Consider the following 72,089-nt stretch of genomic DNA (forward strand, 5'->3'; position numbering starts at 1 on the left):
CAGCACTGGACCACAGATTAGACAAAACTAGAGCCTGCAGAACTTGCTTATTGGAGTGTGGTGTCAAAAAAGCAGAGCATCTCTTTATTATGGCTAGACCTCTCCCCAGCTTTACAACCATTGAATCTATATGTTTTGACCATGACCGTTTACCATCTAAGGTAACGCAAAGTAATTTAGTCTCCTCAACTTGTTCAACAGCCACACAATTCATTACCAGATTCAGCTGAGGTCTAGCACTTAAGGAATGATTTGTACCAAATTCAATGCTCTTAGTTTTAGAGATGTTCAGGACCAGTTTATTACTGGCCACACATTGCAAAACAGACTGCAAGTCTTTGTTAAAGGTTTCAGTGGCTTCATTTGCTGTGGTTGCTGGTGCTTATATGGTTTGTTTAATGCCAGTGGCGGGTCATTGGTAAAAATAGAAAAGAGTAGAGGGCCTAGAGAGCTGCCCTGCGGTACATCACACTTTATATGTTTGACATTAGAGAAGCTTCCATTAAAAGCCATAGCACAAACATTCTTAAACAACAGGTTATGGTCAATAATATCAAAGGCTGCACTGAAATCTAACAATAGAGCTCCCACAATCTTCTTGTTTTCAATTTCTCTCAACCAATCATCAGTCATTTGTGTTAGTGCAGTACATGTTGAGTGCCCTTCTCTATAATCATGCTGAAAGTCTGTTGTTAATTTGTTTACAGAGAAATAGCATTGTATTTGCAATTTTTTCCAACAGGTTGTTAAGAGCTGGCAGCAAGCTTATTGGTCTGCTGTTAGAACCAGTAAAGGCCGCTTTACCACTCTTGGGTAGTGGATTAATTTGGCTTCCCTCCAGGCCTGAGAACAAAGACTTTCCTCGAGGCTCATATTAAAAATACGACAGATAGGAGTGGCTATAGAGTCAGCTACTGTCCTCAGTAGCTTTCCATCTGTTGTCAATCCCAAGAGGTTTGTCATTATTGATCGATAACAATTTTCCCACCTCTCCCACAATAAATTTACAATATTCAAACTTGCAACTGCTTTTCTTTCATTTTTTTTATTTTTTTATGCATGAATATAATTGCTCGCTGTTTCCTTCCCATCATTCTTTATATCATTGATCTTGGCTTCATAATAAAGTTTCTTCTTCTTTTTGTTGAGTTTGGTCACATCATTTCTCAGCCAATCAGATGTGCAGCCAGACGTACTAGCCACTCCTTTTCCCCCATCTCTTTCAAACATACATTTTTTAAATTCCTCATCAATCCATGGAGCCTTAACAGTTCCAACAGTCAGTTTCTTAACAGGTACAGGTAATAATTGGAAGAAGCAATTTCATATGGTAAAAACAGGTAAACACATTATCAGTCAACAATATAAGACAACGGGAGCACTGTGTATGTTCTCTGATGAATGTTAAGTCAATGTGATGTGAAATATCACTATACACGCTAAGAGAAGTAATTTATCTCTCCTGTGTAGATTCTCTAATGACGTTTAAGTGTAATATGTTACGAGTAATATGAGCAATATGTTTTCCCACAGTCTGAGCTTTTCTCCTCTGTGTGCAGTCTCATGTGTTCTTTCATGCTTCCTAAATGGGCAAAAGATTTGCACCCTGTGAGGAGTGGTTAGGCTTCTCCCCTGTGTGTATTCTCTCATGTTTCTTCAGATCACCTGATCTGCCGAAACACTTTCCACACTGGGAGCAGTGGTAAGGCTTCTCCCCCGTGTGAATTTTCTGGTGAGCTTTTAGGTGTCCTTTCAGTTTAAAACTATTTCCACACTGTGAGCAGTGGTAAGGCTTCTCCCCTGTGTGTGTTCTCTCATGTTGTTTCAGATCCCATAATAAGTTACAACCCTTTCCACATTGGGAACAGTGGTAAAGCTTCTCCCCTGTGTGTAATCTCTCATGTTTTTTCAGATCCCCTGACCAGTTGAAACACTTTCCACACTGGGAGCAGTGGTAAGGCTTCTCCCCCGTGTGTATTCTCTCATGTTGTGTCATGGCCCCTAACTGGTTAAAACACTTGCCACACTGGGAGCACTGGTAAGGCTTCTCCCCTGTGTGTATTATCTCATGAACTTTCAGGTTCCTTAACCGGCTAAAACTCTTTCCACACTGGGAGCAGCGGTAAGGCTTCTCCCCTGTGTGTATTCTCTCGTGAGCTTTCATGTGTCCTTTCTGGTTAAAACTCTTTCCACACTGCGAGCAGTGGTAAGGCCTCTCCCCTGTGTGTGTTCTCTCATGTTGTTTCAGCTCCCATAAGAGGTTACAACCCTTTCCACATTGGGAACAGTGGTAAGGCTTCTGCCCTGTGTGTAATCTCTCATGTCGTTTCAGAGACCCTAACAGGTTAAAACTCTTTCCACACTGGAAGCAGTGGTAAGGCTTCTCCCCTGTGTGTATTCTCTCGTGTTTGTTCAGGGTTCCTTTATGGCTAAAACTTTTTCCACACTGGGAGCAGTGGAAAGGCTTCTCCCTGTGTGTATTCTCTCATGTTGTTTCAGCTCCCACAAGAGGTTAAAACTCTTTCCACAGTGGGAGCACTGGTGTCGTCTTGTTGGTTTGGACGTCCCTGGCTCTGGTTCTTCTGAGTCTGGTCTTTCACCTGCCAAAGAGAAAAAGTGTTTTTTAAAATAGAGACCTGAATGAAACCTCCACATGATAAAACGGTCTTGCTACGAGGGTAAATCCTAATCAGATCCCTCAATAACCTAAGGCCAGTTTTAACAATCTTGGTGTGATTTTAAAACAAATATTGTAGAGTTTCCTGGTAATTACTGATAATGTTTACACTACTTATTTATTAATTCTGTTTTCGTCAGAACACAAAAAAACTAGACAGTTCTAGAACACTCAAGACACAGACGTCACAGGATTCCAATCGAGCAGGTGGTTCTAAATATAGAACTTTCATAGCTGTATGATACAGAATGCGACCTAGAGTCGTGGACAAAAATTTTGAGAATGAAAGAAATATTAATTTCCACAAAGTCTGCTGCTTCTGTGTCTTTAGATAATTTTGTCAGATGTTACTATGTAATGCTGAAGTATAATTACAAGCATTTCATAAGTGTCAAAGGCTCTTATTGACAATTACGAAGTTGATGCAAAGATTCAATATCTGCAGTGTTGACCCTTCTTTTTCAAGACCTCTACAATCCACCCTGGCATAATGTCAATTAACTTCTGGGCCACATCCTGACTAATGGCAGCCCATTCTTGCATAATCAATGCTTGGAGTTTGTCAGAATTTGTGGGTTTTTGTTTGTCCACCTGCCTCTTGAGGATTGACCACACGTTCTCAATGGGATTAAGGTCTGGGGAGTTTCCTGGCCATGGACCCAAAATATTGATGTTTTGTTCCCTGAGCCACCAAGTTATCACTTTTGCCTTATGGCGAGGTGCTCCATCATGCTGGAAAAGGCACTGTTCGTCACCGAACTGTTCCTGAATGGTTGGGAGAAGTTGTTCTCGGAGGATGTGTTGGTACCATTCTTTATTCATGGCTGTGTTCTTAGGCAAATTGTGAGGTAGCCCACTCCCTTGGCTGAGAAGCAACCCCACACATGAATGGTCTCAGGATGCTTTACTGTTGGCATGACACAGGACTGATGGTAGCGCTCACCTTGTCTTCTCCGGACAAGCTTTTTACCGGATGCCCCAAACAATCGTAAAGGGGATTCATCAGAGAAAATGACTTTACCCCAGTCCCCAGCAGTCCAATCCCTGTACCTTTTGCAGAATATCAGTCTCCCTGATATTTTTCCTGGAGAGAGGTGGCTTATTTGCTGCCCTTCTTGACACCAGGCCATCCTCCAAAAGTCTTCGCCTCACTGTGCATGTAGATGCACTCACACCTGCCTGCTGCCATTCCTGAGCAAGCTCTGTACTGATGGTGCCCCGATCCCGCAGCCGAATCAACTTTAGGAGGCGGTCCTGGCGCTTGCTGGACTTTCTTGGGCGTCATGAAGCTTTCTTCATAACAATTGAACCGCTCTCCTTGAAGTCCTTGATGATCCGATAAATGGTTGATTTAGGTGCAGTCTTACTGGCAGCAGTATCCTTGCCTGTGAAGCCCTTTTTGTGCAAAGAAACGATGACGGCACGTGTTTCCTTGCAGGTAATCATGGGTGACAGAGGAAGAACAATGATTCCAAGCCACACCCTCCTTTTGAAGTTTCCAGTTTGGGGGGGGGGGGGGTTCAGTTCATTTGCATGGCAAAGAGGGACTTGGCAATTAATTACAATTCATCTGAACACTCTTCATAACATTCTGGAGTATATGCAAATTGCCATCATACAAACTGAGGCAGCAGACTTTGTGAAAATTAATATTTGTGTCTCAACTTTTGCCCAGGACTGAACACACTTCCTTAAATATAAAATAAGTAAATAAGTAATTTTAAGTGGAAGTCCAAAACTTGTTTTTTTCCCGCGAAGACACAAAGCACATCAGTAACATCTCCCCGTTGTTGAAAGGGTTCGACACATTGCTGTATAAATGGACCATTTTCTTATTTAGACATTCACAGATTTTCAACATTTTGACTATCGCTGATGTCATATTTTGGGTAAAGTAAAAAAAAATAAGGTGAAACATTTGGAAAGATGTTCCTAAAACTGATAGTAGATACAATAAACAAAAATATAAACGCAACATGTAAAGTGTTGGATGTTTCATGAGCTGAAAAAAAAGATTGCAGAATTTATTGAACATTTATTCTTTGCCAAGATAATCCATCCACCAATCAAGAAGCTGATTGAACAGCTTGATTATTACACAGGTGCACCTTGTGCTGGGGATAATAAAAGGCCACTCTAAAATGTGCAGTTTTGTCACACAACACAATGCCGCAGATTGTCTCAAGTTTTGAGGGAGCGTGCAATTGGCATGCTGACTGCAGGAATATCCACTGGAGCTGTTACCAGATAATTGAATGTTAAATTCTCTTCCAGAAGCCTCCTCCAATGTCGTTTTAGAGAATTTGGCAGTACATCCAACTGCCTCACAACCACAGACCATCCTAGGATATATTGGGTAGGATAAATGTATATTAATACATGTAATATAGGATAAATGGTATATTCTAGAATTCATCCGTGATGTCATAATGACATATAAAGACGCCCAGGACCTCCACGTCATCTGAGACCAGCCACCAGAGTTGTATTTCTCTTTGTAATGAAGCCCTTTTGTGGGGAAAAACTCATTCTGATTGGCTGGGCCACGCAATGGGTGGGCTTCCCTGCCCAGTCATGCAAAGTCCATAGATTAGGGCCTAATTTAATTATTTACAATGACTGACTTATATGAGCTGTAAATCGTTGTTTATATTTTGGTTCAGTATACACAGACCCACACACACACTGCATTTGTTAAGTATTCCAGACCCCTTGACCTTTTCCAAATCAAAAACAAAAGTAACAGTCAGAATCTGCTGTGGCCACCAGCTGCATTAAGTACTGCAGTGCATCTCCTCCTCATGGACTGCACCGGATTTGACAGTACTTGCTGTGAGATGTTACGCCACTCTTCCACCAAGGCACCTGCAAGTTCCCAGGCATTTCTGGGGGGGGGGGGGGAATGGCCCTAGCCCTCACCCTCCAATCCAACAGGTCCCAGACGTGCTCAATTGGATTGAGATCCGGGCTCTTTGCTGGCCATGGCTGAACTTTGACATTCCGGTCTTGCAGGAAATCACACACAGAACGAGCAGAATGGCTGGTGGCATTGTCATGCTGGAGGGTCATGTCAGGATGAGCCTGCAGGAAAGGTACCACATGAGGGAGGAGGATGTCTTCCCTGTAACGCACAGAGTTGAGATTGCCTGCAATGACAACAAGCTCAGTCTGATGATGCTGTGACGCACCGCCCCAGACCATGACGGCCCCTCCACCTCGATCCCGCTCCAGAGTACAGGCCTCCGTGTAATGCTCATTCCTTCGACGATAAACGCGAAATCTGACCATCGCCCCTGGAGACAAAACCGCAACTTGCCAGTCCTGTCTGGTCGGGGTAGATCCAAGAGGTTCGACCATTTCACAGGTGCATGTTCATTAATTGTTTATGGTTCATTGAACAAGCATGGGAAACAGTTTTTAAACTCTTTGCAATGAAGAAGATCTGTGACGTTATTTGGATTTTTTACGAATAATCTTTGAAGGGTCCTGAAAAAGATCCGTACATTTTTTTTTTGCTGAGTTTATGTTATTTTGTATATGTTTTATGTTGAAGTTCATGTTATTTTGTATATGTTTTATGTTGAAGTGTTTTTTATTCTCAGACATAAATAAACAACTCCAGGTGAAAGACAAAGGCCATAGCTGTAATAAAATAACAAATTAACTGGCAAAGCAGCAGAGCGAGGCCCGCATCCAGCAACGTCACGAGTCACGTTTTGCAGCTGTTTCAGTACAGCACTACAGGGAGAGAGAGGGAGAGCAGCCGTTTCAGTACAGCACTACAGGGAGAGAGAGGGGGAGCAGCTGTTTCAGTACAGCACTACAGGGAGAGAGAGGGGGAGCAGCTGTTTCAGTACAGCACTACAGGGAGAGAGAGGGAGAGCAGCTGTTTCAGTACAGCACTACAGGGAGAGAGGGAGAGCAGCTGTTTCAGTACAGCACTACAGGGAGAGAGAGGGAGAGCAGCTGTTTCAGTACAGCACTACAGGGAGAGAGAGGGAGAGCAGCTGTTTCAGTACAGCACTACAGGGAGAGAGAGGGAGAGCAGCTGTTTCAGTACAGCACTACAGGGAGAGAGAGAGGGAGAGCAGCTGTTTCAGTACAGCACTACAGGGAGAGAGAGGGAGAGCAGCTGTTTCAGTACAGCACTACAGGGAGAGAGAGGGAGAGCAGCTGTTTCAGTACAGCACTACAGGGAGAGAGAGGGAGAGCAGCTGTTTCAGTACAGCACTACAGGGAGAGCAGCTGTTTCAGTACAACACTACAGGGAGAGAGAGGGAGAGCAGCTGTTTCAGTACAGCACTACAGGGAGAGAGAGGGAGAGCAGCTGTTTCAGTACAGCACTACAGGGAGAGAGGGGGAGAGCAGCTGTTTCAGTACAGCACTACAGGGAGAGGGGGAGAGCAGCTGTTTCAGTACAGCACTACAGGGAGAGAGAGGGGGAGAGCAGCTGTTTCAGTACAGCACTACAGGGAGAGAGGGGGAGAGCAGCTGTTTCAGTACAGCACTACAGGGAGAGAGGGGGAGAGCAGCTGTTTCAGTACAACACTACAGGGAGAGAGAGGGAGAGCAGCTGTTTCAGTACAGCACTACAGGGAGAGAGGGGGAGAGCAGCTGTTTCAGTACAGGACTACTGGGAGAGAGCAGCTGTTTCAGTACAGCACTACAGGGAGAAAGAGGGAGAGCAGCTGTTTCAGTACAGCATTACAGGGAGAGAGAGGGAGAGCAGCTGTTTCAGTACAGGACTAGAGAGAGAGAGAGGGAGAGCAGCTGTTTCAGTACAGCACTACAGGGAGAGCAGCTGTTTCAGTATAGCACTACAGGGAGAGAGAGGGAGAGCAGCTGTTTCAGTACAGCACTACAGGGAGAGATAGGGAGAGAGGGAAAAAATCCACGGGACTAGTTTTAATGTATGGAATCAATTAGGAGTTTCTGGATTTTGGGTAAACTTCCCCTTTAAAGCATCAGACTCCATAGTAATTCATCATTAGATGCTACAGTCCTCCTTTAAGACTCCATAATGTTTCATCATTAGATGCTACAGTCCTCCTTTAAGACTCCATAATGTTTCATCATTAGATGCTACAGTCCTCCTTTAAGACTCCATAATGTTTCATCATTAGATGCTACAGTCCTCCCTTAAGACTCCATAATGTTTCATCATTAGATGCTACAGTTCTCCTTTAAGACTCCATAATGTTTCTTCATTAGATGCTACAGTCCTCCTTTAAGACTCCATAATGTTTCATCATTAGATGCTACAGTCCTCCCTTAAGACTCCATAATGTTTCATCATTAGATGCTACAGGCCTCCTTTAAGACTCCATAATGTTTCATCAGATGGTACAGTCCTCCTTTAAGACTCCATAATGTTTCATCATTAGATGCTACAAGGCTCCTTTAAGACTCCATAATGTTTCATCATTAGATGGCACAGTCCTCCATTAAGACTCCATAATGTTTCATCATTAGATGCTACAGTCCTCCTTTAAGACTCCATAATGTTTCATCATTAGATGCTACAGTCCTCCTTTAAGACTCCATAATGTTTCATCATTAGATGCTACAGGCCTCCTTTAAGACTCCATAATGTTTCATCAGATGGTACAGTCCTCCTTTAAGACTCCATAATGTTTCATCATTAGATGCTAGAAGGCTCCTTTAAGACTCCATAATGTTTCATCATTAGATGGCACAGTCCTCCTTTAAGACTCCATAATGTTTCATCATCAGATGCTACAGTCCTCCTTTTAGACTCCATAGTAATTCATCATTAGATGCTACAGTCCTCCTTTAAGACTCCATAAGAATGTGTCTGGAAGCGCTACTCTATTTATTCTACTCTCATCCTTTCGGTTTTAATAATATTTATAAAAATGTTATAATAGGTAATAACTAACTTCAATAACTAGGGTTAATACCTGCCTGGCGCACCAACAAAATCTTCATATTTACCCCCCTCTAACAATACCGCTACAGAATTAGCGTAGTAGGCCATGTAACTTAAGGTAATAAGAAATATTTAGGACTAACTTGTTCCTTGCCACCCATTCTGAAACTAACTGCAGCTCTATGTTAAGTGTTGCAGTCATTTCAGTCGCTGTAGTAGCTGACGTGTACAGTGTTGAGTCATCCGCATACATAGACACACTGGCTTTACTCAAATGTCGTTGGCATGTTGTTGGTAAAGATTGGAAAAAGAAGGTGCCAAACAGCTGCCCTGGGGAATTCCTGATTCAAACTTGATTTTGTTGTACAGGCTTCCATTAAAGAACACTGTGTTCTGTCAGACAGGTAGCTCTGGTGCGGCAGGTAGCCTAGCGGTTAGAGCGGTAGGCCAGTAACCGAGAGATTGCTGGATCGAATCTCTGAGCTGACAAGGTAAACTCTGTCGTTCTGCCCCTGAACAAGGCAGTCCTAGGCCGTCATTGAAAATAATAATTTGTTCTTAACTGACTTGACTAGTTAAATAAAGGTTACATTTATAGCAGGGGGTGTAAAGCCATACGTTTTTTTCAGCAGCAGACTACGATCGATAATGTCAAAAGCCACACTGAGTCAAACAAAACAGCCCCAACAATATTTTTATCATACATTTCTCTCAGCCAAGCAGTCATTTGTAAGTGCTATGCTTATTGAATGTCCTTCTCTATAAGCTGAAAGTATCAATTTGTTTACTGTAAAATAGCATCGTATCTTGACAAACAATTTTTTTCCAAAAATGTAAGTGTTGGTAACAGGCGGATTGGTCGGCTATTTAAGCCAGTAAAGGGAGCTTTACTATTCTTGGGGAGTGGAATGACTTCAGGTTCCCTCCAGGCCTGAGGGAACACACTTTCTAGTGGGCTTAAATTGAAGATAATGCGTATAGAACTGGCAATATCGGCCGCTATTATTCTCAATTTTCCATCCACGTTGTCAGACACCAGTGACTTGTCATTGTTGATTTTTTTGCCCAAAATTTCAATGAAGGTGTTCCAAAGCTTTTTACAATCATTCTTCATGTAATTTATCTTTGTTTCGTAGTGTACTTTCTTCTTTTTATTCAGTTTAGTCAATGATGTCTCAATTTGCAATAGGTTTGCCAATCAGTTATTCAGCCAGACCTATTTGCCATCTCTTTTGCCTCCCTCTTCACCATTTTTAAATTCCTCATCAATCCACGTGGATTTAACAGTTTTTACAGTCATTTTCTTAATGGGTGTTGCTTATTAGTAACTGGGATAAGCAATTTCAAATGTGTCAAGGGCAGAGTCTGGTTGCTCATCATTACACACCAAGGGCCAACAAATATTATTTACATCAACAACAAAGGAATCACTACAAAAAAATGTATGACCTCCTATACACAATATTAGTCCCAGCCTTTGGAACGGTGGTTTTCCTAGACATGGCTACTATATTGTGATCACTACATCTGATGGATCTGGATACTGCTTTAAAACCCATTTCTGCAGCATTAGTAAAGATATTATCAAACCATGTTGATGATTTCATTCCTCTACTGTTTGTAACTACCCTGGTAGGTTGATTGATAACCTGAACAAGGTTGCCGGCACTGGTTACAGTTCGAAGCTTTCTCTTGAGTAGGCAGCCTGATCACAGCTTTCCTCCAGTATTAGTTAATTAATTAACAGTGTATTGAGTTTAGTTGGCCTGTCCTACAGTCTAGTAAAGATAGGGGGGCTGACTGGGACAACCAATGTAACATCCATCATGTTTTATGGAAACGTTTTTGTAAAACAAGCACCTTATATCAGGTCTTCTTGAAACTTTCCCTCTAAAGTGAACTTTCATCAAGGTTTTATATGGTCAATTGGTTTCTCTTTTCATTGGCAGAATTATTTTTTAGTGTTATGATATTCATAACATCCATATACACCAGTCTCTCTTCCTGTTAACTAACAAAACGCTGCTGGTTGTCATGGTAACAGATACCAGTCCACCTTCCTGTCAACTAACAGAACTCTGCTGGTTGTCCTGGTAGCAGATACCAGTCCAACTTCCTGTCAACTAACAGAACTCTGCTGGTTGTCCTGGTAACAGATACCAGTCCAACTTCCTGTCAACTAACAGAACTCTGCTGGTTGTCCTGGTAACAGATACCAGTCCAACTTCCTGTCAACTAACATAACTCTGCTGGTTGTCCTGGTAACAGATACCAGTGGGCAGATCTATTTTATTTGTTCAAACTAAACTACAGCACTTACTTTGATGAGTCAAATCTGATCCTTTCTTCTCTTCTCCTCCTCTCACAGTTCCACTCAGCCCTGTTGTTTTCCTGCAGTCCACCAGCAGCACAGACAACCTCTTCATACCCAGCAGTAAGGTGCTACCGGGAGAGGCACGCCACGGGGACTCCGGGAGGAAGGAAGGGCTAGCGTTGTCCTGGTAACCATAAAGAGGGGACACAGACACATATCATTATGGATGCTGATGTCACTGTTGTCATATAAAGTGCCTTACAGAAATCCAGCCCCTGATAGAGCAAGCTGATGATGAGCAACGTCACCGCACGAAGAGGCAAAAAAGACTTACCCCCATCGCGACGTCCACCCCCCCAGGCTAACTTTCTAGCCCCTGCTATCTGCTTGCTTGCTAACCCGGTCTGCTAACTGCTAAACTTCCGGGCCCTGGTCTGCTAACTGCTAACTTGCCTGGTCTGCTAACTGCTTGCCCTTGCTAACTGCTTGCTAAGCATCCTGGAATGACATTGACCTCATCTCATCAGTAGATAATGCCTGGCTATTCTTTGAAAGTGCCATCCTCACCATCTTAAATAAGCATTCCCCTCTCAAAAAATGTTGAACTAGGAATAGATAAAGTCCTTGGTTCACACCAGACCTGTCTGCCCTTGACCAGCACAAAAACATCCTGTGGCGTTCTGCATTAGCATCGAATGCCCCCACCGATGCTCAACAAACTGGATGCAGTCTATCACAGTGCCATCCATTTTGTCACCAAAGCCCCATATACTACCCACCATTGCGACCTGTACACTCTCGCTGGCTGGCCCTCGCTTCATACTCGTCGCCAAATCCACTGGCTACAGGTTATCTACAAGTCTCTGCTGGGTAAAGCCCCGTCTTATCACAGCTCACTGGTCACCATAGCAGCACCCACCCATAGCACGCGCTCCAGCAGGTATATCTCACTGGTCACCCCCAAAGCCAATCCCTCCTTTGGTTGTCTTTCCTTCCAGTTCTCTGCTGCCAATGACTGGAACGAATTGAAAAGATTTCTGAAGCTGGAGACTCACATCTCCCTCACTAGCTTTAAGCACCAGCTGTCAGAGCAGTTTACAGATCACTGCACCTGTACTTAGCCTATCTGTAAACAGCCCATCTATCCACCTAACTCATCCCCATACTGGTATTTATTTATTTTGCAACCCAGTATCTCTACCTGCACGTTCATCTTCTGCCGATCTACCATTTCAGTGTTTAATTGCTATATTGTAATTATATTCGCCACCATGGCCTATTTAATGCCTTAACTTACCTCATTTGCACTCACTGTATATAGACTTTTTGTTTTCTTTTGTTCTACTGTATTATTGACTATGTTTTGTTTATTCCATGTGTAACTCTGTTGTTGTATGTGTCACATTGCTATGCTTTATCTTGGCCAGGTCGCAGTTGCAAATGAGAACTTGTTCTCAACTAGCCGACCTGGTTAAATAAAGGTGAAATAAAAATAAATACACTTTAAAAAGCTGTACCAAATGGCTAGCGTTGTCCTGGTAACCATAAAGAGGAGACACAGACACATATCATTATGGATGCTGATGCCACTGTTGACAAAGTGCTTTACAGAAACCCAGCCCACGATAGAGCAAGCTGTATGCCAGACCAGACCAAGCTGTACCATCTGGTGTTCTGATCTGGAGAGACTCTTCTCTGCATCTTCAGCTTCATGGGGTTGTTGAGGCTCCCCAGAGGATCCACGATAGTCATGTCTCTCTCCTGTGTGAATGAGAACATCAAACAGATGGTAAACTTATGACCATCTACTGCAATCCGAGTCTTACCAGAGGCATGAATATGTATAAAAAAGTGCCTATAATGGAAACTTTCATCGTGATTTCCTAAAATATTGTTTGTGTTGCAAATGTAAACAGGATCTTTCCACAAAAAAAGGGTGCCTTCTGCGTCCCTTTGACAATTTAAGTAGAAATTATGCACCAATGTTGAATTCTGAAAAGCCTGTTTTATGAAGTGCACTTTAATGTGGACTACACGGATATTTCAATAAATCTAATAGAAAAGTCACCAAAATATATGTACCAATGACGGATAGCACCTCTAACAATGTATTGAGCACTGAACAACATATTAAATTGTAGAACTTCATTAGAATGCCCCTTTCAAACCCCACATTAGTTCAAGAAATGCATATTTTGTGCCCGTTTTTAGGTCAGTACTCACTGGTCTTACTCGAATCTTCAGCCTCATCCTTTTTCACTCCCAAAACGTCTTCCTCCTCCTCTTTAATTGAGATAGCCTCCTCTTCCTCTTTTACTCCAAAAGGTTCTTCCTCTTCTTTCAAAATTACGGCATCTTCCTCCTTTTTGATTCTGAAAGCTTCTACCTCCTCCTCTTCCACAACCTCTTTCCCATCTTCCTCTTTCACTGTAATATCATCCTCTTCTTTCAATATGATAGACTCCTCTTCCTCCCTTTTCATCCTGAAAGCTTCTTCCTCTCCTTTCACCAGAGCTTCTTTCTCCGTCGAGTTTAGTGAGCTCATGTTCCGGGCGATTAGCCTAGTGCAATATCAATTTACCACATTAGCTAATTTAACAAGCAATCTACGTTTCAATGAACGAGCAGATATGTACACAGAATTGTATTTAAAACACTAAGAGTAATATACACAAGATTTGTCTTAAACGCTTCAATGTTTCGGTTTAATGTCCGCTAGCAAAAACCACCACGTTGGTTGAATAAGAAGCCTTTGTCGCTGTTGAAGAAGCCTCCAGTTCCGTCCACTAGATTGTACGTCACGCAAGAAGCATAACCTGAAATACTCATATCGCCATCTGCTGACCGGAGTGGGTAACGCAGTTTGGAATAAATAAATAAAAAACACATAATAACACCTCACATAATGGTGGCCAAAATCAAGGAAAACTTCTCACCCAGCGGCATATGGGATATTTATGTGAGTGTTGGTGTTGCCACATGAAGCAGTGCCCACTTTACAAAAGGGAACATGGACAGATATGTCTCTACCTGTGTAGAGCACATGCCCCTTTACCCTCCCAGTCTCTAAAGTGCCCTGGTATAATTTGTATTCATTTTTTGTTATAGTTATTCTGAACTCTCTGCCTGAAAATCATCGTTAACTTTGCTTGTAAATGTGTGATTTGTATTTCCCTTCAACTTTTTGAAGATTTAACAGCCAGGAAATGCCCCTGTCTGAGTGCAGTCTACCACTATGTGTAGCTGTTAGCGATGATGCTAATGATCCACTATGTGTAGCTGTTAGCGATGATGCTAATGATCCACTATGTGTAGCTGTTAGCGATGATGCTAATGACAACCATCTTCTGGTTGATGGAAAAGCTTTCCCACAAACCTTGTCAATTAAATGTTAACTACAAAGTAGTCTGTTCCTACCTGGCAGAATATATCATGACTATTAGCATCAATCCAGTTGTGATTTGTTCAGCAGACTCTGCAATCACATGTGTGCTACAGAGACACCACAAACCAAGCAAGGCTCTTGTGTGCGACAGAGACACCACTAACCAAGCAAGGCTCTTGTGTGCGACAGAGACACCACTAACCAAGCAAGGCTCTTGTGTGCGACAGAGACACCACAAACCAAGCAAGGCTCTTGTGTGCGACAGAGACACCACAAACCAAGCAAGGCTCTTGTGTGCGACAGAGACACCACTAACCAAGCAAGGCTCTTGTGTGCGACAGAGACACCACAAACCAAGCAAGGCTCTTGTGTGCGACAGAGACACCACTAACCAGACAAGGCTCTTGTGTGCGACAGAGACACCACTAACCAAGCAAGGCTCTTGTGTGCGACAGAGACACCACTAACCAGACAAGGCTCTTGTGTGCGACAGAGACAACACAAACCAAGCAAGGCTCTTGTGTGCGACAGAGACACCACTAACCAGACAAGGCTCTTGCTGGTGACACTTGAATTAAAGGGTATCTACACATAAAAATGAAAATGTCTTAGATTTTTCTCAGACTTCAAACATGTTCTCCTAATGTGGTTTAAGTGTTGTTGTGGACTAAGAACATCCAATGTTGTTGTTTTCTATTAACAGTGTGATTTAGAGAGAAAAGCAGACAAACAGGGACAAATCAGAAACCTGGAAAAACTAAACGGAGAAAATAGAATTAGGTTAAAAAAAAAATTAGATAGAGATGTTATGGAGCCATAAATATTCTATACATTTTCTCTCATTACTGGATTGTCTAGGGATAGTGTAGAGCAGCAGCTGTATCCTGAAGTGACCTTTAACCTTTTTGAAATCGGACACGATTAATAAGAAGTTAATGTTTAATTTGGTGTATTACACTTGTGAATGTATGAAAGTTAAATAATCCCAAAAATATTTTTGAATTTCGCGCTCTGTCATTTCAGCGGATGTTGTCTAGGGGTTCCTAGCCTTAAGAGGTTTTAAGGAGAAGTTTATTTTTAAACGCTTCAACATTTCAGTTTAATGTTCGCTAGCAAACCACCGCGTTGGTTGAATCAGAAGCGTTTTGTCACCGTTGAAGAAGCCTCCTGTCCCGTCCACGAGACGCAAGAAGCATCACCTGAAAGACTCACATCGCCATCTGCTGACTGGAGTGAGTAACGCAGACTGGAGAAAAATCTCCATTACAATGTTTATTCTGGCAAGCAATGTCATAAGAAATCATTTAAAAACAACCAGTTGTTATTTTTTCTCTTACTTCTTACAGCCAATACTTTCCTCCAGGATTGACCTGCCCATTAGTCAGGTTTAGGTGACAGATTGAAGAGGTGGGCATATTCCGAGCTAAACTGACAAAGGCTAATTGCTAACAACACATAATATCACCTCACATAATGGTGCCCAAAATGAAGGAAAACTTCTCTCACCCAGCGGCATATGGACTATTGAGGTGAATGTTGCTGTTGCCACATGAAGCAGTGCCCACATTGTTTAAGGACAGATAGGAGGTGGACAGACAGGGCTCTACCTTTGTAGAGCACATGCCCCTTTGCCCTTCCAGTCTCTGAAGTGCCCTTTTGGGTGGTGGTATAATCTGTATTCATTTTTGGTCATAGTTATTCTAAACCCACTGCCTGCAAGTCAGTGTTGAATTCACCTAACTGAATATCTTACAGGTAGACCCTCTCTCACTCTCTCATCATGTCACAAGCTGTCAGGCTCCCAGGAGCAGGGCAATAAAAGGCCCCAGCTCACTCACCTGCCCCTCCCCCTCAAACAGCCATCAACCCAGAACATCCTGAAGACAGAACATCTAAAAGATCATCTAGGAAGCCTTTCTTCCTCATGGAGCTTTTCAAAAGTGAGGTGAATATTCAATGTGATGTTTGTACAGTGCATTTGGAAAGTATTCAGACCCCTTGACTTTTTCCACATTTTGTTAAGTTACAGCCTTATTTTATAAATGGATTTAAAAAAATGACATATTCTGAACTGTTTCTCTATCAGCAATCTACTGATAGAGGAAATTATGGTTGACATGACTAATTATGTATACATTCCAATCAGAACTGACTAGTCAAAATGCTATAATGTACTGTACATGTGAATTCTCTCTCTTGCTCCCATTCCCAATTGTATATAATGTAGTCAGGAGTTTAGTAACAATGAAGGTCTGTTCCTTAGTTCATTCAGTTGTACAATCTCCAGGTGGCGGGAACGGCCCATCTCCAGACTGTCTAGAATGTTGATTTATACTGACTGGCCTTGACTTCGTGCTGATAACGCGAAGGCTCCAGAGCTAGAGGGCCCCTCTACTTGTGGAAATAGATAGAACGTTTAGAAAACGCTGACGTCATTTTCAGTTTATAACCTGTGGAAATATGTGTATGCGGTTAGTACTCTCTTGTAATAAACGCTGTTACCTTTGGCTTTTAAGACTGGTCTCGATCTACTTCATGCATAATTAATGAACTTACAACTCATTAATGAATTAGAAATGAGTGCGAATTGGTTTTGGCAATAAAACATACAGGAATTTAGAATTCCTCTATCATCTACACAATACCCCAATATGAAAAAGCAAAAACAGGTTTTTAGAAAATGTAGCTAATTTATTAAAAGATAAAAAGCAGAAATACCTTATTTACATAACAGTAAGTATTCAGACCCCGTGCTATGAGACTGTCGGAGCAAAAACCAAGCCATGAGGTCGAAGGAATTGCCCGTAGAGCTTCGAGACAGGATTACGTTGAGGCACAAATCTTGGGAAGGGTACCAAAACACTTCTGCAGCATTAAAGGACCCCAAGAACACACTGTGGTGAAGAAGGCGCAACAGAGCCTCTTCAACACCAGGAGGCAGAAGAAATGTGGCTTGCTGTCACGAATCCCGCCGAAGATGGTGCCTCTTCCTGTTCGGGCGGCGCTCGGCGTCGCCGGCCTACTAGCTGCCATCGATTCCCTTTCCTTTTTGTTTCTGTTAGTTGGGTCTGATTGGTTACACCTGTTTTGAGTTTAGTTTTGTTTGTGGGCTATTTAAGGGCACGAGGCCCGCCGGCTATTGTATGCGCCTGGTGTTTTGACCTACTTTTCTCCAGAATAAACACAGTGTTCCTTTACCCTCTGCTCTCTGCGCCTGACTCCACACCCACTACTCCTAGAAGTCGTAACACTTGTCACCTAAAACCCTCACACAGTTTTACAGATGCACAATGAAAGCATCCTGTCTGGCTGTATTACCGCCTGGTACGGCAGAGCCTCTTCAACATCAGGAGGCACGAGAAATTTGGCTTGTCACCTAAAACCCTCACAGAGTTTTACAGATGCACAATGAAAGCATCCTGTCGGGCTGTATTACAATACAAGCCATAGAAAGTTGGTTTTAATTTCAGTTTAACCCACCAGAAAAGACAGAACAAATAATACTACAACAATTCTGGTTAAACTCAAATATACTAATTGATAAAAAAAAAAGTTTTTAAAATGAATACATAAAAAAGGTATAATCTTTGTAAATTATATCATAAATAGGACTGGTGGAGTTGTCACACATGCAGACAACAAAAATATATGGAAATGTCTGCACTACCCAACATTACAAACAACTAATTGCAGCATTACCACAAACATGGTGGAAAGGGGAAAAAGTAAGACACTTGTCTGTCAGTCCTGCATTAAAGACCAACATTGGTTAAAGAAAATTATGAATGACGCAAGATTCAAAACTTGGAATTTTTCAATTTGAATTATTATACAAAATTATTGCAACCAATACAATGTTCTATATATGGGGGATACAATTAACCTCTCTGCAGATTTAGCTGCGAAGAGACAGAATCATTAGATCATTTGTTTTAGTACTGTAATTATGTAGCTTGTTTTTGGTCGCAGGTGAAGGAATGGCAACATTTACCTGGAGCTAACTCTGCAGACAGCACTACTGGGGGATTTGAAAAGTCATAGACAATTGATCAATAATATAATAATACTTTTAGCAAACATGTTTATTTTTAATTTACTATCTGTAGCAACTATGAGAATATAAAGGTCAAGAACTTTTGTGAAACAGCACAGTTAAAAATATATGGCAAATAGAAATCAAAAGGGGTGGTCTTCAGAGATAGATGGGAGAGGTTTAGGGTAACTGAAGGATAGGACTGGATGGTCTTCAGAGATAGATGGGAGAGGTTTAGGGTAACTGAAGGATAGGACTGGCTGGTCTTCAGAGATAGATGGGAGAGGTTTAGGGTAACTGAAGGATAGGACTGGATGGTCTTCAGAGATAGATGGGAGAGGTTTAGGGTAACTGAAGGGGTAGGACTGGATGGTCTTCAGAGATAGATGGGAGAGGTTTAGGGTAACTGAAGGATAGGACTGGATGGTCTTCAGAGATAGATGGGAGAGGTTTAGGGTAACTGAAGGATAGGACTGGATGGTCTTCAGAGATAGATGGGAGAGGTTTAGGGTAACTGAAGGATAGGACTGGACGGTCTTCAGAGATAGATGGAAGAGGTTTAGGGTAACTGAAGGATAGGACTGGATGGTCTTCAGAGATAGATGGGAGAGGTTTAGGGTAACTGAAGGATAGGACTGGATGGTCTTCAGAGATAGATGGGAGAGGTTTAGGGTAACTGAAGGGTAGGACTGGATGGTCTTCAGAAATAGATGGGAGAGGTTTAGGGTAACTGAAGGATAGGATTTAAAACAAACTAAATATAACTATTGTATAATACATTGTGTCTGTAAAATGTACATAGTATGTATGAGCTGGACGTAGAAGCCTAATAGTTGTTGTGCATTAGTTTCCTCCAATCAGGGAAGGGGTGGTAGGGTTAGTGGAAAACAAAGGAAAATACATGTCTATACATACAGTGCCTTTGGAAAGTATTCAGGCTTTTAGAAATGATTACAAATGTATATATATATATATATATATTTAAACAGAAATAACTGATTTACATAAGTATTCAGACCCTTTGCTATTCGAATCGAAATTGAGCTCAGGTGCATCTTGTTTCCATTGATCATCCTTGAGATGAGGTGGAAGGAATTGTCCGTAGAGCGCCGACACAGATCTGGGGAAGGGAGACAAAAATAATAATTATTCTGCCGCATTGAAGTTCCCAAAGAACACAGTGTCTACCATGGTTCTTAAAAGGAGAGGTTTGGAACCACCAAGGCTCTTCCTAGAGCGGGCCGCCTGGCCAAACTGAGCAATCAGGAGAGAAGGGCCTTGGTCTGGGAGGTTACCGAGAACCTGATGGTCACTCTGACAGAGATCTAGTGTTCCTCTGTGGAGATGGGAGACACCAACGCTCACCTAAATAACCCATATGCCACTGGGTGAGAGAAGTTTTCATTGTATTTGGGCAGCATTATATTAAGTGTTATGTGTTGTTCGTGATGAGCCTTGGTCAATTTAGCTCGGAGTATGGCACCCTATTCTATCTGTCACCTAATCCTGCCTAATAGGCAGGCCGATCCTGGAGGAAAGTATTGGCTGTAAGAAGTAAGAACATAACATCTGGTTATTTTTAAATGACCTCTTATGACATTGCTTGCCAGACTGAACATTGTAATTCATATTTTTCCAAATTGCGTTACCCACTCCAGTCAGCAGATGGCGATATGACTTTTTCGGGTGATGCTTCTTGCGTGACGTATTATCTAGTGGACGGGCGGGAGGCTTCTTCAACAGTGACAAAAGGTTCCTGGTTTACCCACGCGGTGCTTTGCTAGAAAACCTAAAAATTGAAGCTGTTTCGACCAATCTTGTGTATATTACTCTTAGTGTTTTGAACATAATTCTGTTTACCTATCTACTGGTTCGTTTAAACGTAATTTGCTTGTTAAATTAGCAAATGTGTTCCATTGATACTGCACTAGGCTAATCTCCCGGAGCATAAACTCACTAATCTAGACGGAGAAATAAACTGGTGAAAGGAGGCAAAGAAGCTTGAAGAATGAATAAGGAGGCGATCACATTGAAACAAGAGGATGATATTACAGTGAAACAGGAATATGGGAACGAGGTTGTCAAAGTGGAAAAAGGGGTAGGAGCTTTCAGAATCAAGAAGGAGGAAGAACCTTTTGAAGTAAAAGAGGAGGATTTCTCAATAAAAGAGGAAGACGAGACCGAACATCCGATTACCACCAGTGAGTACTGTTTTATAAACAGGGGCACTATGCAGTTGTTGAAATAATGTATTTTTAAAAAATGCCATTATACTGAAGTTCTGCACTTTAGTATGTTGTTCAGTACTGTAGGAATTGTTTAAGGGGCAATCTGCCATTGGTACATATATTTTTGGAACTTCAAATTTTGATTTATTGAATTCTCCATGTGGTCTATATTAAAGTGCACTTAATCTATTATAACAGGCTTTTAAAATATAATATACCGTGCATAATTTATACTTAAAATGTCGAAGGGACGCAAAAGGCATCCATTTTGTGGAACGGCCCTTTAACATTTGCATCACAGTGGTGGGGGGAAAAGTACGCAATTGTAAAAGTAAAGATACCTCAATAGAAAATTACTCAAGTAAAAGTGAATCACCCAGTAAAATACTACTTGAGTAAAAGTCTCAAATGCAATTAAATATACATCATTTCAAATTCCTTATATTAAGTAGACCAGATGGTGCCATCTTGTTTTTATTTTTAACATTTTATTGACGGATAGCCAGGGACACACTCCAACCCTCTGACAATCTACAATTGAAACGTGTGTTTATTGAGTCCGCCAGGTCGGAGGCAGTAATGATTAGTGTGTTAATTGGACCATTTTCCTGTCCTGCTAAGCATTTGATGTTCTTGTTCACACAGGAGAGAGACGTGACTATCGTGGATCCTCTGGGGAGCCTCAACAACCCCATGAAGCTGAAGATGCAGAGAAGAGTCTCTCCAGATCAGAACACCAGATGGTACAGCTTGGTCTGGTCTGGCATACAGCTTGCTCTATCGTGGGCTGGGTTTCTGTAAAGCACTTTATGTCAACAGTGACATCAGCATCCATAATGATATGTGTCTGTGTCCCCTCTTTATGGTTACCAGGACAACGCTGGCCGTTCCGTCCTCCCGGAGTCACAGTGTCGTACCTCTCCCGGGGGGAAGAAGTTGTCTCTGCTGCTGGTGGACTGCAGGAAAGCAACAGGGCTGAGTGGAACTGAGAGAGGAGGAGAGAAGAACGGATCAGATTTGACACATCAAAGTAAGTGCTGTTGTTTAGTTTGAAATAATACAATGGATCTGCCCACTGGAATCTGTTACCAGGACAACCAGCAGAGTTCTGTTAGTTGATATGAAGATGGACTGGTATCTTTTACCAGTAGGGCTGTCCCCGACTACAAAAAATCTTGTTTGACTTAGTCACCTGTTCTTTTGACCAATCGATTGGTACACATTTTAAACGTGTATTTCTATATATACAGTACTGTTGAAAAGTTTGGGGTCACTTAGAAATGTCCTTGTTTGTGAAAGAAAAGCACATTTGTTGTCCATTAAAATAACATCAAATTAATCAGCAATACAGTGTAGACATTGTTAATGTTGTAAATGACTATTGTAGCTGGAAACTCCAGTTTTTTTTAATGGAATATCTAAATAGGCGTACAGAAACCCATTATCAGCAACCAGAGGCCCCGGTGCACAACTGAGCAAGAGTACAAGTACATTAGTGTCTAGTTTGAGAAAGACGCCTCACAACTGGCAGCTTCATTAAATAGTACCCACAAAACACCAGCCTCAACGTCAACAGTGAAAAGGTGACTCCGGGATGCCGGCCTTCTAGGCAGAGTTGCAAAGAAAAAAGCCACATCTAAGACTGGCCAATAAAAATAAAATATTAAAATGGGCAAAAGAACACAGACAGTGGACAGAGGAACTCTGCCTAGAAGGCCGGCATCCCGGAGTCGCCTCTTCACTGTTGATGTTGAGACTGGACAGAGGAACTCTGCCTAGAAGGCCAGCATCCCGGAGTCGCCTCTTCACTGTTGACGTTGAGACTGGACAGAGGAACTCTGCCTAGAAGGCCAGCATCCCGGAGTCGCCTCTTCACTGTTGATGTTGAGACTGGACAGAGGAACTCTGCCTAGAAGGCCAGCATCCCGGAGTCGCCTCTTCACTGTTGACGTTGAGACTGGTGTTTTGCGGGTACTGTTTAATGAAGCTGCCAGTTGAGGACTTGAGAGCGTCTGTATCTCAAACTAGACGCTCTAATGTACTTGTCCTCTTGCTCAGTTGTGCACCGGGGCCTCCCACTCCTCTTTCTATTCGGGTTAGAGTCAGTTTGTGCCGTTCTGTGAAAGGAGTAGTACACAGCGTTGTACGAGATCTTCAGTTTCTTGGCAATTTCTCACATGGAATAACCTTCATTTCTCAGAACCAGAATAGACTGACAAGTTTCAGAATAAAGTTCTGTTTCTGGCCGTTTTGAGCCTGTAATCAAACCCACAAATGCCGATGCTCCAGATACTCAACTACTCTAAAGAAGGCCAGTTTTATTGCTTCTTTAATCAGAACAGTTGTCAGCTGTGCTAACATAATTGCAGAATAGTTTTCTAATGATCAATTAGCCTTTTAAAATGATAAACTTGGATTAACTAACACAACGTGTCATTGGAACACAGGAGTGATGGTTACTGATAATGGGCCTCTGTGTAGATAATAATGGGCCTGTGTGTAGATAATAATGGGCCTCTGTATATAATAATGGGCCTCTGTATATAATAATGGGCCTCTGTATATAATAATGGGCCTCTGTGTAGATAATAATGGGCCTGTGTGTAGATAATAATGGGCCTCTGTGTAGATAATAATGGGCCTCTGTGTAGATAATAATGGGCCTCTGTGTAGATAATAATGGGCCTCTGTGTAGATAATAATGGGCCTCTGTGTAGATAATAATGGGCCTGTGTGTAGATAATAATGGGCCTGTGTGTAGATAATAATGGGCCTGTGTGTAGATAATAATGGGCCTCTGTGTAGATAATAATGGGCCTGTGTGTAGATAATAATGGGCCTCTGTGTAGATAATAATGGGCCTCTGTATATAATAATGGGCCTCTGTGTAGATAATAATGGGCCTCTGTGTAGATAATAATGGGCCTCTGTATTTAATAATGGGCCTCTGTGTAGATAATAATGGGCCTCTGTGTAGATAATAATGGGCCTCTGTGTAGATAATAATGGGCCTCTGTGTAGATAATAATGGGCCTCTGTGTAGATAATAATGGGCCTGTGTGTAGATAATAATGGGCCTCTGTGTAGATAATAATGGGCCTCTGTGTGGATAATAATGGGCCTCTGTGTAGATAATAATGGGCCTCTGTGTAGATAATAATGGGCCTCTGTAGATAATAATGGGCCTCTGTGTAGATAATAATGGGCCTGTGTGTGGATAATAATGGGCCTCTGTGTAGATAATAATGGGCCTCTGTGTAGATAATAATGGGCCTGTGTGTAGATAATAATGGGCCTGTGTGTAGATAATAATGGGCCTCTGTATATAATAATGGGCCTCTGTGTAGATAATAATGGGCCTCTGTGTAGATAATAATGGGCCTCTGTGTAGATAATAATGGGCCTCTGTGTGGATAATAATGGGCCTCTGTGTAGATAATAATGGGCCTCTGTGTGGATAATAATGGGCCTCTGTATATAATAATGGGCCTCTGTGTAGATAATCCCCAAATAATCAGCAGTTTCCTGCTACAATAGTCATTTACAACATTAACAATGTCTACACTGAATTTATGATCAATTTGATGTTATTTTAATGGACAAAAGGACATTTCTAAGTGACCCTGAACTTTAGAAGGGTAGTGTACATCCCAACACGGTCCATGTTGGAAACAGCATTCTGCATGAGTTCCGACTCTTTCAACTTGCAGCAAAAAAACAATTTTATGAAATCTAATTGGCTAAACGTTGTTTAACACGGTCAAGTTCGGTTTCTGTGCAATCCTCTGACACTCGTTTCATCATTCTACATTATGTATTGGCTATGCAACACCTGGTGGTGTCCAATGACCACCTATCGTTTTGAAACCTAGCCGGGTAGCCAATGAGCTGGGCTTTCCAGCAGTATGTGAACGCCGTTTGTAGGACAAACGGCCATCATGCTAGAGCTGTGCGCACCAGAGTTCATTCTCTGGTGAAAGGAAACAGGACGCACTGTAGTTTACGTTTCACAGCTGTTCGTTCTCTTCTACAAACTTCTCAAATCTGAAATAGTTAAACATGGCTACTAAGAGTGGAAAAGCTAAATCAAAAGTCCAAGTATAAACATGTTGATGATATTATTGCAGAAATTGAGAGTGACACGAAAGGAATGGATGAGGACTCTGTGAGTGATCTGAGTTTTGATTCCAGCGCGGATGAAATGTTTTTGGAAGAAGAAGATCCACTTTTCGATCAGTAAGTAATAAATAATTTTTGCTTCTCATGCTAATGCAGTTGTTCAAATGGTTGCATATTAATTTGAGATTTTTTTATTGATTTATATACAGTGGGGAGAACAAGTATTTGATACATTGCCGATTTTGCAGGTTTTCCTACTTACAAAGCACGTAGGTCTGTCATTTTTTATCATAAGTACACTTCAACTGTGAGAGATGGAACCTAAAACAAAAATCCATAAAATCACGTTGTATGATTTTTTAAAGTAATTAATTTGCATTTTATTGCATGATATTAGTATTCGATCATCTACCAACCAAAAAAGACGAGAGGCCTGTAATTTTCATCATAGGTACACTACAACTATGACAGACAAAATGAGAAGAAAAAATTCCAGAAAATCACATTGTAGGATTTTTAATTAATTAATTTGCAAATTATGGTGGAAAATAAGTATTGGCCTCATCTTTTTAAGCGGGAGAACTTGCACAATATAAATACGTATGTTTACAAATTACAGGCCCCTCATCTGGACTTGCACAATTGGTGGCTGACTAACTACTTTTTTTGCCCCACTGTGATGTCTTCACTATTATTCTACAATGTAGAAAAGAGTACAAATAAAGAGAAACCCTGGAATGAGTAGGTGTTCTAAACCTTTTGACCGGTAGTGTATATTATGTTATATGGTTTTTAGGTAAGACGAACTGATATGATTGTGTATATGGTACATTTACATTACATTTACATTTAAGTCATTTAGCAGACGCTCTTATCCAGAGCGACTTACAAATTGGTGAATTCACCTTCTGACATCCAGTGGAACAGCCACTTTACAATAGTGCATCTAAATCATTAAGGGGGGGGGTGGTGAGAAGGATTACTTATCCTATCCTAGGTATTCCTTGAAGAGGTGGGGTTTCAGGTGTCTCCGGAAGGTGGTGATTGACTCCGCTGTCCTGGCGTCGTGAGGGAGTTTGTTCCACCATTGGGGGCCAGAGCAGCGAACAGTTTTGACTGGGCTGAGCGGGAACTGTACTTCCTCAATGGTAGGGAGGCGAGCAGGCCAGAGGTGGATGAACGCAGTGCCCTTGCTTGGGTGTAGGGCCTGATCAGAGCCTGGAGGTACTGCGGTGCCGTTCCCCTCACAGCTCCGTAGGCAAGCACCATGGTCTTGTAGCGGATGCGAGCTTCAACTGGAAGCCAGTGGAGAGAGCGGAGGAGCGGGGTGACGTGAGAGAACTTGGGAAGGTTGAACACCAGACGGGCTGCGGCGTTCTGGATGAGTTGTAGGGGTTTAATGGCACAGGCAGGGAGCCCAGCCAACAGCGAGTTGCAGTAATCCAGACGGGAGATGACAAGTGCCTGGATTAGGAGCTGCGCCGCTTCCTGTGTGAGGCAGGGTCGTACTCTGCGGATGTTGTAGAGCATGAACCTACAGGAACGGGCCACCGCCATGATGTTGGTTGAGAACGACAGGGTGTTGTCCAGGATCACGCCAAGGTTCTTAGCGCTCTGGGAGGAGGACACAATGGAGTTGTCAACCGTGATGGCGAGATCATGGAACGGGCAGTCCTTCCCCGGGAGGAAGAGCAGCTCCGTCTTGCCGAGGTTCAGCTTGAGGTGGTGATCCGTCATCCACACTGATATGTCTGCCAGACATGCAGAGATGCGATTCGCCACCTGGTCATCAGAAGGGGGAAAGGAGAAGATTAATTGTGTGTCGTCTGCATAGCAATGATAGGAGAGACCATGTGAGGTTATGACAGAGCCAAGTGACTTGGTGTATAGCGAGAATAGGAGAGGGCCTAGAACAGAGCCCTGGGGGACACCAGTGGTGAGAGCGCGTGGCGAGGAGACAGATTCTCGCCACGCCACCTGGTAGGAGCGACCTGTCAGGTAGGACGCAATCCAAGCGTGGGCCGCGCCGGAGATGCCCAACTCGGAGAGGGTGGAGAGGAGGATCTGATGGTTCACAGTATCGAAGGCAGCCGATAGGTCTAGAAGGATGAGAGCAGAGGAGAGAGAGTTAGCTTTAGCAGTGCGGAGCGCCTCCGTGATGCAGAGAAGAGCAGTCTCAGTTGAATGACTAGTCTTGAAACCTGACTGATTTGGATCAAGAAGGTCATTCTGAGAGAGATAGCGGGAGAGCTGGCCAAGGACGGCACGTTCAAGAGTTTTGGAGAGAAAAGAAAGAAGGGATACTGGTCTGTAGTTGTTGACATCGGAGGGATCGAGTGTAGGTTTTTTCAGAAGGGGTGCAACTCTCGCTCTCTTGAAGATGGAAGGGACGTAGCCAGCGGTCAGGGATGAGTTGATGAGCGGGGTGAGGTAAGGGAGAAGGTCCCCGGAAATGGTCTGGAGGAGAGAGGAGGGGATAGGGTCGAGCGGGCAGGTTGTTGGGCGGCCGGCCGTCACAAGAAGCGAGATTTCATCTGGAGAGAGAGGGGAGAAAGAGGTCAGAGCACAGGGTAGGGCAGTGTGAGCAGAACCAGCGGTGTCGTTTGACTTAGCAAACGAGGATCGGATGTCGTCAACCTTCTTTTCAAAATGGTTGACGAAGTCATCTGCAGAGAGGGAGGAGGGGGGGAGGGGGAGGAGGATTCAGGAGGGAGGAGAAGGTGGCAAAGAGCTTCCTAGGGTTAGAGGCAGATGCTTGGAATTTAGAGTGGTAGAAAGTGGCTTTAGCAGCAGAGACAGAGGAGGAAAATGTAGAGAGGAGGGAGTGAAAGGATGCCAGGTCCGCAGGGAGGCGAGTTTTCCTCCATTTCCGCTCGGCTGCCCGGAGCTCTGTTCTGTGAGCTCGCAATGAGTCATCGAGCCACGGAGCGGGAGGGGAGGACCGAGCCGGCCTGGAGGATAGGGGACATAGAGAGTCAAAGGATGCAGAAAGGGAAGAGAGGAGGGTTGAGGAGGCAGAGTCAGGAGAAAGGTTGGAGAAGGTATGAGCAGAGGGAAGAGATGATAGGATGGAAGAGGAAAGAGTAGCGGGGAGAGAGAGCGAAGGTTGGGACGGCGCGATACCATCCGAGTAGGGGCAGTGTGGGAAGTGTTGGATGAGAGCGAGAGGGAAAAGGATACAAGGTAGTGGTCGGAGACTTGGAGGGGAGTTGCAGTGAGGTTAGTGGAAGAACAGCATCTAGTAAAGATGAGGTCGAGCGTATTGCCTGCCTTGTGAGTAGGGGGAAGGTGAGAGGGTGAGGTCAAAAGAGGAGAGGAGTGGAAAGAAGGAGGCAGAGAGGAATGAGTCAAAGGTAGACGTGGGGAGGTTAAAGTCGCCCAGGACTGTGAGAGGTGAGCCGTCCTCAGGAAAGGAGCTTATCAAGGCATCAAGCTCATTGATGAACTCTCCGAGGGAACCTGGAGGGCGATAAATGATAAGAATGTTAAGCTTGAAAGGGCTGGTAACTGTGACAGCATGGAATTCAAAGGAGGCGATAGATAGATGGGTAAGGGGAGAGAGAGAATGACCACTTAGGAGAGATGAGGATCCCGGTGCCACCACCCCGCTGACCAGAAGCTCTCAAAGCGAGAACACGTGGGCGGACGAAGAGAGAGCAGTAGGAGTAGCAGTGTTATCTGTGGTGATCCATGTTTCCGTCAGTGCCAGGAAGTCGAGGGACTGGAGGGAGGCATAGGCTGAGATGAACTCTGCCTTGTTGGCCGCAGATCGGCAGTTCCAGAGGCTACCGGAGACCAGGAACTCCACGTGGGTCGTGCGCGCTGGGACCACCAGATTAGGGTGGCCGCGGCCACGCGGTGTGGAGCGTTTGTATGGTCTGTGCAGAGAGGAGAGAACAGGGATAGATAGACACATAGTTAACAGGGTACAGAAGAGGCTACGCTAATGCAAAGGAGATTGGAATGACAAGTGGACTACACGTCTCGAATGTTCAGAAAGTTAAGCTTACGTAGCAAGAATCTTATTGACTAAAATGATTGAAATGATACAGTACTGCTGGAGTAGGCTAGCTGGTAGTGGCTGCGATGTTGACACTACACTAATCAAGTCGTTCCGTCGAGTGTAATAGTTTCTACAGTGCTGCTATTCGGGGCTAGCTGGCTAGCTAGCAAGGTTGATTGCGTTCCGTTACTTTAAAAGAACGACAATAGCTGGCTGGCTAACCTAGAAAATCGCTCTAGGCTACACAATTGTCTTAGATACAAAGACGGCTATGTAGCTAGCTAGCTACGATCAAACAAAACAAACCGTTGTACTGTAATAGTTACTACAGTGCTGCTATTCGGGGGCTAGCTGGCTAGCTACGTTAGAAGAACGACAATAGCTGGCCAGCTAACCTAGAAAATCGCTCTAGGCTACACAATTGTCTTAGATACAAAGACGGCTATGTAGCTGGCTAGCTACGATCAAACAAATCAAACCGTTGTACTGTAATGAAGTGAAATGAAAATGTGATACTACCTGTGGAGCGACGCGGAATGTTGACCGGGTAGTTAGAGTTCAATTCGGTAGAGGTTGGCTAGCTGTTGGCTAGCTAGCTAGCAGCATTTCCTACGTTAAGGACGACAAATAGCTGGCTAGCTAACCTCGGTAAATTAAGATAATCACTCTAAGTCTACACACTCTAAACTGCACAATTATCTTGGATACGAAGACAACTATGTAGCTAGCTGACACTACGCTAATCGAGTCGTTCAGTTGAGTGTAATAGTTTCTACAGTGCTAGTGGACAGTGGATGTTAGCTAGCTGCTTAGCTAGCTGCTGGGCAGATACGTTAGGACGACGAAATACGATAATTATGCAATTGTCGTTGATACAAAGACGGCTATGTAGCTGGCTAAGAAGAAATTGCTAAGATTAGACAAATCAAACCGTTGTACTATAACGAAATGTAATGAAAAGTTATACTACCTGCGGACCGAAGTGTGGATGCGACCGCTCGCTCCAAGACACTGCTCAAAAAAATAAAGGGAACACGTAAACAACACAATGTAACTCCAAGTATGTGAACGACCCATAGCCTATGTATGTGTATATATGTATGTATATATAATATGTGTGTATATATGTATGTATAAGTGTGTGTGTGTTTATGTATTAATTAATTGTATGGTGTAGAATGTAGGCAAACACAGCCAGCATGCTTCCTCCAGTCAGTCTACATTAGTTAGGGTCCTGTGTGGCTCAGTCGGTAGAGCATGGCGCTTGCAACGCCAAGCGTCGTGGGTTCGATTCCCGCTGGGGCCACCCATATGTAAAAGTAGTGGCCCCAGCCGACTTGTAAGTCGCTTTGGACAAAAGCGTCTGCTAAATGGGATATATTAGAGGGAGCATGGTCTACCAGCTGCTGCTCCACCCCACCCCCACATGAAATAGCCTATTTGAGGCAAGGCCACAACAAAGTGAAATGGAACAGCGCTTTATATTCCCTGTACTCTATATGTATGTGTGTGTTTATTATACCTGTTGATGCAGGGCTCATATGTGAAACTATTCTAACTGAACATTTCCTTTCACAGTGGCTCCGACTGGGAGTCCCCAGTGCCAACTTGTCCATCCCCCTGTGAAGCTGGTTCATCCCCCTGTGAAGCTGGTCCATCCCCCTGTGAAGCTGGTTCATCCCCCTGTGAAGCTGGTCCATCCCCCTGTGAAGCTGGTTCATCCAGCTGTCCCCCTGCTGTCTCCGGCTCCACGCCTCCCGGGCTCCTCCCCTCTAGAGGACCGGCATTGAAGAGGAAGAGGGGAAGTGTGTCATCCGCTAACAGAGGGACAGAAGGGCGTTGGCACACCGTCCTAGAAGACGATGTGGAGCCACCCCAACCAACATTTAGGCCGAAAAGGAAGCCAGGACCTCAACTAAACATGACTGCTAAGTACAGTCCCCTTCAGCTTTTTCAGCTGTTCTTCACCCCATCCGTTGTAGAGTCGCTCGTGTCTAACACCAATAAGTATGGGAAGAAGAAGCAAGCAGGCAAAAAGGCAGCATGGAAGCCCATATCCACGGCAGACTTGTTCTGCTACCTTTCTCTGGTCATCTACATGGGGCTGGTGAGGCTGAAAAGCCTGAGGGACTACTGGAAAACGTCATCTCTCTACCAACTGCCTTTCCCCATGACTGTTATGTCCTGCAAAAGGTTTCTGGATCTCTCCCAGGCGCTTCACATCAGTGACCCAATGGTTGATGAAGAGAATGAGAAGAAGAGAGGCACAGCGAGGTTTGATAGACTGTGCAAAATCAAACCTCTCTACCACAGCATTGTCGAGGCCTGCAAGACATACTTTCAGCCAGCCCAGAACGTGTCAATCAATGAGAGGATGGTGGCCTCAAAGGACAGCATTGGCCTCCAGCAGTACGTGAGAAACAAACCAACCAAGTGTGGTTTCAAGCTGTTTGTGTTGGCTGATTCTGAGTGTGCCTACACGTGCAATTTCTTGGTCTACGAGGGGGAGAACAGTTTCGCTTACGGTAAGGAACTCAGCTATGCCTCTGTAATGGTGTTATTGGATTTTCAACTGCTCGGGAAGGGCTACAAACTGTTTGTGGATAACTTCTACACAAGCCCTGCCCTGTTTGCAGACCTTAGGAAGCGGGGAGTGTGGGCTTGTGGCACCATTCGTACCACCAGGGAGGGCTTCCCGAAGACGAAGGTGAACGACATGCCTAAGCATGCTGATCGGGGACCATGCGATGGATCCGTGAAGATGGCATGCTGTTTGTAAAGTGGATGGATGCCAGAGAGGTGGTGATGTGCTCCACAATCCACAAGTCCTTCAATGAGAATTATGTTGTCAGACGTGTGAAGGATGGTGCTGGGGCGTGGACCACCAAAAATGTCCCCATTCCTGCTGCTGTGAAGGACTACAACAAGAGCATGGGAGGTGTGGACCTATCAAATGCGCTAGTAGGCTATTACAATGTTCTCCACAAGACAATGAAATGGTACAAGACCTTCTTCTATCATTTCATCGACATTGCTGTGGTGAATGCATTCATCCTACACAAGGAAATGGCTAAGAGCTGTGGAAAGCCCTTCCTCTCACAGAAAGCCTTCAGAGAGCAGCTCATCAAGGAGCTTGCTGGCTACAGCACCACTGCACCACGTTCTACCTACTCTACCTCTGTCCCTTCCACTCCTGCCACAAGTGTTCATCTGCCCAAATATATTTGTGCAGACATGGATGTGCCTAAGGGCCAAAGGGGCTCAGCATGGAGGCGTTGCTGTGTTGTTTGCAAGAAGAAGTCCCCCATCACCTGCACAACATGCTCAGTGACCCTCTGCTTTACATCAGAAAGAGACTGCTATGGCATCTGGCATCAGCAGCAGAACATTGTGTAGAGCTCTGGCATCAGCAGCAAAATATTGTGTAGAGCTCTGGCATCAGCAGCAAAATATTGTGTAGAGCTTTGGCAAAGTGGGTGGGGTTATATCCTTCCTGTTTGGCCCAGTCCGGGGGTCTCATCGGATGGGGCCACAGTGTCTCCTGACCCCTCCTGTCTCAGCCTCCAGTATTTATGCTGCAGTAGTTTGTGACGGGGGGCTAGGGTCAGTATGTTATATCTGGAGTACTTTTCCTGTCCTATCCGGTGTCCTGTGTGAATTTAAGTATGCTCTCTCCAATTCTCTCGTTCTCTCTTGGAGGACCTAAGCCCTTGGACCATGTGTCAGGACTACCTGGCATGATGACTCCTTGCTGTCCCCAGTCCACCCGGCATTGCTGCTGTTCCAGTTTCAACTGTTCTGCCTGCGGCTATGGAACCCTAAACTGTTCATTTTTACTCTTGAGGTGTGTAGCAAAAACCAAAAGAGATCAGACCCCTCCCCAGTAGCCGGTCCAGATCCAGAGCCACATCCTCTACGCTCTAAGACCAACTATTGACTGGGGAATGCGGAAGAAACTGCCACAGCAGCAAGTGACCAGCAGAGGGAGCCAAATACACAGGAACTATAAGTACTGGACATTAAACAAGAACCAACCTACAGGAATACTGAGGAGGAGTGGTAGGAACAGATCTACCAAACCAACGCCCCAACGGAAGAATGCCTATGGGCATCAGTGCTGAAGGACTTAACATTGGACTAAGTGATACTTAATCTAGAGCACGTTGCAAAGAAAAGTGGCAAGGACATAATGTAATGGCACACTGTGTTAAGATAGATTGCACTCCCGAACATCTTCCCCCAAACTGAGTGTCTAAAAGAGGTATAAAAGGAGGAGAGATCAGTGCCAAGACATGATCCTCTACCCATATGATTTGGACATCATAGAGAATCATCAGATCGGGTAAATTACTTTTGCTATACTCTGTTTGTATTGACTACTTTGACATCAAGGCGCGACTATTGACTGGTATATCTTAAAGAATTGTGTTGTACACTGGAAGCTCACTCCACTTAAAAACAGTAAGAGAACAAGGTTGTGTAAGAGAGAACTTCACCCCTCAACAGAGCGAGGCGTAGAGAACTCTTGGGAGCAACAAGTTCCATCTTTGGAGTGCAATCGCAGTTCGGCAAGATTGAAACAGCCCAGAAATAAATAAAGCCTTGTGGAATAGAGCTTCAAGGTAAATATATGGGTGTTTGCTTTGTTTTAAGAGTTTTAGAAGTGTTTTAAGCTAATTATATTTGCAATATTATTTGGCATAGTATAGTGCATTAAGGATTGATTGAGAATTATTGATGTATTAGGAAACTGTAGAACCATTGAATTGTAATAATGTGTATTAGACAAAAAACAGAGTGACTTAATAAAAGCTTGAAACTTAGACAACTAGGCCAGATTAACGATCTGGAGAGCAAACGCCTTTGACACTCTCACTGAACAGAAAGTGACCCTGGTTATAGGTTAAAGTTATTGCACTAAAGAATATTTCATTGTGTGGACATTAATATATCTTTATTAAAGTCAATACATATAACAATACTAGTTTCCAAGTGACTACTAGCTGACGAGCATAATAGCTAACAGAAAACAAGTTATTAGGTATTGATATATAAAAGAAGACAAGACAAGACAAGGTAGGGGAGTATAGGAAGAATCTATAAACATAAAGTACTCATCTATCCAAGACCTCATACTAGACCGGAAAATAAGGGAGTGACAACGTGAACGAAGGAACAAACCCAACTCACGCGAAGGGCCATTACGAAGAAATAAAAGGGTTGGTAGGGCCGCACGGCTCGGCCCTTGTTACACCGCAGTAACTAAAATCCTAAAGTACTCTGCCCAGCCAGAAGACGGGGAAGAGGCATTTGCTGCAGGTGTTGGGCAAAAGTCAGCAACTATCATTATGACATCATGGATGAATTCTAGAATATACTATACAGCCTAGAAAACTGGTTAAACTATCATTATGACATCATGGATGAATTCTAGAATATACTATATAGCCTAGAAACCTGGTTAAACCATCATTATGACCTCATGAATTAATTCTAGAATATACTATACAGCCTAGAAAACTGGTTAAATTATCATTATGACATCATGGATTAATTCTAGAATATATTATATAGCCTAGAAAACTGGTTAAACTATCATTATGAGTCTGATTCAGTCAGGCTACCTGATGTCCCTCTGATATCCTAGGGTCCTGTGTGGCTCAGTCGGTAGAGCATGGCGCTTGCAACGCCAAGCGTCGTGGGTTCGATTCCCGCTGGGGCCACCCATATGTAAAAGTAGTGGCCCCAGCCGACTTGTAAGTCGCTTTGGACAAAAGCGTCTGCTAAATGGGATATATTATTATTATTATATTATATCCTGTTTCCATGGACACATCTGAAATCCGGCTACCTGATGTCCCTCTGATATCCTGTTTCCATGGACACATCTGTAATCCGGCTACCTGGTGTCCCTCTGATATCCTGTTTCCATGGACACATCTGAAATCCGGCTACCTGGTGTCCCTCTGATATCCTGTTTCCATGGACACATCTGTAATCCGGCTACCTGATGTCCCTCTGATATCCTGTTTCCATGGACACATCTGTAATCCGGCTACCTGATGGCCCTCTGATATCCTGTTTCCATGGACACATCTGTAATCCGGCTACCTGGTGTCCCTCTGATATCCTGTTTCCATGGACACATCTGTAATCCGGCTACCTGGTGTCCCTCTGATATCCTGTTTCCATGGACACATCTGAAATCCGGCTACCTGATGGCCCTCTGATATCCTGTTTCCATGGACACATCTGTAATCCGGCTACCTGGTGTCCCTCTGATATCCTGTTTCCATGGACACATCTGTAATCCGGCTACCTGGTGTCCCTCTGATATCCTGTTTCCATGGACACATCTGAAATCCGGCTACCTGATGGCCCTCTGATATCCTGTTTCCATGGACACATCTGTAATCCGGCTACCTGGTGTCCCTCTGATATCCTGTTTCCATGGACACATCTGTAATCCGGCTACCTGATGTCCCTCTGATATCCTGTTTCCATGGACACATCTGTAATCCGGCTACCTGATGTCCCTCTGATATCCTGTTTCCATGGACACATCTGAAATCCGGCTACCTGATGGCCCTCTGATATCCTGTTTCCATGGACACATCTGTAATCCGGCTACCTGATGTCCCTCTGATATCCTGTGTCCATGGACACATCTGTAATCCGGCTACCTGATGTCCCTCTGATATCCTGTTTCCATGGACACATCTGTAATCCGGCTACCTGATGGCCCTCTGATATCCTGTTTCCATGGACACATCTGTAATCCGGCTACCTGATTTCCCTCTGATATCCTGTTTCCATGGACACATCTGTAATCCGGCTACCTGATTTCCCTCTGATATCCTGTTTCCATGGACACATCTGAAATCCGGCTACCTGATGTCCCTCTGATATCCTGTTTCCATGGACACATCTGTAATCCGGCTACCTGGTGTCCCTCTGATATCCTGTTTCCATGGACACATCTGTAATCCGGCTACCTGGTGTCCCTCTGATATCCTGTTTCCATGGACACATCTGTAATCCGGCTACCTGATGGCCCTCTGATATCCTGTTTCCATGGACACATCTGTAATCCGGCTACCTGATGTCCCTCTGATATCCTGTTTCCATGGACACATCTGTAATCCGGCTACCTGATGGCCCTCTGATATCCTGTTTCCATGGACACATCTGTAATCCGGCTACCTGATGGCCCTCTGATATCCGGGAATGAACCCGGGTCTGTGTTAACGTCTCCAGCACTGCGATGCCGATTAAGATGAGCAGTGTAAGGTGCTACCATGACCACCTACATCTATATCCTGCCGATAGTCAGTTTAATATCCAATTATTACTGTGCGTGTAACTGTCCTCGTTGATTCCTGCAGCTGATATATCACTAGCCACTTTAAACAATGCTACCTTATATGTTTACATACCCTACATTATTCATCTCATATGTATACGTATATACTGTACTCTATATCATCTACTGCATCCTTATGTAATACATGTATCACCAGCCACTTTAACTATGCCACTTTGTTTACATACTCATACTCACTCATTCATATATCTTTATGTACATATTCTTTATCCCTTACGCTGTGTATAAGACAGTAGTTTTGGAATTGTTAGTTAGATTACTTGTTGGTTATTACTGCATTGTCGGAACTAGAAGCACAAGCATTTCGCTACACCCGCATTAACATCTGCTAACCATGTGTATGTGACAAATAAAATTGGATTTGATTTGAACTATTCCCGGGAATTAAAATACTTAACGTCTGAGGAGCTGCATGGACTCTCACGCTGTCCCTCCCTCTCAGGCCCCACATAGGATTTAGAGCTTTTCGAATAACTGAAGGTTTCGGAATATGAATAGATATTCCCCTGTAGTGGAATCAGTAAACCCGAAGAAGAAGTCAGCAACCTATCGGAGGTGTTCGGTGAGAGAAAGGCGGGTTGAGGTTGCCAGGGTTACAGTAGGACAGAACGTGTTGTATGCCGATAGCGTGGTAAAGAGGAAGATGGGTACAGGGTGAGGGATCCCTGTGAATAGGCAGAGACCAAGGGAGAGTGATGGGAAGAATATGTGCTTCAGTAAAGGTGGGCTTTTTTTTTAGCATTCATAGCCATGGTTGTCAACTGTACTACAGAAATGGATCGGAAGTCACAGGGGGTTGTGGGGGGCTGCGGCAGAGAAGTACTTTGGATTGCGAGGATTTACTGCAGAACAGTTGCAGGGGTAGTGTTCCGTCCTCCCAGACCGTTGGCCTGGAGTACGATTAAATAGTGGAATGGGTTAATAGTTGTCAGGGAAACTTTCCTTTTACACTTGGTGTTACCGAATCAAGAATTGAATGTTGGTTGGCCGTGAATGGCCTCACACACCAGTACAGCAGGTGGCGGTATACGCGCCTTAAACCCGGATGAGCGCCGCCAACCAAATCCTAAAGAAGAAGAACAACCACCTCGGTATCTTGCTAGGCAACAAAGCTGAAACATTGGTGCTCTTCAAACGATTTCGGTGATTATTAGCCACTGTGTTTTAAACAAATTTTTTATCGTCTAGTTAGTTACTACCCCTTTCGTTTAAATATTCCGTTGTTAGTCATCTAGCTAGCTGGTTAAGTTAGGACGAGTATTAGACGAGTTGCTAATGCTAACTAGCTAGCAAGTTAGCATCCCCGACCATGAGCTCACTAAGCTACTCCACCCATGAGGAGGTCTGCTGGACGGAGAAAGAAGCTCTCGTCAAAGAGGAGGAGGAAGAGAAAGATGTTACAATACAAAAACAAATAGAGGGTGAGACTGGTACTGTGAAAGAAGAAGAGAAAGACGTTTCAGTGAAAGAAGAGGAAGACGCGTTCAGAGTGAAAGAGGAGGAGGATGTTACAGTAAAAGAAGAGGAGGAAGAGAGAGAGGAGGATGCAGTTTTTGGAGTGAAAGAGGAGGATGTGACAGTAAAAGAGGAGGATGTAACTGAAGAGATGGAGAATGCCGTTTTTGGAATGAAGAAGGATGAGGGGGAGGTGACTGTGAAGGAAGAGGAGGAAGACTATGCCGTTTTTGGAAAGAAGGAGGTGGAGGTGACTGCTACTGTGAAGGAAGAGGAAGAAGCTTTCAGTGTAAAAGAGGAGGAGGATGTTACTCTGAAGGAGGAGAATGCAGTTTTGGAATGAAGGAGGAGGGGAGGTGACCGTTTCAGCAAAAGAAGAGGAAGAAGTGTTCAGAGTGAAAGAGGGGGAGGATGTTACTCTGAAGGAGGAGAAAGAGGAGAATGCCGTTTCTGGAATGAAGGAGGAGGGGGAGATTACTGTCTCATTGGAGGAGGAGGAAGAAGAAGAAGAGACGACAGGAGATCTGATTAACGACGGTAAGTACTGTCTTAAAAACAGGGGCAAAAACTCTGCAGTTGTTGAACTATATGTGTGGTTGGGAATTGTTAAAGCCACAGATTGTTGTCAACCAACAAAATGTTAATGGCTAAAATGCTTCCCATTTCTTATATTTTTCCCAACATTTTTAATCATCACTGAATATCTCTTCCTGTAGTGCTTTGCTCATTCTCTACCCTCGACATCCCATGAGAGCATGCAACCGAAAGGTTGCAAGTTCATATCCCCGAGCTGACAAGATACAAATCTGTCGTTCTGCCCCTGAACAGGCAGTTAACCCACTGTTCCTAGGCCGTCATTGAAAATAAGATTTGTTCTTAACTGACTTGCCTAGTTAAATAAAGGTAAAAATAAAAAGAGCCAAGTTATTATTGTGTATTTATTATAGTTATTATCAATGGTAGTATAATTAGGTCCCTGGTTGTTTAGTTATAAGGTAAGGCTGACTGATCTGGTTTAAAATGAAATATACATTTGACCTTTATTTAACTATTTTCAATGACGGCCTAAGAACAGTGGGTGAACTGGCCTAGGAACAGTGGGTGAACTGGCCTAGGAACAGTGGGTTAACTGGCCTAGGAACAGTGGGTTAACTGGCCTAGGAACAGTGGGTGAACTGGCCTAGGAACAGTGGGTGAACTGGCCTAGGAACAGTGGGTGAACTGGCCTAGGAACAGTGGGTTAACTGGCCTAGGAACAGTGGGTGAACTGGCCTAGGAACAGTGGGTGAACTGGCCTAGGAACAGTGGGTGAACTGGCCTAGGAACAGTGGGTTAACTGGCCTAGGAACAGTGGGTGAACTGGCCTAGGAACAGTGGGTTAACTGGTCTAGGAACAGTGGGTTAACTGGCCTGGGAACAGTGGGTGAACTGGCCTAGGAACAGTGGGTGAACTGGCCTAGGAACAGTGGGTTAACTGGCCTAGGAACAGTGGGTTAACTGGTCTAGGAACAGTGGGTTAACTGGTCTAGGAACAGTGGGTTAACTGGCCTAGGAACAGTGGGTTGACTGGCCTAGGAACAGTGGGTTAACTGGTCTAGGAACAGTGGGTTAACTGGCCTAGGAACAGTGGGTTAACTGGCCTGGGAACAGTGGGTGAACTGGCCTAGGAACAGTGGGTGAACTGGCCTAGGAACAGTGGGTGAACTGGCCTAGGAACAGTGGGGTTAACTGGTCTAGGAACAGTGGGTTAACTGGTCTAGGAACAGTGGGTTAACTGGCCTAGGAACAGTGGGTGAACTGGCCTAGGAACAGTGGGGTTAACTGGTCTAGGAACAGTGGGTTAACTGGCCTAGGAACAGTGGGTTAACTGGTCTAGGAACAGTGGGTGAACTGGCCTAGGAACAGTGGGGTTAACTGGTCTAGGAACAGTGGGTTAACTGGTCTAGGAACAGTGGGTTAACTGGTCTAGGAACAGTGGGTGAACTGGCCTAGGAACAGTGGGTGAACTGGCCTAGGAACAGTGGGTTAACTGGTCTAGGAACAGAGGAACAGTGGGTTAACTGGTCTAGGAACAGTGGGTTAACTGGTCTAGGAACAGTGGGTTAACTGGCCTAGGAACAGTGGGTTAACAGGTCTAGGAACAGTGGGTGAACTGGCCTAGGAACAGTGGGTTAACTGGTCTAGGAACAGTGGGTTAACTGGTCTAGGAACAGTGGGTTAACTGGCCTAGGAACAGTGGGTTGACTGGCCTAGGAACAGTGGGTTAACTGGTCTAGGAACAGTGGGTGAACTGGCCTAGGAACAGTGGGTTAACAGGTCTAGGAACAGTGGGTGAACTGGCCTAGGAACAGTGGGTGAACTGCCTTGTTCAGGGGCCGAACGACAAATTTTTACCTTGTCTGCTCGGGGATTCGATCTTGCAACCTTTCGCTCTAACTACTAGGCTACCTGCCGCCCCATTTAAGGTTTGAGATTTCTGTGGTTACCATACCACACACAACCAACTCTGATTTCAAATGATGAAAGATTCTTCTTTTGAAAAAAGCGAGCCACATGAATGTAAGCAATAAGGCATGAGAACCCGTCCTTGACTTGGACTGAAATAGCTTCCGTTACTGTTTATATTTAAGGTGCAGGAACAATACAGTACTTTCAAACTCTTATTTTTTTTATAAGAGGTGCAGAAACTCAAGCGATAGAACATTTTTAGGTGCCGGTACTCAGTTCTGGTGAGCTCCTGCCCAAATCAAGCAGTGAAGAGAACCAGTGTGTGTTATTGTCGACAACACAGCATTGGTCTGTTCAGGTTAAACATGACGTGAAGCTGAGTTCCGGGAAACGTCTCTAAAGAGTCTGTTATTATTCACAAAAACAGGGGTTTGACTGCTTTATTTATTTCCTAAAATGGTTACATGTTAAAAAGTTGTTATTTTGTATGTTATGTTAATCTTTATTTAACCAGGCAAGTCAGCTAAGGACAAATTTCTTATTTACAATTACGGCCTACCCCAGCCAAACCCTAACCCAGATTGTGTATCATCTATATACTGGGTGGTGGTGGTGGTGTATCATCTATATACTGGGTGGTGGTGATGGTGTATCATCTATATACTGGGTGGTGGTGGTGTATCATCTATATACTGGGTGGTGGTGATGGTGTATCATCTATATACTGGGTGGTGGTGGTGTGTATCATCTATATACTGGGTGGTGGTGGTGGTGTATCATCTATATACTGGGTGGTGGTGGTGGTGTATCATCTATATACTGGGTGGTGTGTATCATCTATATACTGGGTGGTGGTGGTGGTGTATCATCTATATACTGGGTGGTGGTGGTGGTGTATCATCTATATACTGGGTGGTGGTGGTGTATCATCTATATACTGGGTGGTGTGTATCATCTATATACTGGGTGGTGGTGGTGGTGTATCATCTATATACTGGGTGGTGGTGTATCATCTATATACTGGGTGGTGGTGGTGTATCATCTATATACTGGGTGGTGGTGGTGGTGTATCATCTATATACTGGGTGGTGGTGGTGGTGTATCATCTATATACTGGGTGGTGGTGGTGGTGTATCATCTATATACTGGGTGGTGGTGGTGGTGTATCATCTATATACTGGGTGGTGGTGGTGTATCATCTATATACTGGGTGGTTGTGGTGTATCATCTATATACTGGGTGGTTGTGGTGTATCATCTATATACTGGGTGGTGGTGGTGGTGTGTATCATCTATATACTGGGTGGTGGTGGTGGTGTATCATCTATATACTGGGTGGTGGTGGTGGTGTATCATCTATATACTGGGTGGTGGTAGTGGTGGTGTATCATCTATATACTGGGTGGTGGTGTGGATCATCTATATACTGGGTGGTGGTGGTGGTGGTGTATCATCTATATACTGGGTGGTGGTGGTGGTGTATCATCTATATACTGGGTGGTGGTGGTGGTGTATCATCTATATACTGGGTGGTGGTGGTGGTGTATCATCTATATACTGGGTGGTGGTGGTGGTGTATCATCTATATACTGGGTGGTGGTGGTGTGTATCATCTATATACTGGGTGGTGGTAGTGGTGGTGTATCATCTATATACTGGGTGGTGGTAGTGGTGGTGTATCATCTATATACTGGGTGGTGGTGGTGGTGTATCATCTATATACTGGGTGGTGGTGGTGGTGGTCGTGTAGCATCTATATACTGGGTGGTGGTGGTGGTGTATCATCTATATACTGGGTGGTGGTGGTGGTGTATCTATATACTGGGTGGTGGTGGTGTATCATCTATATACTGGGTGGTGGTGGTGTATCATCTATATACTGGGTGGTGGTGGTGTATCATCTATATACTGGGTGGTGGTGGTGTATCATCTATATACTGGGTGGTGGTGGTGTATCATCTATATACTGGGTGGTGGTAGTGGTGGTGTATCATCTATATACTGGGTGGTGGTGGTGTATCATCTATATACTGGGTGGTGGTGGTGGTGGTCGTGTAGCATCTATATACTGGGTGGTGGTGGTGGTGTATCATCTATATACTGGGTGGTGGTGGTGGTGTATCTATATACTGGGTGGTGGTGGTGTATCATCTATATACTGGGTGGTGGTGGTGTATCATCTATATACTGGGTGGTGGTGGTGTATCATCTATATACTGGGTGGTGGTGGTGTATCATCTATATACTGGGTGGTGGTGGTGTATCATCTATATACTGGGTGGTGGTGGTGTATCATCTATATACTGGGTGGTGGTGGTGTATCATCTATATACTGGGTGGTGGTGGTGGTGTATCATCTATATACTGGGTGGTGGTGGTGGTGTATCATCTATATACTGGGTGGTGGTGGTGGTGGTGTATCATCTATATACTGGGTGGTGGTGGTGGTGGATCATCTATATACTGGGTGGTGGTGGTGGTGGATCATCTATATACTGGGTGGTGGTAGTGGTGGTGTATCATCTATATACTGGGTGGTGGTGGTGTATCATCTATATACTGGGTGGTGGTGGTGGTGTATCATCTATATACTGGGTGGTGGTGGTGGTGTATCATCTATATACTGGGTGGTGGTGGTGGTGGTGTATCATCTATATACTGGGTGGTGGTGGTGTGTATCATCTATATACTGGGTGGTGGTGGTGGTGGATCATCTATATACTGGGTGGTGGTGGTGGTGGATCATCTATATACTGGGTGGTGGTGGTGGTGGTGGATCATCTATATACTGGGTGGTGGTGGTGGTGGTGTATCATCTATATACTGGGTGGTGGTGGTGGTTTATCTATATTCTGGGTGGTGGTGGTGGTGGTGGTGTATCATCTATATACTGGGTGGTGGTGGTGTGTATCATCTATATACTGGGTGGTTGTGGTGGTGTATCATCTATATACTGGGTGGTGGTGGTGGTGTATCATCTATATACTGGGTGGTGGTGGTGGTGTATCATCTATATACTGGGTGGTGGTGGTGGTGTATCATCTATATACTGGGTGGTGGTGTGTATCATCTATATACTGGGTGGTGGTAGTGGTGGTGTATCATCTATATACTGGGTGGTGGTGGTGGTGTATCATCTATATACTGGGTGGTGGTGGTGGTGTATCATCTATATACTGGGTGGTGGTGGTGTGTATCATCTATATACTGGGTGGTGGTAGTGGTGGTGTATCATCTATATACTGGGTGGTGGTAGTGGTGGTGTATCATCTATATACTGGGTGGTGGTAGTGGTGTATCATCTATATACTGGGTGGTGGTGGTGTGTATCATCTATATACTGGGTGGTGGTGGTGGTGTGTATCATCTATATACTGGGTGGTGGTAGTGGTGGTGTATCATCTATATACTGGGTGGTGGTAGTGGTGGTGTATCATCTATATACTGGGTGGTGGTAGTGGTGGTGTATCATCTATATACTGGGTGGTGGTGGTGTGTATCATCTATATACTGGGTGGTGGTGGTGTGTATCATCTATATACTGGGTGGTGGTGGTGTGTATCATCTATATACTGGGTGGTGGTGGTGTGTATCATCTATATACTGGGTGGTGTATCATCTATATACTGGGTGGTGGTGGTGTATCATCTATATACTGGGTGGTGGTGGTGGTGTATCATATATATACTGGGTGGTGGTGGTGGTGTATCATCTATATACTGGGTGGTGGTAGTGGTGGTGTATCATCTATATACTGGGTGGTGGTGGTGGTGGTGTATCATCTATATACTGGGTGGTGGTAGTGGTGGTGTATCATCTATATACTGGGTGGTGGTGGTGGTGTATCATCTATATACTGGGTGGTGGTGGTGTGTATCATCTATATACTGGGTGGTGGTGTGTATCATCTATATACTGGGTGGTGGTGGTGGTGTGTATCATCTATATACTGGGTGGTGGTGTGTATCATCTATATACTGGGTGGTGGTGTTTCATCTATATACTGGGTGGTGGTGGTGGTGGTGTATCATCTATATACTGGGTGGTGGTGGTGGTGTATCATCTATATACTGGGTGGTGGTGGTGTATCATCTATATACTGGGTGGTGGTGGTGTGTATCATCTATATACTGGGTGGTGGTGTGTATCATCTATATACTGGGTGGTGGTGGTGGTGTGTATCATCTATATACTGGGTGGTGGTGGTGTATCATCTATATACTGGGTGGTGGTGGTGTATCTATATACTGGGTGGTGGTGGTGTGTATCATCTATATACTGGGTGGTGGTGGTGGTGGTGTATCATCTATATACTGGGTGGTGGTGGTGTGTAGCATCTATATACTGGGTGGTGGTGGTGGTGTATCATCTATATACTGGGTGGTGGTGGTGGTGGTGTATCATCTATATACTGGGTGGTGGTGGTGGTGTATCATCTATTTACTGGGTGGTGGTGGTGTATCATCTATATACTGGGTGGTGGTGGTGGTGGTGTATTATCTATATACTGGGTGGTGGTGGTGGTGGTGTGTATCATCTATATACTGGGTGGTGGTGGTGGTGTATCATCTATATACTGGGTGGTGGTGGTGGTGGTGTGTATCATCTATATACTGGGTGGTGGTGGTGGTGGTGTGTATCATCTATATACTGGGTGGTGGTGGTGGTGTATCATCTATATACTGGGTGGTGGTGGTGGTGTATCATCTATATACTGGGTGGTGGTGGTGGTGTATCATCTATATACTGGGTGGTGGTGGTGTGTATCATATATATACTGGGTGGTGGTGGTGGTGTATCATCTATATACTGGGTGGTGGTGGTGGTGTATCATCTATATACTGGGTGGTGGTGGTGGTGTATCATCTATATACTGGGTGGTGGTGGTGTATCATCTATATACTGGGTGGTGGTGGTGGTGTATCATCTATATACTGGGTGGTGGTGGTGGTGTATCATCTATATACTGGGTGGTGGTGGTGTATCATCTATATACTGGGTGGTGGTGGTGGTGTATCATCTATATACTGGGTGGTGGTGGTGGTGTATCATCTATATACTGGGTGGTGGTGTATCATCTATATACTGGGTGGTGGTGGTGTATCATCTATATACTGGGTGGTGGTGGTGTATCATATATATACTGGGTGGTGGTGGTGGTGTATCATCTATATACTGGGTGGTGGTGGTGGTGGTGTATCATCTATATACTGGGTGGTGGTGGTGGTGGTGTATCATCTATATACTGGGTGGTGGTGGTGGTGTATCATCTATATACTGGGTGGTGGTGGTGGTGTATCATCTATATACTGGGTGGTGGTGGTGGTGTATCATCTATATACTGGGTGGTGGTGGTGGTGTATCATCTATATACTGGGTGGTGGTGGTGGTGTATCATCTATATACTGGGTGGTGGTGGTGGTGTATCATCTATATACTGGGTGGTGGTGGTGGTGTATCATCTATATACTGGGTGGTGGTGGTGGTGGTGTATCATCTATATACTGGGTGGTGGTGGTGGTGGTGTATCATCTATATACTGGGTGGTGGTGGTGGTGTATCATCTATATACTGGGTGGTGGTGGTGGTGTATCATCTATATACTGGGTGGTGGTGGTGGTGTATCATCTATATACTGGGTGGTGGTGGTGGTGTATCATCTATATACTGGGTGGTGGTGGTGGTGTATCATCTATATACTGGGTGGTGGTGGTGTATCATCTATATACTGGGTGGTGGTGGTGTATCATCTATATACTGGGTTGTGGTGGTGTATCATCTATATACTGGGTGGTGGTGGTGGTGTATCATCTATATACTGGGTGGTGGTGGTGGTGTATCATCTATATACTGGGTGGTGGTGTATCATCTATATACTGGGTGGTGGTGGTGGTGGTGTATCATCTATATACTGGGTGGTGGTGTATCATCTATATACTGGGTGGTGGTGTATCATCTATATACTGGGTGGTGGTGTATCATCTATATACTGGGTGGTGGTGGTGGTGTATCATCTATATACTGGGTGGTGGTGGTGGTGTATCATCTATATACTGGGTGGTGGTGGTGGTGTATCATCTATATACTGGGTGGTGGTGGTGGTGTATCATCTATATACTGGGTGGTGGTGGTGGTGTATCATCTATATACTGGGTGGTGGTGGTGGTGTATCATCTATATACTGGGTGGTGGTGGTGGTGTATCATCTATATACTGGGTGGTGGTGGTGGTGTATCATCTATATACTGGGTGGTGGTGGTGGTGGTGTATCATCTATATACTGGGTGGTGGTGGTGGTGGTGTATCATCTATATACTGGGTGGTGGTGGTGGTGTATCATCTATATACTGGGTGGTGGTGGTGGTGTATCATCTATATACTGGGTGGTGGTGGTGGTGTATCATCTATATACTGGGTGGTGGTGGTGGTGTATCATCTATATACTGGGTGGTGGTGGTGGTGTATCATCTATATACTGGGTGGTGGTGGTGTATCATCTATATACTGGGTGGTGGTGGTGTATCATCTATATACTGGGTTGTGGTGGTGTATCATCTATATACTGGGTGGTGGTGGTGGTGTATCATCTATATACTGGGTGGTGGTGGTGGTGTATCATCTATATACTGGGTGGTGGTGTATCATCTATATACTGGGTGGTGGTGGTGGTGGTGTATCATCTATATACTGGGTGGTGGTGTATCATCTATATACTGGGTGGTGGTGTATCATCTATATACTGGGTGGTGGTGTATCATCTATATACTGGGTGGTGGTGGTGGTGTATCATCTATATACTGGGTGGTGGTGGTGGTGTATCATCTATATACTGGGTGGTGGTGGTGGTGTATCATCTATATACTGGGTGGTGGTGGTGTGTATCATCTATATACTGGGTGGTGGTGGTGGTGTATCATCTATATACTGGGTGGTGGTGGTGGTGTATCATCTATATACTGGGTGGTGGTGGTGTATCATCTATATACTGGGTGGTGGTGGTGGTGTGTATCATCTATATACTGGGTGGTGGTGTATCATCTATATACTGGGTGGTGGTGGTGGTGTATCATCTATATACTGGGTGGTGGTGATGGTGTATCATATATATACTGGGTGGTGGTGGTGGTGTATCATCTATATACTGGGTGGTGGTGGTGGTGGTGTATCATCTATATACTGGGTGGTGGTGGTGGTGGTGTATCATCTATATACTGGGTGGTGGTGGTGGTGTATCATCTATATACTTGGTGGTGGTGTGTATCATCTATATACTGGGTGGTGGTGGTGGTGTATCATCTATATACTGGGTGGTAGTGGTGGTGTATCATCTATATACTGGGTGGTGGTGGTGGTGTATCATCTATATACTGGGTGGTGGTGGTGGTGTATCATCTATATACTGGGTGGTGGTGTATCATCTATATACTGGGTGGTGGTGGTGGTGGTGTATCATCTATATACTGGGTGGTGGTGGTGGTGTATCATCTATATACTGGGTGGTGGTGGTGGTGTGTATCATCTATATACTGGGTGGTGGTGGTGGATCATCTATATACTGGGTGGTGGTGGTGTATCATCTATATACTGGGTGGTGGTGGTGGTGTATCATCTATATACTGGGTGGTGGTGGTGGTGTATCATCTATATACTGGGTGGTGGTGGTGTGTATCATCTATATACTGGGTGGTGGTGGTGGTGGTGGTGGATCATCTATATACTGGGTGGTGGTGGTGGTGGTGTATCATCTATATACTGGGTGGTGGTGGTGGTGTATCATCTATATACTGGGTGGTGGTGGTGTGTATCATCTATATACTGGGTGGTGGTGGTGGTGGTGGTGTATCATCTATATACTGGGTGGTGGTGTGTATCATCTATATACTGGGTGGTGGTGGTGGTCGTGTAGCATCTATATACTGGGTGGTGTGGTGTATCATCTATTTACTGGGTGGTGGTGGTGTATCATCTATATACTGGGTGGTGGTGGTGTATCATCTATTTACTGGGTGGTGGTGGTGGTGTATCATCTATATACTGGGTGGTGTGTATCATCTATATACTGGGTGGTGGTGGTGTGTATCATCTATATACTGGGTGGTGGTGGTGGTGGTGTATCATCTATTTACTGGGTGGTGGTGGTGGTGTATCATCTATATACTGGGTGGTGGTGGTGGTGTAGCATCTATATACTGAGTGGTGGTGGTGTATCATCTATATACTGGGTGGTGGTGGGTATCATCTATATACTGGGTGGTGGTGGTGGTGGTGTATCATCTATATACTGGGTGGTGGTGGTGGTGTATCATCTATATACTGGGTGGTGGTGGTGGTGTATCATCTATATACTGGGTGGTGGTGGTGGTGTATCATCTATATACTGGGTGGTGGTGGTGGTGTATCATCTATATACTGGGTGGTGGTGGTGTATCATCTATATACTGGGTGGTGGTGGTGGTGTATCATCTATATACTGGGTGGTGGTGGTGGTGTATCATCTATATACTGGGTGGTGGTGGTGGTGTATCATCTATATACTGGGTGGTGGTGGTGGTGTGTATCATCTATATACTGGGTGGTGGTGTATCATCTATATACTGGGTGGTGGTGGTGGTGTATCATCTATATACTGGGTGGTGGTGATGGTGTATCATATATATACTGGGTGGTGGTGGTGGTGTATCATCTATATACTGGGTGGTGGTGGTGGTGGTGTATCATCTATATACTGGGTGGTGGTGGTGGTGGTGTATCATCTATATACTGGGTGGTGGTGGTGGTGGTGTATCATCTATATACTGGGTGGTGGTGGTGGTGTATCATCTATATACTGGGTGGTGGTGTGTATCATCTATATACTGGGTGGTGGTGGTGGTGTATCATCTATATACTGGGTGGTAGTGGTGGTGTATCATCTATATACTGGGTGGTGGTGGTGGTGTATCATCTATATACTGGGTGGTGGTGGTGGTGTATCATCTATATACTGGGTGGTGGTGTATCATCTATATACTGGGTGGTGGTGGTGGTGGTGTATCATCTATATACTGGGTGGTGGTGGTGGTGTATCATCTATATACTGGGTGGTGGTGGTGTGTATCATCTATATACTGGGTGGTGGTGGTGGTGGTGGTGGATCATCTATATACTGGGTGGTGGTGGTGGTGGTGTATCATCTATATACTGGGTGGTGGTGGTGGTGTATCATCTATATACTGGGTGGTGGTGGTGTGTATCATCTATATACTGGGTGGTGGTGGTGGTGGTGGTGTATCATCTATATACTGGGTGGTGGTGTGTATCATCTATATACTGGGTGGTGGTGGTGGTCGTGTAGCATCTATATACTGGGTGGTGTGGTGTATCATCTATTTACTGGGTGGTGGTGGTGTATCATCTATATACTGGGTGGTGGTGGTGTATCATCTATTTACTGGGTGGTGGTGGTGGTGTATCATCTATATACTGGGTGGTGTGTATCATCTATATACTGGGTGGTGGTGGTGTGTATCATCTATATACTGGGTGGTGGTGGTGGTGGTGTATCATCTATTTACTGGGTGGTGGTGGTGGTGTATCATCTATATACTGGGTGGTGGTGGTGGTGTAGCATCTATATACTGAGTGGTGGTGGTGTATCATCTATATACTGGGTGGTGGTGGGTATCATCTATATACTGGGTGGTGGTGGTGGTGGTGTATCATCTATATACTGGGTGGTGGTGGTGGTGTATCATCTATATACTGGGTGGTGGTGGTGGTGTATCATCTATATACTGGGTGGTGGTGGTGGTGTATCATCTATATACTGGGTGGTGGTGGTGGTGTATCATCTATATACTGGGTGGTGGTGTATCATCTATATACTGGGTGGTGGTGGTGGTGTATCATCTATATACTGGGTGGTGGTGTGTATCATCTATATACTGGGTGGTGGTGTGTATCATCTATATACTGGGTGGTGGTGGTGGTGTATCATCTATATACTGGGTGGTGGTGTGTATCATCTATATACTGGGTGGTGGTGGTGGTGTATCATCTATATACTGGGTGGTTGTGGTGTATCATCTATATACTGGGTGGTGGTGGTGGTGTATCATCTATATACTGGGTGGTTGTGGTGTATCATCTATATACTGGGTGGTGGTGGTGGTGTATCATCTATATACTGGGTGGTGGTGGTGGTGGTGTATCATCTATATACTGGGTGGTGGTGGTGGTGTATCATCTATATACTGGGTGGTGGTGGTGGTGTATCATCTATATACTGGGTGGTGGTGGTGGTGGTGGTGTATCATCTATATACTGGGTGGTGGTGGTGGTGTATCATCTATATACTGGGTGGTTGTGGTGTATCATCTATATACTGGGTGGTGGTGGTGGTGTATCATCTATATACTGGGTGGTAGTGGTGGTGTATCATCTATATACTGGGTGGTGGTGGTGGTGGTGTATCATCTATATACTGGGTGGTTGTGGTGTATCATCTATATACTGGGTGGTGGTGTGTATCATCTATATACTGGGTGGTGGTGGTGTGTATCATCTATATACTGGGTGGTGTGGTGTATCATCTATTTACTGGGTGGTGGTGGTGGTGTATCATCTATATACTGGGTGGTAGTGGTGGTGTATCATCTATATACTGGGTGGTAGTGGTGGTGTATCATCTATATACTGGGTGGTGGTGGTGGTGGTGGTGTATCATCTATATACTGGGTGGTGGTGGTGGTGGTGTATCATCTATATACTGGGTGGTGGTGGTGGTGTATCATCTATATACTGGGTGGTGGTGGTGGTGTATCATCTATATACTGGGTGGTGTGTATCATCTATATACTGGGTGGTGGTGGTGGTGTATCATCTATATACTGGGTGGTGGTGTGTATCATCTATATACTGGGTGGTGGTGGTGGTGTATCATCTATATACTGGGTGGTGGTGGTGGTGTATCATCTATATACTGGGTGGTGGTGGTGTATCATCTATATACTGGGTGGTGGTGGTGTATCATCTATATACTGGGTGGTTGTGGTGTATCATCTATATACTGGGTGGTGGTGGTGTATCATCTATATACTGGGTGGTGGTGGTGTATCATCTATATACTGGGTGGTGGTGTGTATCATCTATATACTGGGTGGTGGTGTGTATCATCTATATACTGGGTGGTGGTGGTGTATCATCTATATACTGGGTGGTGGTGGTGTATCATCTATATACTGGGTGGTGGTGGTGTATCATCTATATACTGGGTGGTGGTGGGTATCATCTATATACTGGGTGGTGGTGGTGGTGTATCATCTATATACTGGCTGGTGGTGGTGTATCATTTATATACTGGGTGGTGGTGTGTATCATCTATATACTGGGTGGTGGTGGTGTGTATCATCTATATACTGGGTGGTGGTGGTGTATCATCTATATACTGGGTGGTGGTGTGTATCATCTATATACTGGGTGGTTGTGGTGTAGCATCTATATACTGGGTGGTGGTGGTGGTGTATCATCTATATACTGGGTGGTGGTGGTGTATCATCTATATACTGGGTGGTGGTGTGTATCATCTATATACTGGGTGGTGGTGGTGTGTATCATCTATATACTGGGTGGTGGTGGTGTATCATCTATATACTGGGTGGTGGTGTGTATCATTTATATACTGGGTGGTGGTGGTGTGTAGCATCTATATACTGGGTGGTGGTGGTGTGGATTCTCTATATACTGGGTGGTGGTGGTGTATCATCTATATACTGGGTGGTGGTGGTGTGTAGCATCTATATACTGGGTGGTGGTGGTGGTGTAGCATCTATATACTGGGTGGTTGTGCAATTGATAAACTTGATCTCCACTATAAAAATCATAAATTATTTTAGACTTCCTGAAGTCATTAACCAGCATTTCTCTCCTGTTCTATTGGTTTCCATATCAACTTTCTTTCATTGTCCAGAAGCCATCCCGGTCGTATTATCAACCCATTCTGGTCATGTTAACAACCCATCCTGGTTGTAGTTTCAACCCATCCTGGTCATAGCATCAACCCATATCACCAACCCATATTATCAACCCATCCTGGTCGTATTATCAACCCATCCTGGTCATGTTATCAACCCATCCTGGTCATGTTAACAACCCATCCTGGTTGTCGTATCAACCCATGCTGGTCATAGCATCATCCCATATCACCAACCCATATTATCAACCCATCCTTGTCGTGTTAACAACCCATCCTGGTCATGTTAACAACCCATCCTGGTCATGTTAACAACCCATCCTGGTCATGTTAACAACCCATTCTGGTCATGTTAACAACCCATCCTGGTTGTGTTAACAACCCATCCTGGTCATAGCATCAACCCATATCACCAACCCATATTATCAACCCATCCTTGTCGTGTTAACAACCCATCCTGGTCATGTTAACAACCCATCCTGGTCATGTTAACAACCCATCCTGGTCATGTTAACAACCCATCTTGGTCATGTTATCAACCCATCTTGGTCATGTTATCAACCCATCTTGGTCATGTTATCAACCCATCCTGGTCATGTTATCAACCCATCTTGGTCATGTTATCAACCCATCTTGGTCATGTTATCAACCCATCTTGGTCATGTTATCAACCCATCTTGGTCATGTTATCAACCCATCTTGGTCATGTTATCAACCCATCTTGGTCATGTTATCAACCCATCTTGGTCATGTTATCAACCCATCTTGGTCATGTTATCAACCCATCTTGGTCATGTTATCAACCCATCTTGGTCATGTTATCAACCCATCTTGGTCATGTTATCAACCCATCTTGGTCATGTTATCAACCCATCTTGGTCATGTTAACAACCCATCCTGGACAGGTTAACAACCCATCCTGGTTGTTGCTATTAGATTCCCCCTCTTTCTAAGTTTCTAGAGGAGATTTTCATCTCTGTCACACATTGAATCGCTCACATGAAGTACCACAGTTGGAGTCACAATACCCATAAACCTAGCGGTCAAACAGGGGAATGATTCCAATCGTTTTTTCGAAATCCAATCGGGATTTTAGAAACTTAAAATAAGTTCTGTGTTTTGTGTATTCCTGGTGTGACGTTCTGATAACTGTGTACATTCCTCTAGGACAAGGTGACGTATGAAACCTCCGCTCACTGTCAACTGCCTTTATTTTCAGCAAACTTAACATGTGTAAATATTTGTATGAAAATAACAAGTTTCAACAACTGAACAAGTTCCACAGACATGTGACTAACAGAAATTGAATGTGTCCCTGAACGAAGGGGGGATCAAAATAATCAAAAGTAACAGTCAGTATCTGGTGTGGCCAGCAGCTGCATTAAGTACTGTAGACATTTCTGGGGGGAATTGCCCAAGCCCTCACCCTCCGATCCAGCAGGTCCCAGACGTGCTCAATGGGATTGAGACCTGGGCTTTTCGCTGGCCTTGGCAGAACATTGACATTACACGTGGTCTGCCACTGCGAGGATGATCAGCTGTGTACGTCCTGTCTCCCTGTAGCGCTGTCTTAGGCGTCTCACAATACAGGCATTGCAATTTATTGCCCTGGCCACATCTGCAGTCCTCATGCCTCCTTGCAGCATGCCTAAGGCATGTTCACACAGATGAGCAGGGACCCTGGGACGTCTTTCTTTTGGTGTTTTTTAGAGTCAGTAGAAAGGCCTCTTTAGTGTCCTTAGTTTTCATAACTGTGACCTTTTAATTGCCTACCGTCTGTAAGCTGTTAGTGTCTTAACGACCGTTCCACAGGTGCATGTTCATTAATTGGTTATGGTTCATTGAACAAGCATGGGAAACTATGTTTAAACTCTTTACTATGAAGATGTGTGAAGTCATTTGGATTTTTATGAATTGTCTTTGAAAGACAGGGTCCTGAAAAGGGACATTTTCTTTTTTTTGCTGAGTTCATGAATGTGTATACAGGACCAGTCCAAAGTTTGGACACACCTCCTCATTCAAGGGTTTCTCTATTTTTACTATTTTCTACATTGTAGAATACTAGTGAAGACAACTAAAACTATGAACATAACACATATTGAATCATGTTGTAATGAAAAAGTGTTAAACAAAAAAAAAATATAGAAAATAAGCTTTGCACACTCTTGGCATTCTCTCAGCCAGTTTCACCTGGGATGTTTTTCCAACGGTCTTAAATGAGTTCCCACATATGCTGAGCATTTGTTGGCTGCTTTTCTTTCACTCTGCGGTCCAACTCATCCTAAACCATCTCACTCGGGTTGATTGTGGAAACCAGGTCATCTGCAGCAGCCCTCCATCACTCTGTAGTCAAAATAAAGAAAAGGCCTGTAATGAGTAGGTATGCCCAAACCTTTGACGTTGTACTGTATATACACAATACCAGTGAAGTTTGTACACACCTACTCTTTCCAGAGTTTTTCTTTATTTCGAGTATTTTCTACATTGTAGAATAATATTGAAGACATTGGTGTTTACATGTCATTATAATGATGTACCCTTCTAGTAACAACCCAACAATTGGTCATTATAGCAAGTAAAGGGAACTAACGCTAGACGACACAGGCGTGTTTAAAAGAGAGTGGCTAATATATACACGAAAGCGTCTTTATTGGTTCATCTATTTAGTCTAGCAAGCTACCGAGCTGTCTGACTAACTGTTGCTGCTGTTGAAAAAAGCGTTCCGTCTACTACATTATACGTCACACCTGCAGCATCGCCTTAAAGTCTCAGATCGCCATCTGCTGACTGGAGGGGGTAACGCAGTTGAGATAAAATTAATATTTAATTTTCAGACAAGTTAAAGCGTGAGAAGAAATTAGAAGAAATTAGGGAATTTTTACTCCCCAATGTTACCACACTGTGTGGTTGAAGACTTAGTACATTAGTTAAAGTTAGTAACTTAGTTGTGGTCACGATCTGGTTACCTATAAGAACAAACAGTTATGTTTTTGCATTATTATGTATTTATTAACTTATTTCCAGGGTGTCTTCTAAACTTCCCACAATGCACTATTTCTCAACGTCATATGGATGTAGTCTGTGCTACTGTGTTCATATCCTAGCAGCCTTTTAAATATGAGGTTGGAAAATATTTAAGAATATATGACAATATTCTTACCAAGACGAGGAGAGTTGAAGAAAGTATCATTACAAAGATCACCTGTCTCGTTCAAAAGTCTGTTGAAAGTCTCTCAGAGGAGGACAAATCTGTTCTGTTTGAGCTACAACACAAGTTGGATGATATGTATAAACTGAAAGCAGAGGGAGCCTTTGTCAGATCTGGGAAGAAGTGGCTGGAGGAGGATGAACAAAATTCATCTTGTTTTTTTCAGGTTAGAAAAAGACCACTCTTAAAAATAATACAATTTAACAATTAAATATCAATGGTCTCATCACAGACAATCCCAAATTAGTCTCTAACTTTAATTCCAACTTCTTCAGGAATTTATATACACTGCTCCAAAAAAATAAAGGGAACGCTAAAATAACACATCCTAGATCTGAATGAATGAAATATTCTTATTAAATACTTTTTTCTTTACATAGTTGAATGTGCTGACAACAATATTACATAAATTTGATTTCCATGGATAATTTTTATCAACCCATGGAGGTCTGGATTTGGAGTGACACTCAAAATTAAAGTGGAAAACCACACTACAGGCTGATCCAACTTTGATGTAATGTCCTTAACCTGTTGAAACTCCCCATCCCGGATCCGGGATCGTGACTAAAGCCTCAGGCTCATTAGCATAACGCAGCGTTAACGATTTCTGAAAATCGCAAATAAAATTAAAATAATGCGTCTGCTCTCAAGCTTAGCCTTTTCTTAACAACACTGTCATCTCAGATTTTCAAAATATGCTTTTGAACCATAGAAATTGACTAATTTGTGTAAGAGTATGCAAAGCTAACATAGCATTTTGAGTAGCATTTAGCACGCAACATTTTCACAAAAACCAGATAACCAAATAAATAAAATCATTTACCTTTGAAGATCTTCGGATGTTTTCAATGAGGAGACTCTCAGTTACATACCAAATGCGCAGTTTTTCCTGAAAGCGTCTGTGTGTAGGAGAAATCGTTCCGTTTTCTACATCGCATCTGGCTACCGAAACGAACCGAAAATTCAGTCACCTACAACGTCAAACTTTTTCCGAATTAACTACATAATATTGACCGAAACATGGCAAACATTGTTTGGAATCAATCCTCAAGGTGTTTTTTCACATATCTCTTCATTGATATATCGTTTGTGGAAGCTTGCTTTCCTCTCTGAATCCCATGGAAAAATACTGGCAGCTGACTTTTGCGCACCAATTTCGGCGCAGGACACCGGGCGGACACCTGGTAAATGTGGTCTCTTATGGTCAATCTTCCAATGATCTGCCTACAAATACGTCACAATGCTGCAGACACCTTGGGGAAACGACAGAAAGGGCAGACTTACTCCTCTCGCATTCACAGCCATATAAGGAGACAATGGAAAACAGAGCCTCAAAAATCCTGCTCATTTCCTGGATCCCGTCTCATCTTGGTTTTGCCTGAAGCTCACGTTCTAGGGCACGCACAGAAAATATCTTGGTAGTTCTGGACACGTCAGAGTGTTTTCTTTCGAAAGCTATCAATTGTATGCATAGTCGAGCATCTTTTTGTGACAAAATATCTTGTTTAAAACGGGAACGTTTTTCATCCAAAAATGAAATAGCGCCCCCATAGCATCAAGAGGTTAAAACAAGTCAAAATGAGGCTCAGTAGTGTGTGTGTGGCCTCCACGTGCCAGTATGATCTCCCAAAAACGCCTGGGCATGCTCCTGATGAGGTGGCGGATGGTCTCCTGAGGGATATCCTCCCAGACCTGGACTAAAGTATCCGCCAACTCCTGGACAGTGTGTGGTGAAACGTGGCGTTGGTGAATGGAGTGAGACATGATGTCCCAGATGTGCTCAATTGGATTCAGGTCTGGGGAACAGGCGGGCCAGTCCATAGCATCAATGCTTTCCTCTTGCAGGAACTGCTGACACACTCCAGCCACATGAGGTCTAGCATTGTCTTGCATTCGGAGGAACCCAGGGCCAACCGCACCAGCATATGGTCTCACAAGGGGTCTGAGGATCTCATCTCGGTACCTAATGGCAGTCAGGCTACCTCTGGCGAGCACATGGAGGGCTGTGCGGCTCCCCAAAGAAATGCCACCCCACACCATGACTGACCCACCGCCAAACCGGTCATGCTGGAGGATGTTGCAGGCAGCAGAACGTTCTCCACGGCGTCTCCAGACTCTGTTATGTCTGTCACATGTGCTCAGTGTGAACCTGCTTTTATCTGTGAAGAGCACAGGGCGCCTGTGGCGAATTTGCCAATCTTGGTGTTCTCTGGCAAATGCAAAACGCCCTGCACGGTATTGGGCTGTATGCACAACCCCCACCTGTGGACATCAGGCCCTCATACCACCCTCATGGAGCCTGTTTCTGACTGTTTGAGCAGACACATGCACATTTGTGGCCTGCTGGAGGTAATTTTGCAGGGCTCTGGCAGTGCTCCTCCTGCTCGTACTTGCACAAAGGCGGAGATAGCGGTCCTGCTGCTGGGTTGTTGCCCTCCTACGGCCTCCTCCACGTCTCCTGATGTACTGGCCTGTCTCCTGGTCGCGCCTCCATGCTCTGGACACTACGCTGATAGACACAACAAACCTTCTTGCCACAGCTCGCATTGATGTGCCATCCTGGATGAGCTGCACTACCTGAGCCACTTGTGTGGGTTGTAGACTCCGTCTCATGCTACCACTAGAATGAAAGCACCGCCAGCATTCAAAAGTGACCAAAACATCAGCCACGAAGCATAGGAACTGAGAAGTGGTCTGTGGTCACCACCTGCAGAACCACTTCTTTATTGGGGGTGTCTTGCTAATTGCCTATAATTTCCACCTGTTGTCTATTCCATTTGCACAACAATATGTGAAATTTATTGTCAATCAGTGTTGCTTCCTAAGTGGACAGTTTGATTTCACAGAAGTGTGATTGACTTGGAGTTACATTGTGTTGTTTAAGTGTTCCCTTTTTTTTTTTTTTTTTTTTGAGCAGTGTATATATGTACCATATACACAATCATATCAGTTCGTCTTACCTAAAAACCATATAACATAATATACACTACCGGTCAAAAGGTTTAGAACACCTACTCATTCCAGGGTTTCTCTTTATTTGTATTCTTTTCTACATTGTAGAATAATAGTGAAGACATCAAAACTATGAAATAACACGTATGAAATCATGTAGTAACCAAATAAAAGTGTTTAAAAAATTCAAATATATTTAATTTTTGAGTTTCTTCAAATAGCCACCCATTGCCTTGATGACAGCTTGGCACACTCTTGGCATTCTCTCAACCAGCTTGACCTGGAATGCTTTTCCAACAGTCTTGAAGGACTTTCCACATATGCTGAGCACTTGTTGGCTGCTTTTCCTTCACTCTGCAGTCCAACTCATCCCAAACCATCTCAATTTGGTTGAGGTCGGGGGATTGTGGAGGCCAGGTCATCTGATGCAGCACTCCAGTACTCTCTTTCTGGGTAAAATAGCCCTTAAACAGCCTGGAGGTGTGCTGGGTCATTATCCCGTTGAAGAATAAATGATAGTCCCACTAAGCCCAAACCATATAGGATGGCGTATCACTGCAAAATGCTATTTTCATACATTTCTATTGAATAATAAATCACCAGAATACGTTCTATACATATTGTCTGTACATATACAAAATGCAGAGGTCAGATAACAAGGTTTAGAACAAGTCCCTTCTGTTGCAAACCAAACGCTGGACTAGAAACATGGGGTAATAATGTTGAGTTTCTTTTTTCCAGTGGAGATTAGTTTATAAATTGCCTGGCTGGGCTGTGGGACAGTGGAGATTAGTTTATAAATTGCCTGGCTGGGCTGTGGGACAGTGGAGATTAGTTTATGAATTGCCTGGCTGGGCTGTGGGACAGTGGAGATTAGTTTATGAATTGCCTGGCTGGACAGTGGAGATTAGTTTATAAATTGCCTGGCTGGGCTGTGGAGATTAGTTTATGAATTGCCTGGCTGGGCTATGGGACAGTGGAGATTAGTTTATGAATTACCTGGCAGGGCCATTGGACAGTGGATGTGTAGGAATGATTAAAATGGAACTGTTAACAGCCATTCCCGAGTAGTATTGTGAATAACTAGTGGCTATTAACCAATCTGCATGCAGGATCCAAGTGTACGGTTTTATAATGAAGGATCTCGTCTAGATTAAACCTCATAGGAAGGACGTTTTTATCATGTGGAGGTTTCATCCAGGTCTCTCTATTTAACCAAATACTCTGTCTTTGGCAGGAGAGAGACCAGTCTGTCACTCTGACAGCAGTAAGAGTGCTTCAGGGGAACCAGACCCAGAGACTCCCAAACCAGTGAGACGACTCAACTGCTCCCAGTGTAATAAGAGTTTCAAGTTGTCATGGAACCTGAAAGAGCATGAGAGGGCACACACAGGAGACAAGCCTTTCCACTGCTCCCAGTGTGGAAAGAGGTTTCCACGATCACAGAACCTAAAAATACATCAGAGGACACACACAGGAGAAAAGCCTTTTCTCTGCTCCCAGTGTGGAAAGTGTTTTACCCAGTTATGGAGCCTGAACAAACATAATCGAATACACACAGGAGAAAAGCCTTACCATTGTTCCCATTGCGGAAAGAAATTTAGGTTGTTAGATAAGCTGAAGGAGCATGAGAGGACACACACAGGAGAGAAACCTTACCATTGCTCCCTGTGTGAAAAGAGTTTTACCCAATTAGCTTACCGAAAAGAGCACGAAAGGAAACACACTGAAGAAAAGACTTACCAATGCTCCCAGTGTGAAAAGAGATTTTCACGATCACAGGAACTAAATTCACATGAGAGGACACACACAGGGGAGAAGCTTCATCACTGCTCTCATTGTGAAAAGTGTTTTACACAGTTAGGGAGCCTGAACAAACATAATAGAATACACACAGGAGAAAAGCCTTACTCCTGTGCCCATTGTGGAAAGAGATTTTCTAGATCACAGGACCAAAAAGCACACGAGAGGACACACACAGGGGAGAAACCTTACCATTGCTCCCTATGCGGAAAGGATTTTACCCATTTAGGGAGCCTGAACAAACATAAGAAGAGAATACACTCTGGAGTGAAGCCTTACTCATGTTCCCATTGCCTAATGAATTTCAGGTTGTTAAATAACCTTAAGGAGCATGAGAGGACACACACATCTTACCATGGTCGCAGTGGAAAAGATTTGACCAATTTAGGGAAACTATAAGATCATGAGAGGACACATGGGAGAAATCACCCAGTTGTTCCCAGTGTGGAAAGAGTTTTACCTAGTTAGGGAGCCTGAAAAGGAACATACACACACAGGGGAGGAAAAGCTCACAGTTTGGAAAGAGTTTTAATTAGGGAACCTAATTGTGGAAAGACATTTTCCCAGAGGACCTGAAATCACATGATAGAATAGACAGGCTGTGTTCTGACTGATGTTTGACTGTTGTTTTATGCCACATTAAATCATATTGTTTATATGAAATCTTAATCAACAAGCCTGTTTTAGTTTTTTCCTCTAGATACATGATTATGTCTAAAATCAGATTACAATTTTAAAAATGTTTTTGTTATTGTTTTTTTATTCTACACTTTGATAGATTGGACCCTTAGATGTTAATGACATGATTTAGATATTTTAAAATGTAAATTATTAGTTGCACATTGTGTGTATTTCTTGATTCTAACCTTAAAACCTCAAGAAACGTAGTTGTTTTGGTTTCATTTAGTTAACTTGTGTTCTAGTCTCCAAGCTAAAGATGTATGAAACTGTGGTGATATTCTGAGAACGTAGTTGTTTTTGTTTCAATTAGTTAATTTGTGTTCTAGTCTCCAAGCTAAAGATGTATGAAACTGTGGTGATATTCTGAGAACGTAGTTGTTTTGGTTTCATTTAGTTAACTTGTGTTCTAGTCTCCAAGCTAAAGATGTGATGATGTTGTAAACATGAAGAACACTCACTTCCTCATGAATGTTCCCGTCAGTATTATTCCACCCTGTTAGAGAGAACACAGGTGCTGATTGTTAAACACATTTGATCAATGCAACATTTTTATCTGAAATAAAATTAAATAGATATTTTTTTTACTGTGTTAGCCACTAGTGGAGATTGATTTATGTACATCTATGTACTTACAGAAATGAGCTCTTCTGAGTATTGAAATTTTAATTTTGTAATACAGTTATGTTTATCCCCGTTTCGTAACGTTTTTCAACAGAATCATTGGGATAAACACACCTCTGATCAACCGCACACACAGTTCACTTTCATAGCAGCCACATACAAGCAACACGACCCCTTTTCTCATGGTATAATTCTTACTCCCATCTACGCGCTCTCCACTTCTCACCTTTTCCCTTCATTTGTGGACTTCAGTGCACATCAGCTCTATGTGATCAGGAGAAAAAACCTTTCCAAGCCAAACCACATCATAACCGCTACACACAGCCTATATCATTGTCACCATAATAGCTAAAGTAACGTTGTAGTCAACAAAGCTAATAAGACTAACACGTTAGTAAACCTGCTACAATCATGCAGTAGCTTTATAGGGCAATAAATGAGTAAAACCAAAAGCTTACCTTGACTTGGAAGAGTTCCAGTGTTGGATAGCCAGCTAGCTAACTTAGCATCCCTCTCTGTTGGATAGCCAGCTAGTTAACTTAGCATCCCTCTCTGTTGGATAGCCAGCTAGCTAACTTAGCATCCCTCTCTGTTGGATAGCCAGCTAGCTAACTTAGCATCCCTCTCTGTTTGAGCCGGGTGTCTGAGTAGGCTAAACTAGTAGGCTAAACTAGCTAGCTGCATTCGCTATTAAGTGAAAGTAAAAAACATACTATGAAATATAGCTAGTTTTCGCTTCTCCTTAATTTTTGAATAAATTATTTGTTAAACATTTTTCAACTATTGTGTCTTTCTCTCTTTGAGTAAACTACTCACCATATTGTATGCACTGCAGTGTTAGCTACCTGTAGCTTATGCTTTCAGTACTAAATTCATTCTCTCATCCTTTGATTGGGTCAACAACATGTCAGTTAATGTTGCAAGAGCTCTGATATGTTGGAGCCAGTGTACCAAGAGGAGGACGGAAGCCAGCTGTCCTCCGGCTACACCATGGTGCTACCTTACAGAGTGCTGTTGAACCTACTGTAGACCTTCATTGATGGAGGTGTGTGGCGACCAATCAGGGGAGAGCTTGTCTGTAAATTGAAGGGGTTTCAGGGTATTGACCAGGGGTGTGTTCAATTTGATTGAACGTTGTGGAAGAGTTTGTACCGAATAACACTATTACCAACATTTTCTTGTATGTTCTTGAACAGACTATGAGGTACATTTTGGTTTGCTCCAGTTGGTGGGTGTGTCGGTGTGTGGCTAGAGTCTAAGGCATTTTTGGCCGTTTTCCACACGCTACCTGTGATGATCTGAAGGATCAGGTTACAGTGGGTCTCTCATAGAGGGGGAATGTCATGACTCTCCTGTGATGATGTGAAGGATCAGGTTACAGTGGGTCTCTCTCGTAGAGGGGGAATGTCATGACTCTCCTGTGATGATCTGAAGGATCAGGTTACAGTGGGTCTCTCATAGAGGGGGGAGAGCGGGAAGTCGTCTGTTTTCAAATCGGTCATCAAATACGGTGCCCCTATGGCCTGTCATGTTCGAGATTGGAATGTAAACCGTGGAACACGGAGAGACCCTTGGACAATCAAAAGTTTGAATAATTAAACAATATTTATATTTTTGAGAATGTGGGAATGGTCCGTGGACACTTAAGGGACAGTCCTGATAAGTGTGTTTTATTTTTGGCGATCTCATGAAGGACAGGAAACAGTCATTACTGTGTCTGTGGTTGTGTTCCACTTCTGAATTATGGGGGTTCCATCTACATATTGTGAAACGTATGTAATTAAACTTGACACTATTTGTGAAAAGATGTATTGTGATGTCAACCTTCCATATGAGAAAATATGGGTTTTCATGTCAAGTTAACCAAATCAGGGGCCACGGCCACGTGAGCATAGACATTTGGGCGGCACATGGACCACCCTGTTCTCAGAAGTATATAAAACCCACTCCTGACGGAAATTTACATCAGACCACGCAAACGTAAGCTAAGGTTGCAAATGGTGAATTTCTAAGACCGAAAATATGAAGCGGCAGCAACAAGTTGAAATGGTTGGCACTACAACTCTACCAAAGGACAAGACTATACAGCGTGGAGCATTGGCTACACGGCTGGAAATGGTTCACCTCTCTGGGATATTCGGGACGGTAGCGTCACACCCTGCCAACAGCCAATGAAAGCCAATTCCTCTAGCATACAAGTATTTTACACCATTTTAAAGATACAATTCTCGTTAATCCAGCAACAGTGTCTTGATTTCAAAAATGCTTTACGGCGAAAGCTCCACAAACGATTGTTATGTCACCACCAAGTCACAGAAAAACAGCCATTTTCCAGCCAAAGAGAGGAGTCACAAAAAAACAGAAATATAGATCAAATTAATCACTAACCTTTCATGATTTTCATCAGATGACACTCATAGGACTTCATGTTACACACAATACATGTATGTTTTGTTCGATAAAGTGCATATTTATATCCAAAAATCTTATTTTATATTGGCGTGTTATGTTCAGTATATATCAATTCACAGAAATGCTCATAATAAACATTGATGAAAGATACAACTATTATACATGGAACTTCTCCTTAATGCAACCTCTGTGTCAGATTTAAAAAAACTTTAAGTAGAAAGCAAACCATGCAATAATGTGACTACAGCGCTCAGAGACCCAACAAGCCAAATAGATATCTGCCATATTGTGCAGTCAACAGAAGTCAGAAATAACATTATAAATATTCACTTACCTTTGATGATCTTCATCAGAATGCACTCCCAAGAATCCCAGTTCCACAATAAATGTTGGATTTGTTCGATAATGTCCATCCTTTATGTCCAAATAGCTACTTTTGTTAGCGCGTTTTGGAAACAAATCCAAAGTCAAGAAGCGCGTTCACTAGGAGCAGACGAAATGTCAAAAAGTTCTGTTACAGTCCATAGAAACATGTCAAACGATGTATAGAATCAATCTTTAGGATGTTTTTAACATAAATCTTCAATAATGTTCCAACCAGAGAATTCCTTTGTCTGTAGAAATGCAATGGAACGCGAGCTACCTCTCACGTGAACGAGCGTCACGAGCTTGTGGCACTCTGCCAGACCACTGACTCAAAGAGCCCTTATGAGCCCCTCCTTTACAGTAGAAGCCTCAAACAAGTTTCTAAAGACTGTTGACATCTAGTGGAAGCCTTAGGAAATGCAACATGATCAATATCCCACTGTATCTTCAATAGGGAATGAGTTGAAAAATGACCAACCTCAGATTTCCCACTTCCTGGTTGGATTTGTTCTCAGGTTTTCGCCTGCCATATGAGTTATGTTATACTCACAGACATCATTCAAACAGTTGTAAAAACTTCAGAGTGTTTTCCATCCAAATATACTAATTATATGCATATTCTAGCTTTTCTGGCTGAGTAGCAGGCAGAGTACTCTGGGCACCTTATTCATCCAAGCTACTCAATACTGCCCCCGAGTCACCAAGATGTTAAACTCTGAGACTATCGATTCACTACAGAAGTAAGAAGTCCTAGGCCATCAAACTACCTGTCTGCAGCCAGAAAAGTACGAAGCCTAGGACAAGAATACAGACAACCGCCAAAACATCTACAGTATTCTATGCGACAACCATGGGTACGCCTAACGTATCCATTATAAACACAGCCAAAGTCTTTGTCGATTGACTCTCCAGCAAGAGTAACCGGCGACCACAGAGAAAGACATCTAGGCATAAATATGTAAATGTAATTTATTTTCGATTGAGCCGTAGTTCATGTAAGATATTAGCCATTTCTATGAGTGTAGTAGTGTGTGTGTGTGTGTTATAAAATGACTGTGTTCTCATTTTTGACTTCAGAGCGCTCTCTCCGAATAAAGAATTAATCTTTTGCAGAGACTTTGCCGAATTGTTTTTAAACCAGGGACTTACAAACCTTGGGGATTTGGTCAAAGCTATAAAATAGTTGAGTTATCATCATTGGGATTGAAAATTCTCGTTTTCATGTTATTCTGTGACTTGGATTAGTTAGTTAGTAAATAAATAATTAAACCAATTTGTATATCGCTGATTCATTATTTATGCGAGGGTTTGTGCAGATATCCGAGGTTTGCGATGTTCAGTAATGAGAACCGATGCGATACAGTACATTAAGCGATTGTTTTGATAAGATAGGAAAACATCTGGGGAGTCGATTTGGGAAATAGTCTCTTTAAACATTTTCCCGTGGTGCCCCCGACTTCCTAGTTAATTCAACGTAATAATAATTAACCAGAATTGATTTGATAAAATAACAGTCTTCACATTTATTGATGTCACGGAACGACACTACTTTGACATTTTGTCTTTGACAGTGGTCCTCCTTTATGGGATAAACCAGTCCTTAATGGTTATGGGTTCAGCTGTATAGGATAAACCAGTCCTTAATGGTTATGGGTTCAGCTGTATAATAAACCAGTCCTTAATGGTTATGGGTTCAGCTGTATAATAAACCAGTCCTTAATGGTTATGGGTTCAGCTGTACAGGATAAACCAGTCCTTTATGGTTATGGGTTCAGCTGTATAATAAACCAGTCCTTAATGGTTATGGGTTCAGCTGTATAATAAACCAGTCCTTTATGGTTATGGGTTCAGCTGTACAGGATAAACCAGTCCTTTATGGTTATGGGTTCAGCTGTATAATAAACCAGTCCTTTATGGTTATGGGTTCAGCTGTACAGGATAAACCAGTCCTTTATGGTTATGGGTTCAGCTGTATAATAAACCAGTCCTTTATGGTTATGGGTTCAGCTGTACAGGATAAACCAGTCCTTAATGGTTATGGGTTCAGCTGTATAATAAACCAGTCCTTAATGGTTATGGGTTCAGCTGTACAGGATAAACCAGTCCTTTATGGTTATGGGTTCAGCTGTATAATAAACCAGTCCTTTATGGTTATGGGTTCAGCTGTACAGGATAAACCAGTCCTTTATGGTTATGGGTTCAGCTGTATAATAAACCAGTCCTTTATGGTTATGGGTTCAGCTGTATAATAAACCAGTCCTTTATGGTTATGGGTTCAGCTGTACAGGATAAACCAGTCCTTTATGGTTATGGGTTCAGCTGTATAATAAACCAGTCCTTTATGGTTATGGGTTCAGCTGTACAGGATAAACCAGTCCTTAATGGTTATGGGTTCAGCTGTATAATAAACCAGTCCTTAATGGTTATGGGTTCAGCTGTACAGGATAAACCAGTCCTTTATGGTTATGGGTTCAGCTGTATAATAAACCAGTCCTTTATGGTTATGGGTTCAGCTGTACAGGATAAACCAGTCCTTTATGGTTATGGGTTCAGCTGTATAATAAACCAGTCCTTTATGGTTATGGGTTCAGCTGTATAATAAACCAGTCCTTTATGGTTATGGGTTCAGCTGTATAGGATAAACCAGTCCTTTATGGTTATGGGTTCAGCTGTATAATAAGCCAGTCCTTTATGGTTATGGGTTCAGCTGTATAATAAACCAGTCCTTTATGGTTATGGGTTCAGCTGTATAGGATAAACCAGTCCTTTATGGTTATGGGTTCAGCTGTATAATAAACCAGTCCTTTATGGTTATGGGTTCAGCTGTATAATAAACCAGTCCTTTATGGTTATGGGTTCAGCTGTATAATAAACCAGTCCTTTATGGTTATGGGTTCAGCTGTACAGGATAAACCAGTCCTTTATGGTTATGGGTTCAGCTGTATAATAAACCAGTCCTTTATGGTTATGGGTTCAGCTGTATAATAAACCAGTCCTTTATGGTTATGGGTTCAGCTGTACAGGATAAACCAGTCCTTTATGGTTATGGGTTCAGCTGTATAATAAACCAGTCCTTTATGGTTATGGGTTCAGCTGTATAATAAACCAGTCCTTTATGGTTATGGGTTCAGCTGTACAGGATAAACCAGTCCTTAATGGTTATGGGTTCAGCTGTATAATAAACCAGTCCTTAATGGTTATGGGTTCAGCTGTATAATAAACCAGTCCTTTATGGTTATGGGTTCAGCTGTACAGGATAAACCAGTCCTTTATGGTTATGGGTTCAGCTGTATAATAAACCAGTCCTTTATGGTTATGGGTTCAGCTGTATAGGATAAACCAGTCCTTTATGGTTATGGGTTCAGCTGTATAATAAACCAGTCCTTTATGGTTATGGGTTCAGCTGTACAGGATAAACCAGTCCTTTATGGTTATGGGTTCAGCTGTATAATAAACCAGTCCTTTATGGTTATGGGTTCAGCTGTATAATAAACCAGTCCTTTATGGTTATGGGTTCAGCTGTACAGGATAAACCAGTCCTTTATGGTTATGGGTTCAGCTGTATAATAAACCAGTCCTTTATGGTTATGGGTTCAGCTGTATAATAAACCAGTCCTTAATGGTTATGGGTTCAGCTGTACAGGATAAACCAGTCCTTTATGGTTATGGGTTCAGCTGTATAATAAACCAGTCCTTAATGGTTATGGGTTCAGCTGTATAATAAACCAGTCCTTTATGGTTATGGGTTCAGCTGTACAGGATAAACCAGTCCTTTATGGTTATGGGTTCAGCTGTATAGGATAAACCAGTACTTTATGGTTATGGGTTCAGCTGTATAATAAACCAGTCCTTTATGGTTATGGGTTCAGCTGTACAGGATAAACCAGTCCTTTATGGTTATGGGTTCAGCTGTATAATAAACCAGTCCTTAATGGTTATGGGTTCAGCTGTATAATAAACCAGTCCTTAATGGTTATGGGTTCAGCTGTATAATAAACCAGTCCTTAATGGTTATGGGTTCAGCTGTATAATAAACCAGTCCTTTATGGTTATGGGTTCAGCTGTATAATAAACCAGTCCTTTATGGTTATGGGTTCAACTACCAGTCCTTCCTACATAGACCGGTCCCAGTTGGTAATGATTTTAAACACATACCGGTCCCAGTTGATAATGATGGTAAACACAGGCTGGTCCCAGTTGGTAATGATGGTAAACACAGACCGGTCCCAGTTGGTAATGATGGTAAACACAGACCAGGTCCCAGTTGGTAATGATGGTAAACACAGACCAGTTCCCAGTTGGTAATGATGGTAAACACAGACCAGGTCCCAGTTGATAATGATGGTAAACACAGACCAGGTCCTAGTTGGTAATGATGGTAAACACAGACCAGTTCCCAGTTGATAATGGTGGTAAACACAGACCGGTCCAACTTGATATTGATGGTAAACACAGACCGGTCCCAGTTGATAATGATGGTAAACACAGACAGGTCCCAGTTGGTAATGATGGTAAACACAGACCAGGTCCCAGTTGGTAATGATGGTAAACACAGACCAGGTCCCAGTTGGTAATGATGGTAAACACAGACCGGTCCCAGTTGGTAATGATGGTAAACACAGACCAGTTCCCAGTTGGTAATGATGGTAAACACAGACCAGTTCCCAGTTGGTAATGATGGTAAACACAGACCGGTCCTAGTTGATAATGATGGTAAACACAGACCAGGTCCCAGTTGGTAATGATGGTAAACACAGGCTGGTCCCAGTTGATAATGATGGTAAACACAGACCGGTCCCAGTTGGTAATGATGGTAAACACAGACCAGTTCCCAGTTGATAATGATGGTAAACACAGACCAGTTCCCAGTTGGTAATGATGGTAAACACAGACCAGTTCCCAGTTGATAATGATGGTAAACACAGACCAGGTCCCAGTTGATAATGATGGTAAACACAGACCAGTTCCCAGTTGGTAATGATGGTAAACACAGACCGGTCCCAGTTGATAATGATGGTAAACACAGACAGGTCCCAGTTGATAATGATGGTAAACACAGACCGGTCCCAGTTGATAATGATGGTAAACACAGACTGGTCCCAGTTGGTAATGATGGTAAACACAGACCAGTTCCCAGTTGGTAATGATGGTAAACACAGACCAGGTCCCAGTTGGTAATGATGGTAAACACAGACCAGTTCCCAGTTGGTAATGATGGTAAACACAGACCAGGTCCCAGTTGGTTATGATGGTAAACACAGACCGGTCCCAGTTGGTAATGATGGTAAACACAGACCAGGTCCCAGTTGATAATGATGGTAAACACAGACCAGTTCCCAGTTGGTAATGATGGTAAACACAGACCGGTCCCAGTTGGTAGTGATGGTAAACACAGACCAGTTCCCAGTTGATAATGATGGTAAACACAGACCAGTTCCCAGTTGATAATGATGGTAAACACAGACCAGTTCCCAGTTGATAATGATGGTAAACACAGACCAGTTCCCAGTTGGTAATGATGGTAAACACAGACCGGTCCCAGTTGGTAGTGATGGTAAACACAGACCAGTTCCCAGTTGGTAATGATGGTAAACACAGACCGGTCCCAGTTGGTAATGATGGTAAACACAGACCAGGTCCCAGTTGATAATGATGTAAACACAGACCAGTTCCCAGTTGGTAATGATGGTAAACACAGACCAGGTCCCAGTTGATAATGATGGTAAACACAGACCAGTTCCCAGTTGGTAATGATGGTAAACACAGACCGGTCCCAGTTGGTAGTGATGGTAAACACAGACCAGTTCCCAGTTGATAATGATGGTAAACACAGACCAGTTCCCAGTTGATAATGATGGTAAACACAGACCAGTTCCCAGTTGATAATGATGGTAAACACAGACCAGTTCCCAGTTGGTAATGATGGTAAACACAGACCGGTCCCAGTTGGTAGTGATGGTAAACACAGACCAGTTCCCAGTTGGTAATGATGGTAAACACAGACCGGTCCCAGTTGGTAATGATGGTAAACACAGACCAGGTCCCAGTTGATAATGATGTAAACACAGACCAGTTCCCAGTTGGTAATGATGGTAAACACAGACCAGGTCCCAGTTGATAATGATGTAAACACAGACCAGTTCCCAGTTGGTAATGATGGTAAACACAGACCAGGTCCCAGTTGGTAATGATGGTAAACACAGACCAGTTCCCAGTTGGTAATGATAATGATGGTAAACACAGACCAGGTCCCAGTTGGTAATGATGGTAAACACAGACCAGTTCCCAGTTGGTAATGATGGTAAACACAGACCAGGTCCCAGTTGGTAATGATGGTAAACACAGACCAGTTCCCAGTTGGTAATGATAATGATGGTAAACACAGACCAGTTCCCAGTTGGTAATGATAATGATGGTAAACACAGACCAGTTCCCAGTTGGTAATGATAATGATGGTAAACACAGACCGGTCCCAGCTGGTAATGATGGTAAACACAGACCAGGTCCCAGTTGGTAATGATAGTAAACACAGACCAGTTCCCAGTTGGTAATGATAATGATGGTAAACACAGACCGGTCCCAGTTGGTAATGATGGTAAACACAGACCAGTTCCCAGTTGGTAATGATGGTAAACACAGACCAGTTCCCAGTTGGTAATGATGGTAAACACAGACCAGTTCCCAGTTGGTAATGATGGTAAACACAGACCAGGTCCCAGTTGATAATGATGGTAAACACAGACCGGTCCCAGTTGGTAATGATGGTAAACACAGACCGGTCCTAGTTGATAATGATGGTAAACACAGACCGGTCCCAGCTGGTAATGATGGTAAACACAGACCAGGTCCCAGTTGGTAATGATGGTAAACACAGACCAGTTCCCAGTTGGTAATGATAATGATTGTAAACACAGACCGGTCCCAGTTGGTAATGATGGTAAACACAGACCAGTCCTAGTTGGTAGTGATGGTAAACACAGACCAGTTCCCAGTTGGTAATGATGGTAAACACAGACCAGGTCCCAGTTGGTAATGATAATGATGGTAAACACAGACCAGTTCCCAGTTGATAATGATGGTAAACACAGACCAGTTCCCAGTTGGTAATGATGGTAATCACAGACCAGTTCCCAGTTGGTAATGGTGGTAAACACAGACCAGTTCCCAGTTGGTAATGATGGTAAACACAGACCGGTCCCAGTTGGTAATGATGGTAAACACAGACCGGTCCCAGTTGGTAATGATGGTAAACACAGACCAGTTCCCAGTTGGTAATGATGGTAAACACAGACCGGTCCCAGTTCCCAGTTGGTAAACACAGACCAGGTCCCAGTTGGTAATGATGGTAAACACAGACCAGTTCCCAGTTGGTAATGATGGTAAACACAGACCAGTTCCCAGTTGATAATGATGGTAAACACAGACCAGGTCCCAGTTGGTAATGATGGTAAACACAGACCAGTTCCCAGTTGGTAATGATGGTAAACACAGACCAGGTCCCAGTTGATAATGATGGTAAACACAGACCAGTTCCCAGTTGGTAATGATGGTAAACACAGACCGGTCCCAGTTGGTAGTGATGGTAAACACAGACCAGTTCCCAGTTGATAATGATGGTAAACACAGACCAGTTCCCAGTTGATAATGATGGTAAACACAGACCAGTTCCCAGTTGATAATGATGGTAAACACAGACCAGTTCCCAGTTGGTAATGATGGTAAACACAGACCGGTCCCAGTTGGTAGTGATGGTAAACACAGACCAGTTCCCAGTTGGTAATGATGGTAAACACAGACCGGTCCCAGTTGGTAATGATGGTAAACACAGACCAGGTCCCAGTTGATAATGATGTAAACACAGACCAGTTCCCAGTTGGTAATGATGGTAAACACAGACCAGGTCCCAGTTGATAATGATGTAAACACAGACCAGTTCCCAGTTGGTAATGATGGTAAACACAGACCAGGTCCCAGTTGGTAATGATGGTAAACACAGACCAGTTCCCAGTTGGTAATGATAATGATGGTAAACACAGACCAGGTCCCAGTTGGTAATGATGGTAAACACAGACCAGTTCCCAGTTGGTAATGATGGTAAACACAGACCAGGTCCCAGTTGGTAATGATGGTAAACACAGACCAGTTCCCAGTTGGTAATGAT

The 72,089-nt window shown here is 43.5% G+C and overlaps 1 protein-coding gene and 1 pseudogene across 1 annotated transcript; one reads left to right on the forward strand and one right to left on the reverse strand.

The window, feature by feature from the left end:
• Positions 1 to 889: 889 nt before the first annotated feature.
• On the reverse strand, positions 890 to 13,626 carry LOC135530606 (zinc finger protein 23-like; annotated as a pseudogene).
• A 6,402-nt stretch (positions 13,627 to 20,028) lies between these two features.
• LOC135525621 (uncharacterized) lies at positions 20,029 to 31,428 on the forward strand. The gene is made up of 6 exons (XM_064953354.1): positions 20,029 to 20,500; positions 21,173 to 21,270; positions 21,401 to 21,557; positions 24,655 to 24,763; positions 30,228 to 31,174; positions 31,286 to 31,428. Exons 1-6 carry the CDS (start codon positions 20,308 to 20,310, stop codon positions 31,426 to 31,428), a joined length of 1,647 nt encoding a protein of 548 aa, XP_064809426.1. The 5' UTR covers positions 20,029 to 20,307.
• Positions 31,429 to 72,089: the final 40,661 nt, after the last annotated feature.

The sequence above is a fragment of the Oncorhynchus masou genome, chromosome 5, assembly GCF_036934945.1.
Source record: "Oncorhynchus masou masou isolate Uvic2021 chromosome 5, UVic_Omas_1.1, whole genome shotgun sequence".
NCBI classification, from domain to species: domain Eukaryota; kingdom Metazoa; phylum Chordata; class Actinopteri; order Salmoniformes; family Salmonidae; genus Oncorhynchus; species Oncorhynchus masou.

Excerpts from the sequence above, each read along its gene's own strand:
- LOC135525621 (XM_064953354.1), top strand. The coding sequence starts at position 20,308 with ATGAATAAGGAGGCGATCACATTGAAACAAGAGGATGATATTACAGTG. Across the intron at positions 20,501-21,172 it reads CGAACATCCGATTACCACCA|GAGAGAGACGTGACTATCGT; the intron begins GTGAGTACTGTT and ends TTGTTCACACAG. Across the intron at positions 24,764-30,227 it reads GAAGATCCACTTTTCGATCA|TGGCTCCGACTGGGAGTCCC; the intron begins GTAAGTAATAAA and ends TTCCTTTCACAG.